At 38.4% G+C, this 71,428-nt stretch overlaps 7 protein-coding genes across 9 annotated transcripts in view; 3 read left to right on the top strand and 4 right to left on the bottom strand.

Annotated features, from left to right (window-relative positions):
• The window catches only part of clec11a (C-type lectin domain containing 11A), a 5,790-nt gene extending 5,166 nt beyond the window's left edge, over positions 1-624 (top strand). For both annotated transcript variants that reach the window (XM_046061521.1, XM_046061523.1), the window contains exon 5: positions 1-624. This exon is cut by the window's left edge and continues 1,027 nt beyond it. The gene's annotated coding sequence lies outside the window, so the exon portion shown is untranslated.
• On the bottom strand, positions 272-9,875 carry selenol (selenoprotein L). Its single transcript, XM_046061520.1, has 9 exons — positions 9,735-9,875; positions 8,899-8,977; positions 8,740-8,793; positions 7,973-8,018; positions 7,162-7,289; positions 6,719-6,833; positions 4,936-5,058; positions 3,221-3,358; positions 272-1,236 (listed from the first exon to the last, which is right to left on the bottom strand). The coding sequence occupies exons 1-9, from the start codon at positions 9,841-9,843 to the stop codon at positions 1,114-1,116; spliced, it is 915 nt and encodes a 304-aa protein (XP_045917476.1). The 5' UTR covers positions 9,844-9,875; the 3' UTR covers positions 272-1,113.
• Positions 9,876-14,945: 5,070 nt separating this feature from the next.
• On the bottom strand, positions 14,946-37,356 carry ttc13 (tetratricopeptide repeat domain 13). 2 transcript variants are annotated; one of them, XM_046060114.1, is made up of 23 exons: positions 37,080-37,356; positions 35,320-35,414; positions 34,434-34,509; positions 34,260-34,330; positions 34,024-34,089; positions 33,047-33,139; positions 31,766-31,882; positions 31,563-31,673; positions 26,435-26,517; positions 26,130-26,271; positions 25,696-25,870; positions 24,620-24,776; positions 24,105-24,235; positions 23,886-24,018; positions 23,221-23,313; positions 22,885-22,968; positions 22,346-22,430; positions 22,029-22,138; positions 21,205-21,340; positions 19,790-19,869; positions 19,412-19,490; positions 17,938-18,017; positions 14,946-17,855 (listed from the first exon to the last, which is right to left on the bottom strand). In XM_046060114.1, the coding sequence occupies exons 1-23, from the start codon at positions 37,246-37,248 to the stop codon at positions 17,741-17,743; spliced, it is 2,481 nt and encodes an 826-aa protein (XP_045916070.1). In that variant the 5' UTR covers positions 37,249-37,356; the 3' UTR covers positions 14,946-17,740. The 2 variants fall into 2 exon arrangements, with proteins under 2 accessions (XP_045916070.1, XP_045916071.1); XM_046060115.1 differs by having other exon boundaries at positions 22,029-22,135.
• Positions 37,357-38,269: 913 nt separating this feature from the next.
• arv1 (ARV1 homolog, fatty acid homeostasis modulator) lies at positions 38,270-44,371 on the top strand. The gene is made up of 5 exons (XM_046060117.1): positions 38,270-38,421; positions 38,844-38,963; positions 39,281-39,434; positions 40,208-40,432; positions 42,345-44,371. Exons 1-5 carry the CDS (start codon positions 38,326-38,328, stop codon positions 42,470-42,472), a joined length of 723 nt encoding a protein of 240 aa, XP_045916073.1. The 5' UTR covers positions 38,270-38,325; the 3' UTR covers positions 42,473-44,371.
• Positions 44,372-48,496: 4,125 nt separating this feature from the next.
• On the bottom strand, positions 48,497-56,185 carry fam89a (family with sequence similarity 89 member A). Its single transcript, XM_046060805.1, has 2 exons — positions 55,792-56,185; positions 48,497-53,711 (listed from the first exon to the last, which is right to left on the bottom strand). Exons 1-2 carry the CDS (start codon positions 56,038-56,040, stop codon positions 53,424-53,426), a joined length of 537 nt encoding a protein of 178 aa, XP_045916761.1. The 5' UTR covers positions 56,041-56,185; the 3' UTR covers positions 48,497-53,423.
• Positions 56,186-64,565: 8,380 nt separating this feature from the next.
• Positions 64,566-68,040, bottom strand: sprtn (SprT-like N-terminal domain). The gene is made up of 5 exons (XM_046061237.1): positions 67,432-68,040; positions 67,080-67,179; positions 66,634-66,762; positions 66,253-66,520; positions 64,566-65,673 (listed from the first exon to the last, which is right to left on the bottom strand). The coding sequence occupies exons 1-5, from the start codon at positions 67,764-67,766 to the stop codon at positions 64,625-64,627; spliced, it is 1,881 nt and encodes a 626-aa protein (XP_045917193.1). The 5' UTR covers positions 67,767-68,040; the 3' UTR covers positions 64,566-64,624.
• Positions 68,041-68,593: 553 nt separating this feature from the next.
• The window catches only part of exoc8 (exocyst complex component 8), a 4,680-nt gene continuing 1,845 nt past the window's right edge, over positions 68,594-71,428 (top strand). The window contains exons 1-2 of the mRNA XM_046061234.1: positions 68,594-69,856; positions 71,042-71,295. Of these exons, the coding sequence (XP_045917190.1) occupies positions 68,707-69,856; positions 71,042-71,295 (1,404 nt within the window). The 5' untranslated portion in view covers positions 68,594-68,706. The remainder of the gene's footprint in view (positions 69,857-71,041; positions 71,296-71,428) is intronic.

The following is a 71,428-nucleotide window of genomic DNA, read 5'->3' as shown; positions in this document are numbered from 1 at the left end:
TATTTGGGCTTAGCAGGAATTATGGAGTGCTTCTCTGTTACTTACTGATCTTTTAAGATATTTTAACAAAGTCGGTACCCGAGTGTGACTGCCATGTTAAACTGCTGATTCGGAAAATATCTGGCCAGAACATTTTCGAGCTGTAGTCTCACACCTGAATCCCATCTCACCCCCCAAAATAACACACTGTCACTGTATTTAAATGTATCCTGAGTTAAGACACCTACAGTAGGTAAAACAAGAAAGTTGTACATAAAATGTTGAATGTAAATGTTTTTCAAAAATCTTTACTAAAGGTTGACATGATATACAGCACCATTTGCACTCCATGGGTAAAAGAGACATTCCAGTAGGGCTGGGTATTTGAAATGTTTTCTATACAGTGCAGATGTAGTATCTGAGTTACAAAAAGGCATAAAGGTTTGATGCCACACTCGTCAGAAAACCTTCAAACTGTGCACAGTTCATGACAAATTGTCTTATTTTATTTATAGATATGAAAAGATCAGATCTGTAGAACAGCAGCAAATATATATTTTTCCAGGTGTAAGCAAGTTTTAAGATTTAAATCTTAAGAGTGCAGTTTAATCTTAAATTGCATTAAAAGATGAAATTAGAAACAAAGGATGCAGCAGCATGGACTTTTCTTTCCTTCATCTTCTCACTGACCACCCACATAGAAAATAAGTTTCATGAAGTAGGAAGTGGTAACATCATGTTTCTGGGTTATCAAATTAGAAATGTTACCTCTCACGGCCGCCCATATCCGGAGATGCGTAATGTATCGTTAAATTAAAGCCTTTACGTTACAGATCTGGATAAATTTGCTAAGCCAATCTGTGTGCGTTAAACTTATATTCTTAATTATTAATATTATTGATTGTAATTGAATTACATTGTAATCCACTAGTACCACTCATTTATAAATGCACCAATCACAACACTGACACAACAAAGAAGATCAGATGTCTTTGCTTCACAGTTCTCAGTTACGCCTCTTCATGGTGTCATGAGTGTGAGACGTGACGTCATAAACGTGAGCCAAAGAAACGCTCTTCCTCTGTGGTGTCAGTGATGTGTTTCACACCACATGTGTATCTTCAAAAATATCTTTCACAGCTTTGCTGGGTCCACGGCCTGCAGGATGTCTTTCACAGTCGGCCTGTCCAGAGAGGTTTTAGACGGGTGAGACATGAGGACCTTCCCTGCTTCATCCAGCAAAAAGTCACCTCCCATCTGCACATTAAAGCACATCATTTTTTATAGTAGCAATAGGGATCGACAGATATGTTTTTCCCCGGGCCAATCCCGATTATTAGTAACCAGTTAGACCGATGACCGATCTGTGGAACCGATACATTTTCTGTAAAAAATCTTGGTGTCAAAATTTTGAATAACACAAACTCCAACACAAGATTAAAGTTAATTGTCATGTTTAATCTTTATAAATAGTAAATTAATTGATTTAGAGATCCATCCCAGAGATAGACTTGTTAACTATGAGTGATAAATCATAATAAACTATTAATTAATACTATTTATTGGTTCTGTTCTTTATCTATACTCTTATTGGTTTTTCATTATGAAATAATTGCCTTTAACAAAACATTTTAAAAAACAGTAATCAAATTTAATATTTTATAACTAGCTATTTTCAGAGCAGCAGCAAAAGTAAAGTTTACAGCAGCAAAGTAACAATATGAAATTATTATCTCCCTGGAAACAAATGGAACATCTGAAAAAGTAAACTATATTCCTGACATCAAAATACTGAGTGAAGTTTAGAAAGAAGACAGTCAGTTTCAGTCCTCCTCCTCTCTCTGCTGCTGTAGACAGGAGCTGGTTTCTCTCAACAAGCAGCTGAGTTTGCAAGGATTTGCAAAATTTTAAGGCACGTAGCATCTCAGCTGAACAGGCTACAGATGGAGAGGTTTAGCTTGTTTATAACTAACTATTGGCCAAACTAGCACATGTGCTTGTGTAAAACCAAAACACAGCTGTGGTGGATGAGACAGAGCAGATTAAAATAGTGCTGTACACGTTCCTGCTTGTTGTACTGATGCAGTATCAGCATTTTACTTGTACTGCTGGTTCTGCTGCACTTACTTCCAGTAACGGGCGTAGCTATGGTCAACCTGTGTAATCAACACTCCCCTAGCTCCGCTCCGCGTGTGTGTGCATGCAGAGCACTGCTGAGAGAGGAGGGGAGGTGGCTGCAGTGTGGTGGCTACTTCTGCACAATAGTCAGTGTTGTTAGGCTATTACTCATGACTTGTAACCAATCAGTTAGTACTGTGGGCGGGACACTGTACTCAACACTCTGTGGGCTCCAGCAGATGGAGAGAGGCGGCTGCATCAGAGCCAAAGGAGCACATTTTAATTAATTAATTATATCGGGTATCTGTTTTTAAAGTGAACGATGCAGATTATTGGAAAAATGCTGAATCTCGGCGCCGATAATCGCCTAATTAGCAATGAATCAAATGACTTAATGTCCCTTTTACATATGGAGAGGAGTGCTCTCACAGATCATTATTAGCAGACTCTGCAGCTGCACTGTTTGTTTTACAGCCTGAACACTTACTAAAGAAAAAATATATAAACATAAAATAGCAAAAAAGGCAAATGTCTTGGACTTGTTGAGTATATAAAGACTGTCAAGACTTTTCATTCAAGTAAATGACTTGTCTACAAGATACATTTTTAACTACGTCAACTACAACAACTTAACAAGTCAGACTGTCAAAGTCCAGAAGATTTATTTTCTAAATCAAAATAGGAAAATCTAATAGTGCTTTAAACTGTAACCAAGAACATCCTTTAGTTCTTTGTTTAGTTGTTAAAAACGTCTATCTACAAACAAGACATAATAGGACTGATAACTGCGCTATCAAAAAAAAGTTATTAGATAGAAAATATTTAAGTTTAAGAGGAAGTCTTTGTTTGCATTTGACTGCAGGGGTCTTGTTTGTCAAATCAGAATCAAGCAGGTGTGACCAACAGTCTTTTTTTCAATTTGGAAAGGCAGGATTACAATGCACAGCACAGAGAACAAGAAGCCCATAAAGGATTCAGCAGCTAATTAAAAAGAGTCCCCACGCAAGTGACCCTGCATTTCAGCACATTCTGTATTTCCTTGGTTTACTTGAGTGATTCAGGCAATTACATCAGCACCTCCTCAGTGTCATGTGGAAGTGTTTGCTGTGTCATTCATTTGTACCTGGTAGATATCTTCCAGCAGGCGATGGGGGACGTCGGGGAAATCTCTGTCCACAGCTCCGTACTCTGAGTACTGCAGTAAGCACCCGAACTTCATCACCTTGGCGTAGGACGAGCCGAGGCCAAAACTCCTGTAAATCTGTGTCAGAGAACAACGACATCGACTGTATCAGAAAAGTGAATTATTTCCTGCAGAAACACATTTGGGCAGTTTTATATAAATCAAAAGACACAAGAAAAAACAAAACATCCGCTTTGGATTCAGCAATAAAAAAGTATTTGCTGGTTGACCCAGTCAGGTTGTTCTCACACATCATGATTCATGATTGCTTCCGTGGCATGTGGAAAATTGTCTGTCTTCATATTTGGTTGATTGCCCTTGTTTCCATCTGACATCTGCTAACATCTGGTGGTTGACTTTTCAGAATGCTACAGCTGCTAAATCCTTTGGTTCCTTCAGCTTTTTTGTGCTGACTGATTCACAGCCATTTATCGTTTCCATAAATTACAGTTGCCTCACCGGCACTGAATATAAACATAAAGACAATATAATACACAGATTTAATCTACTAAACCAAATCCTAGTTTTTTAATCTGTGTTCCGACCAAAGGAACTATTGCCCGGAACTAGGACCCTTTGGAGGATCTCACTGCGTTTCCACCCAAGGGACCAGGGTCTAAATTTAGTTCTAGGGTCTTTGTTTTACCCCCCTCCCTGCTCGGGGCGTAGTATTTTCCGAAAGTACCGGTACTTTGGTGGGGTGGGGCTTGCCTTGCAGTGAATTTCTGCATGGGCAAGAAAAGGCTACTGGCTTTAAATTGAGCATGTCGGCTGTTTCTCTACGACAGCTCCTCTCTTTTCCACCGTTGTTTGCAAACCAATAAACCACAATCAACAGTCAAATAGCCACACAAGTCTCACTGATGTCCGCCAGAGATCAAACATCGGCATTAAAAGTGTTGCTCGGAAATAGCAGCCAGTGTGCAGCGGTGTGTTTACAGCGAAATACTGGGTCCGAAGTTGTTTTAAGTTTTCAGTCGGTCTGCTCTTCTCCAAAACAAGCGGAACAGATGATTACAGCAGGTAATAAAGCTCATTAAACATCACGCTACTCCGACGCTCAGGTGGACACAGACTTGAGTCTGGCCAGCTGATCTGCAGCTCTTGTTGGCTGGAAATGTTTTAATAACCTTTCAAACTGTCGAGATTTTATTTTTGTGTTTCTTTCTCTGTGCTGTCGTTATTGACATTATTATTGACCGAGTTATTTTAAGAACTTGATAGTTATTCATCCAGTGTGTTATTAAATTTGTAATGATCTTTATCGTGTCTCTTCATTATACTCCCACACAAAAAGCTGTTTTTAATGGTCAAGCATAGCCTATAGTTTTTCATTATATTCCAATCAAATCGGATGTCCATTTATACATTTTGGCCATTGGATAGTGGTTACTAAATAATGATGCCTGTGCAACGCTTTGTACGCAGTATAGGCCTACGTCAGCTGGTTAATTTGCCTAATCTTCGCAGGTCTTTAGACCATGGTGGAAAGCACACAACAATGGGCTGAAGGAACCTTTTAGTTCCTTGAAAAGAGATCCGGGGAAGTCCTTTTGGTCAAAACACAGCTTTAGAATCCCCTTAATGTCCTTATTACGTTATTCAAATTTACTGGGTTTCAATCAGTTGATTAGTGTGATAACACACATCCTGACCATTCTGTTTGGATCCAGCAGGATCTCGAATGTACATCTGGTCTGCTCCAGCCACAGCTGAGCTCCCTCCACACTGCCGAAAGAAACCACCAAGACCCGCACTGACCGAGCCTCCAGGACAGCCTACGGACAAACAAAATGAAAGAAAATCTAATATGAGCACTGATGAAAAGACACTCTAAGAATTCTCTTTTGCTTTTTAAGGATCATTATAATCACTTTTCCACATTTTTGTTCAACTGCCAGTAATTTATTTATATAAAAGTAAATGGGTGGTGGCTGCAAAGCTGAGTGAAGACAGTCACTTTGGAAAAAATGTTGAAAACCTTTGTAGCCAGAGCAGAGGAAAAAAAGATGTAGGAGTCCTTGGAATAGTTTTGGGAAATACGCTTCTTTGCAGAGAGTTAGATTATAAGATCAATATAGGGTTGCCACCCCCAATGTGGAAAAATAAGGGACACCTTTCCTGTGGCCCCATGCCTCGGGGACACAAATTAAGTGGATGGCCTGGGGGGAGTGTGAGACACTATTGACAAATGACCTGGTACACACAGAGACCACTATGGTGGATTTTCTTTACCGTCAAACTGATAATAATAACTCTTCTTGATGTAGGCATTAAAAAAAAGATCAACCTGCTCCAGAGTGATTATAAAATAATGGGGTTAGCTAACAACAATAACAATGGGGTTAGTTTAGTTTATAACAATTAGCTGATCTTTTGTTTTCATTTGTGCGTAAAATCCAGATCTAGAATCCAGAACTAACTAGTAACTATGGCTGTTAAATACATTTCATGGAGTAAAAAGTACAATATTTGCCCAACTGCCTCACAGTATGGCATTAAATAAATAAATAAATAAAAACAACGTATTAAAGCTCGTACAGGCTGATGGCCGTACTGTTCACACTAGACAACATGCCGTATTGTATGGGAGTCTTGAAATCGTTGTGGCGTTCACACTACCAGACTGATCAGTGACAGAGGGTCACACACTACACGAGCTGACAGCGGCTGTGTCACCCGACGCTGGTCTCCAAACCACGTTTTGTCAAGAAAACATGTGAAATGTGAAACGGGAAATGATGTGAACAGACAAAACAGCTGGTGTTTGTTATTATAAAGAGAGCAATTATAAAGACAGAATATGGTGAAAGAATGGATTAGCACACGCAGGTAGCAGGGATTGTCTGAGCTACAGAGAGAGCTGAGGGGAGTAAAAAGTGTCTTGCAGTGAAAAAGTAGCTGCCTGCTCTCATTGGCTGGATGTGGATGTCGAGTCGGCTGACTCTTCCAGATATTTGGCATGCTAGATATCTGGCAGACGTTGGCGATGTGGCAGGTATTCCACAGCGTTGGAGCGCAGTAGCTAAAAGCAGTTTCCCCACTCTTTTGTTGGTTACTTTAGGAACAGTTAAAATCCCAGCATCAGAGCACTCTGAGTAGAGGTACAAAGAAGTATGAAGCAGCATTGAACGGAAATACTAAAAGTAAAGTACCTAAAATGTGTGCCTAAGAGCAGTTCTTTAGTAAACGCACTTAGTTTCCACCACTGCAAGAAAACCAAAGTTTTACCATGTTGCCTAGATAATAGTTGCTAAGCTAATTATTATATATAATTGTTAGAAACCTGAAGATGTACCAGTCGTGACAAGTAGGTCGGACACCTCTGATTTCAGGTATTATGCATTAAAGAGATGCATATTGCTTTTGTTAATCAACACAAAATGCAGTTTTGCCGAGCGATGCGATTAATTACCATTAGATTGAAAGTAAACTGACCTGACTGGCCTCCAGCTCGGCCACATGGTCTCGTCACGGTAGTCATCCAAAATGTCTGATGAGAATCAGCAGCAGCTTCTGACCCTGACTGAGGTACTGACCCAGAGTCACACTCCTTTAAAGACACAACATAGAAACAGCCTCAGAAGCCACGACACAACAAAACTTGATTTAATGAAATTTAACTGTTGCATGGTAAATCTGATCTTCTTACTGATGAGCAACCACATTGTGGTTTTTAATTAACCATGGAACACATTCCCATGCAAAGATGGTTCATAAATAACACACAACAAACATCAACTAAAACTAGCTGATAGTGTGAACAGTTTTCTGTCAGCTGCTCCTGGTCTTCTGTTAGACAGAGGCTTTCTCATACTGATGAAGGAGGTAGGAATGAAAACATACAAGGTCAAGTTGTGACCAGCAGTGTGTGAACCTACTTTCCACTCCGTCCATCAGTGAACGGAGTATCAGGGCTCAGGCTGTCTACCATCTTTCCTCCTGACAGCTGTCCATCTGTTGTCTGCAGAGCTTGGTCCACACTCTCCAGGAATGAGTCCCATTCACTCTGCACACACAGACGCACATGACGGTTGAAACTAAATGAATCAAGCCAACCACTATACTACTGTATAGTTTTACAATTTAGTAACAAAAATAAATGTGTCCACATGGATTCCTGCAATAAAATGAGGTGGAATGGTAGTGGTCTATTTGTCGGGGTGTAGCATTAAAATATTTTATAATACTGACATACAGCGGTAAAACTGGTTTAAAGATAAATGAAATACAAAAAGCAATCAACCGACATATAATGTAAAAACAAGGATAAAACATATGTGATGGCTTTAATTATTTAGAAATAATTGATTATTTGGAAATGGTACACTGGTGTATAACAAAATGGCAAAAGCTAGACTAGATACAAGAGCACAAAGCAAGTGTTGATCAATTTTACCGCTGTATGTCAGTTTTATCAAATATTTTAATGCCACACTCCGACAAATAGACCACTACCACCTCGTTTTATTGCAGGAATCCATGTGGACCCATTTATTTTTGTTACTTAATTGTAAAACTATACAGATAGTATGTAGTAGAGAATTTGCATTCTAAGAATAGGCAGAATAGACAAGTGTGTTTTCTTATCCGTATCTATGCATCTGATTGTTTGCTGTGTGAAAACGCTTGAAATGAATTTTAATTATAATATACTAAATGAAAAACTAAATAAATTTCACACATACAGACCTCTAGCTGTAGAAGTTCCTCTACCTGCTCTCTCACTGCTGCATGGCTGGAAAACAAGCGTCAACATGAGCTTTCATTTCCATGAATAATTAATAAGACAGTGATCAACCACAGTAACCCTCTCCACTGCAGCGTGGAGAATACATCCGAAACCCAATAACAGGTATGATAATGAGGGTTCACCTAAGTGTACGTTTTGTTTTTGGAGGCTATTGGACACTGATGGTGCCAAGTTATACGAGTGCATGAAAAATGTCCTCCACTTAATTTAATTTTAGAAAACCTGTAGAAACCTGTAGTAAACACCTAAAAACCCCACCCATCAAAGACGTAGGTTTGCATATGGATGGAAGGGATGGTCATGGTGGGTATGTTAAACATCTGGATGTGTGTAATATACTCTACGACTGGGTGGAAGGACTATACTCAGTGATATATTTCACAGTGCGACATGTCCCTTCCAGTATTTTGGGGGGGACAGAATTGTCCCAACCAATATTGCTCACTCGTTTCACATTGTCTTTGGAGTGAAGTCATAAGATCATTAAGATGTGTCCTTCCAGAGGATACATCAAATTATTGTCAGAGATAAATGTCACTATTGCAGAACAATGGACATTGTTAAGAGAGAGTGTTGCAAGCCACAAAGAGCTGTTTCTAAGTGCCTCCCCCTGCATATTTTTTCCCTACTAATGTTGAGACAAAACTTGAAAATGTGTTTATTTTTTATTATCATCATTATTTTATGATTATATACCCATACTTACTGATAAGACTTCTGCCAAATGGCCTCTGCTTCACTCTTTGTCTTCACTCCAATGCTGCTCCACATTAACAAAACATTTAAATAAATTTTATTAAAATGATTTAAGCCAATAACACTGCCAAATGAATGTGTGATTCTGCAGGTGCTGAGAGCACCTCACCTTTTGTAGAAGTCCGTTCCAGCTGCGATCAGGCCGAATAAAGAGGTGATCTTATATGGGACAAAGTTCTCAAGGGACCCTGTATGAGAACAAAGGTCAGGTTATTGGTCAGGCTGAGTTGTGCAATTTAATTGTGTTGGCAATAAGCATGAGGGGCATTTCATTACACCATCATAATGCCAGAAGGGCCTTTTAATCCAGCAACTTGATCACACTGATCAACAACTCACCAGAAGCATGTGTTGTATAGACATAAAAAGGTTGTAGCCAACTTGTGGAATAGTCAAAATGAGACTTGTGAATTATAAATCATATTACATTGTAACCGCATTCACCATAACACCTAGCCTCATGAGAACGGTGAACAAAGTAATGTAGCTGCAGCTTTGATGTGTTTCAGATAGACATTTTATCATCGTATTATCGTAATGAAAACACAGACTTCCTTTAAATTCCCTGCATTTGTATGCTGTTTTGCTTATTGGGAAAAATATAGAGGGTTTAAAACAAAACTAAACATTAGATCCGGATTAATCTGATCGCCTTTCCAATTCGGCATTTTAATAATCTATTTAAGAACAATAATAAGAGTTATGCCTTTAATTATTAGTTCATGTGTTTTACAGTCTTCTCCCGTTCCAATACGTTAACGTTACGATTGGTAACTTACACACTATTAAAGCATACAATTAGGTACTAATTTTGTATGCCGAATAACTCATAAGATCAAAGCAATTCACTCCACATAATTTCTACATTAAACGTTATTTTCTACGTGGTGTTTGACGTTACTTGGTTGGCACGCAGGGAGTGCGTCCTTCTTCTATTTGTCCTACCTTCTTTTGCTTCCTGCTTGACTTTCTGCAGAATGCCTTTGCTCAAATTCACCAACTTAGTCAGAGCACTTGTTAAAGTCTCCTCTGATACAGAAACATCCTCTGCCATGATCAGCACCCCCTCACCTGCACCAACAACAACTGAAACTACCTTCTTCTTATAATTATTATTTTGGGGTTTTATTGGCGGTTGATGAACAACGAATCGGTGCATTATCGCCATCACCTGGTATGGAGTGTGGCTCAGCATGTCTAGTACTTTTATTTTTGATTAATTGATCGAGCTTTATTGATTGTAAATATAAAACTGGCGCCTCCAACAACAGATGCCCCAGCTACAGATGTACAATACTACTAATCCTTAGGGTAGACCAAGTATGGTTGTATGACTTTTTGCTTCACTCACTGAATTCTTTAGCTAAAGTTCTCAAATATTTATAAATCCTGTTCCCATCTATCTCTCTCCTGATGTAATTGGTGAGATAGAGTAGGCAAGTGTCAATGGAGTGGGATGTTCTGAAGCCTGATTGAAATGTACAGCATAAATCATTAGAGGAAAATCTGCTCATAAATTATCTCCTCTATTACCTTAGATAGCGCACACAGGGTGGCCAATTATTTCCTGGATCTGGTTTACTTTCTTTTTTATAGAAAGGGATTACTCTCGCATGTTTAAATTCATTGGGAAACATTTCCAGTTTAATGGAAAGGTTCACTGTAAGCGTTACACAAGGGGTGATAGAATCCACAGCATCCCTAAGGAATCTGGCAGGACTATTATCCAAGCCAGTTGCTCTGGATGGGTGAAGTTACTCAAGTTTCTGTAACACTGCTTCCTCAGACACTGTTGTAAAAGAGAAAGTATTGGCCTGGACCCCTTGTTTTAAATACAAAATCTGAACTTGGTCTCTCCATAGTATCCTGACAGACCCGACAACTCATTAACCAAGGTTTTCACAACTGTTGTAAAATACATATTTAAACTGTCAGCTATCCTGGCCTTATCTGATGTAACCTTTCCTCCAACATCCAGGCTGAGATTGTATGTTTTGGTCTTGAGCCTATCACTATAAACTACTTGACTCAGTGACTTACGTAATATTTGAGGATTATTCCTATTCTTTAATATTTTGTCACTGTAGTATGCTTTTTTGGCCTCCCCTATGTTTCTATTTATCTCATTTCTGAGTTTTTCGTACTCACTATAAATAAAGATTCATGTTTTCCTATACTCTGAAAAAAGATCATTTCTTGTCCTAATTGCCTTAAAAATATTGTTGTTCATCCATAGTTCAGTTCTAATCTTAATTCGCACCATTTTTTCTGAGGCAAGATGCCTTCTTTCTTCCTCACATTTCGAGCAGTGTAACATAACATGCTCCACTGTTTCTTCTTGGCCACAATAACTGCATCTGCCTGAATTGTGTTTACCTATTCTGAATAAGGATATAGTATTGTATTATTTATTAATGTCTGTTTGTCTCATCTCACCTGCGTATTTCCCACTTTCCCACTTTGAACTCTGTAAAACCATTGTTCTTTCCTATTACTGAAGCTAACTGCAACATCAATGTACTGTACTTATTTTTTGTGACTTCCTTTGCAATCTTATCATTTCTCCTGTGTAAACTGATTATTCATCATTGATCATTTTCCTTATTATGAGATGAAACTCTAAATGCTACTCGAATTCTATTTACTAAACTCTTTAATGCAAATTTGTAGATCTGGACGTACCAGTCAACATAGGGTGTGCCTTAGGCTGGCCACAATAAAAGGCAACTCGATAATGTGCAGTTCCATCACACAGCACAATGCCACAGAGGTCACACGTTTTGAGGGAGCGTGCAATTGGCATGTTGACTGCAGGAATATCCACCAGAGCTGTTGAATTGAATCTTCATTTCTCTACCATAATCCGTCACCAAAGGCATTTCAGAGAATTTGGCAGTACATCCAACTGGCCTCACAACCGCATACTATGTGTAACCACACCAGCCCAGGACCTCCACATCCGGCATCTTCACCTCCAAGATCGTCTGAGACCAGCCACCCGGACAGATGCTGCAACAATCGGTTTGCATAACCAAAGAATTTCTGCACAAACTGTCAGGAACTGTCTCAGGGAAGCTCATCTGCATGCTTGTCGTCCTCATCGGGGTCTCAACCTGACTGCAGTTCTTCGCACAGCCATTGAAGAGGAGTGGACCAACATTCCACAGGCCACAATCAACAACCTGATCAACTATACGCGAAGGAGATGTGATGCACTGCGCGAGGCAAATGGTGGTCACACAAGATACTGTCTGGTTTCCGGGTCCCCCCAATACAGTGAAACTGCACATATTCAAGTGCCTTTTATTGAGGCCAGCCTGAGGGACACCTGTGCAATACCCATGCTGTCTGATCGGCATCTTGATATGCAACACCTGTGAGGTGGATGGATTACCCGTACTGAAACTGGAAAGAAGGCATTTCTGTATTCTGCACCTTCAGCATGGAATATGTTGCAAAATGACTTGAAACTCACTGAATTAATCCTGCTAAACGCATTTAAATCCAAAATGAAAGACTTAGAGGCAGATGCCTTAATATGCAAATGCTCTTAGATTGTAAAAATGATTTAAAATGACTTTATGAAATATTAGCTTACTGTTCTCCTGTGTTATTTGTCTGTAACTATGTGTTTGTATTTTTTTTACGTGCTTCTGCCTGTCTTGGCCAGGTCACCCTTGCAAAAGAGGTTCTTAATCTCAATGGGACTCTCCTGGTTAAATAAAGGTTAAATAAAATAAATAAAACATAAATTATCTCGGCAAAGGAGTGCCGAGTGTTCACTAACACAGATTTTGAGAGATTTGTGAACAATATTTGAGAGAAATAGGCCTTTTGTGCACATAGCGAAAGTCTTAGATCTTTGAATTCAGCTCATGATGAATGGGGGCAAAAACATTTACATTTAGCTGACGCTTTTATCCAAAGCAACTTACAATTGCTATACATGTCAGAGGTTGCACGCCACTGGAGCAACTAGGGGTTAAGTGTCTTGCTCAGGGACACAACGGTGGATGTCTTACAGTGGGACTCAAACCCAGGTTTCCCACACCAAAGGCAAGCAGCTTATCTATGCGCCCCACAAAAACAAAAGTGTTGCGTTTATAATTTTGTTCAGTTATAAATCCACTGGTTATGGCCTTCAAAGCAGTTCTGTCTGCACCCGTAAATAACAGGACTGATGTGCTTGGCCTGTCATGGCAGTCAAATGTCTAATGAGAACCAAGGGGAGCTTCTATTGCTGATCAAGGTGTGTGAGACTCAAACTGTACTGTTATGTTAATACACAACACAGAAACGACAAAAAAACAAAGCACTGTTATTTCACAATGGCATGAAAACTGAAGTCATTCTCACTAAATCTGATTATAAAATACCCTCTAGATTTTAGCAGTTGCAGAATATTATACTAAGTCTGAAGTCAAGAGGATCACATTGTATTAGATTTTTATATAAATAAAGATATTTTATTATTATTATTATGTAACCATAGGTATGAATGGATTAAATGAAAGTACTAGTTGAAAGGATTAGAAGATAAAGTAAAAAAGCTTGTCTTGTCTGTATGGTAGCCTATGTCCTCCTGATAAAGAAAAATATGTGAAAAGTTAAGCATGCTCATAATACTTTTGAACAGCCAAACTTAATACTAGGTCAGCATTTTGACTCCCTAAGTCAGCATCACTAAATATCTCAAAATTTAACAAAGTAAATCAAAATGTTCACTTAATATAACAAAAATTCAATTTAATAGGTTAAAATCTCACAATTTTAATTTAGTAAGTAAAAATGTTAATCCATCCATCATCAACCGCTTATCCTGCGTACAGGGTCGCAGGGGGGCTGGAGCCAATCCCAGCTGACATTGGGCGCAAGGCAGGGTACACCCTGGACAGGTCGCCAGTCCATCGCAGGCATAGTTTTTCAAACTAGTACTAATCTACGGGTCTTGCAATTGCCCCTTGGGGATAAATAGTGTTTTGAAATTGAAATGTTTAACATGACTCTTTTTTCTTTAATATAATTTTGACTTGGTAAGACAAAATGTTGACATAGTAGCTCATATGTCATATTTAGTAAGTCAAAATGTGGATGTAGCATCATAAAGTTAATTTACTAAGTGAAAATGCTGATTTACTCTCATAAATGTAAGTCATTAATTTTAATTTATACATCATAATTTTAATTTAATAGAAAATGCTGACTTAGTGTACTTTCACCTTAGCAAGTCAATTTTTTTTCTTAGTGTGTTTATATATTACATGTCAAACTCATTACCAAATCTGCTACCACCTCAAAAACATCTCCAGACTTTGACCATCACTCTCAGACTCTGTGGCAGAGTCACTCATCCATGCCTTCATCACCTCCCGAGTGGACTACTGTAATGGTGTCCTGTATGGGATACCCAGTAAGGCTACAATATGTCCAGAACTCGACTTGCATGGTTCTCACAGGGTTGTGGCAGCACATCACCCCAGTCCTCACACAGCTTCACTGGCTCGCGGTCAAATTCCGCATTACCTACAAAATCCTACTCCTCACCTATGAATCTCTCCACGCCACTGCCCCACAGTATCTACGGGACCTTCTCCACCCCCTCACGGAACCTGCGGCCCACCAACAGGGGCCTGCTCTCTGTCCCCGACAACAGACTGCGGACTTTTGGGGACAGAGCCTTCAGCGTCGCAGCCCCCACCCTCTGGAACTCATCCCTACAGAGATCCGAAATACTCCCTCTCTGCACACCTTCAAAAACTTTCTAAAAACCCACCTCTTTACAAAGGCATTTAACCCTAAATTACTTTTTTATTGTTGTCTCTGCAATTATGTGTAAAGCGTCCTTGAGTCTTGTGAAAGGCGCTATATAAATAGAAGTTATTATTATTATTTCAAAAATTTAACTTTGCTCAAAACATTCAATAACTTAGTATCTCCTAAATTTAACTTTTAAGTGAAACTTAAAAGTTCATCTCATCATTTTGACTTCTGACATGCCATTTCCCAGTTGTGACTAAATAAGTCAATACAAGCCAATACTATTGTATCATTAACTAATTTTTCATTTAGTTTATTTCCTCATCTTAGCAGAAGTGGGCTTCTCTCGATTTCTCTGGAACGCTAAAAGGTTTTAAAAAACAAAAACAACAGAGCATGTTAAAATTGTCAACTAGATTTATTGACTGCTGAACATTCATTTGATCAATAAAACATTCCCTTCAAGTGTTAAGCTTTAAGCCCACCATAGCACTTAATGACCGGGTTACCCAGTGCAAAAAAGAAAATGACAACCAGTCAGCACAATCACTGATATGGAACAAAAAAATGACACAAAGTATTAGATATGCTATTGAACAGATGAATTTGTTCTTACTTTGTAGAAATTATCTATTTAAATGACAAAATAAGGAAACCAGACATTCAATTAAGAACTACTGCAGCACTGAGATGACTTTCAGTGATGACACTTAAAGAGCTCTAATTCATTAAAGTTGCAATTAAAGAGAAGGAAAATCCTGAAATTCTTTCAAAAGACTGAATACTTTCAGATCATTCCAGGTGAATTACCTGCAGAGCTTGTGCTTAAACCAACATTGACGAGTCATTAAAAAACATAAAGCAGCAGTTGCAAACAAACTATAGCCTCAATATAATACACTGAAGTATTGTTTCATAAGGTTGCAGCATGTAAACATAACATTGCATTATCTTCCCTCGCAGGATTACCCTATTTGCCAGATTAAAACAATATCATCTCGAATTTTGAAAAACCAAAATTCAATCTTCCATCCTACAAGAGATCTGGAGAAATCCAATGAAAACATTTGGTCAAAATCCTACTTTTAAAACGAATCAACGTTCAACAACAGGGAACACCAAACACAAGTGATATTTCCTCAGACAAATATTTTCAAATTTACACCCAAATAAATGTATTTGTGAGGATTTCCTCTCCATCTTATTTTATTCTGACCAGGTTTCTCCAGATCTGTGAGCGTGACAAGATAGAAATGTGGCTGTGCAACATTAACCTACTCAAATATGTAGGAACCAATAAAGAAAAATACAGAGTTATTTGATGGTTAAGACATTTGGAGGTATATGTGCCGTTTTCTCCCAAACTATTACTCTGATGTGTCTTCAAGAACAAGTAAATGTAATCCATCAGATCATAAGAAACTCCAAAAAAAGAAATGTGAGTGACACAGATGGCATCCAATGCAAGCCAAAGGAATGATGAAGAAAATGACAGTATGTGGTGTGCTTTTCCCCAATCTATTATTAATCAACAGTCAGAGATGTCAGAGAACATCCAGGAGTCTCTATATCTCAGCTTCTATTTGAGTTGCTCAGGTTTCGATTTTTTTTCAATAAATATATGCGACAAATTAAATAAATTAACTTTAAAATGGAATTGCACTGTTTCACAGCTTTTTGAATCGCACTCTTCTATAATTACAAGGCTGGAAAAATGTTGCTCCCTTTTCTGTTTTCACAGATGTATGAGCCATGAATTCTACAGGAATATACTGCATTTTTTTATTTGCACAAAAAAACTGTTTTCATTTTTTCCTTCCATTTCTCTGCTGTCAAGTTATAAATATCAAAAGTTGTAAAACAAATCTTTTCATCTCTCCATGAGACAAAGTGTCATATAAAGCAACAAGTGGTTCTCTGTAAATTCTCTAAAATCTCTGACCGTTGCTCTCACATTTGTTCAGCAGCTAACCCATCTTTGTACCAACCTTTTATTGGTCACATTAAAAGAAAGTTCATCACTCGATTAGAGAAGTGACACTTTCTGCAAGTGTCAAGAAAACTAAATAAAAGAGACTGCTTCAAGTATCCCAAGTGGAATTCAATAGCCCTGAAGGTTTTTGTGTCATATTTTTAAAATCCCAGAACTCCTTCTCTGCTGATAGGCTGGACTGTGTGTGCTGCACACAGCAGTGGTTCAAAAATAAGTTTAAAGTGCCAATTACAATCTTGAATGTTATCAAAAAACTCTTTCAGATACCAGACAGCGTCCATCCCCAACAATTGTTAACGAATTAACGTCCACTTTAAAAGGTCATGGTAATCTAAAGCTAGTATTTAACAATGACTATGCAACATAAGATTGTTCATGCTGATGGTTCATGAGACAGACTTTGTGCTTTAGGTGTTTCAGCATGGGGCCTATGAAGCAGAGAAAAAGAGAGGGTGGACTGAATCCCTTCTGCATCCCAAACTATAACACTAATGTTCGATCTTCGACCCCCAAACAGCAAGATAGTGGAAATACTGGGACTGATTCAAGGTAATATTGTCACAACTGCCAAAATGTCAGTATTTTTGTTGCCTAAACAAAACCCTGAAACAACTGAAAAAACCCAGCCAGGATGTTGGCAGACCCCAGTTCATGTAAATGGTCGGATAAACTGGCAGGACCCAAATATTGCCAAATATATATAATTTTAGCAAAGTCAAATTTGAGGTTTTGTGACAACATTGGCCTACAATGCATTTAAAAGTGGTGTAGTAACGCCAACTTTTTACAAAGGTTGTGTTAAGAGTCATGTGTAAGGGAGTATTTAAGGGAGGATGGCAGAGAACAGGGCTGGATTTGGAGAGGTGATTTGATACTAAAACAAGATTACTTGATGCTTTCTGCAAAGCAAATAATGGTCACCACTTCATAAAGGAATATTTTGAAGTAATATTTTGATTTTGCATCAATATCACCTCAGTTCTATCCAGGACCAAGAGGAAGAGAAACTCTCTGCTTCCCAAACGTGTCAAGTCTGCCTTAAAATTTAAACAATTACCATAAAAGCTGAGATGCCTATGGAGAACTCAGTCCAGTTTTTGTTTGGGCTGCAGAAGAAGACAATCCCTTAGTTCTGCCCAGTGTAGAAGCTTAATTATTAAGACATTATTAAAAACAGACTTGTCTCATGGTAAAAGTCGTGTTAGGACTTCTTTGGACAGTGTGAAGACGAGTCTGTGTTGAGAACTTCGATCATTGTTCTGGTTGACGGGAAGGTCTCCGCTACAGATGGAAGACTCTGGTACCAACTTGGCAAACTGTTGAGAAAGCAAAGTATTAAATATGATCCTCTCCCGAGACAAGGAATAACTAACAAAACAACAGGTTTAGTCTTCCTACCTCTTGAGAGTCATCCAGCTCTTTGCTGTTTTACTGAAGCTGTCTGGACTGGGTGTGGTCATAGCTTCAAAATCCACCAGCTGAAACAAGATTAAACAAACACAAACACAGTTTAGTGGACACATTAAATACACCCCCCACCCTATTCATTGTTTTGTATATTTGACTGTGTACTGCCAGAAATTCAACTACCTTAGTTACCAGCAAAGTTTATTTTGGTCTAGGCGACAAAACAGCAACAGGGAGTTGTGGGTGTAAGCCAGCCGCTGTTGGGACGCCTCAGGACCCCACTTTCTAAATGTTTTCTAATTTTTGCTTTTTCTTGTGAAATACTGGAGTTTGTTTGCTTGTTTTGATCCCTTCATCACTTTTTAACATGAACAGTTTTTAATCTATGTTATCTTGATTCATCCAAGTCAAAAGTTTTGTTTATTTGTTAAGATCCACAAATCCCCAGACAGTCTTTAGTCGAGCAAACAGACCATTATGAGGAAAGTCAACATGCTTCCAGTCTGAAAAAAGTTGACCTCAGCTTTCACAGACTTCAACTTTCTAACGCCTGATCAGATTTCTGAGTCTTGATTCTGTCCAATGTGATTTTGTTTCAGGAAAGAAATGTCTGCTTGGCAGATGCAACATATGTGAGAATTTCAGCCAAACTTGGAAAGTTCTTCTTAAAATGTCTATAAATGTGTTAGAAACAATACTTGGAGAAGCTTTGTATCCATCAATGGGGGCTGAGGGCAGGCTCTTATGTAATGTACATCTTTCATTTGGACAAAAACAAAAACAAAATATGAGTTACTTATCCTTACTGGTCTTTTAATATACTGTATTGTTTTACTCAGACACACAATAACCGTTTTCATACATGGAATACGTTTAAACATCACTGGCTGTATCAAGCTGTTAAAGTGATGGCTTTTTGTCATTCGGACATGCTGTAGGTGTATTTTACGTAAATTTTGCTTACAGTTTTATTCAGACATGACAGCACATTTATGGAAAGAGCCATGTGCTTATGCGACATTTGACAGCTGTTTGGCCGCTGGTGCCTGAGAGGAAGTGATGTCACAGCTGGAAAACAGCTGCGAGTTGGAAAGTTTAATGACAAAAAGTAGTAAGAGTGTTTTCTGTTGTGATGAGACATTAACATTAACTAATTATTACTGTGGTTGTACGCTTAAAAAAAGCATTAAAGTGTTAATATCATCTCATTCACAGTGTTTTCTAGTTTATTAGACTGATTTTAATTTCTATGACCATGGGAGATGATACTTGAGAAATGTATTAGTGTTCAAGATCAAGGCAAACAAGACCTGTCTTTAATATCTCTCTTTACATTAATCTGAAGGCATTTAATTCCAATGCTGCGTTGAAAAAGTTTTGTACACACAGAAATGTTAATACGTCTGACCCAGTAACGCAAGTGATTACGTAAAGAGGTGCACGTCTGAAAGGGGCTCAAGTTTACCTTTCCTTTCGGGATCCTACCGATGACCTCTTTCCCACTGGCCATCAGTGCCCCCATCACGACTGAGTAGGCCACCACACTGAGGAGAAGCAGATCAGGAAAACATTTGTATCATAAGTCCAGATAGAACTTGGACTGCTCTATAGCACATTAGAGGCAGAACATGCTATTCTCTGAACATAAATTAAGGCAGCGCATTTAGAGCGCTAAAACATGGATGGTGGCAGTTTCATCTCCAGAAACTTCGTGTGAAGGAGAGAAAGGTTTCCTCAATTAGTATTAAACATGTTTACACTTATACTTGACCTGAAATGTTTTTGTCAAAGGAGAACTGACATAAAATGTTAACTAAAATGACATCACAGAGGAACACACTACCTGGATCCCCTGGAGAGGGGCATGAGGTTGCAGAAGTAATAAATCAAGGAGAGGATCAGGTTACACACGGCATCACCATCCTGAAAGAACAATGGTCATCGGAGAGTCAACTGTCTACTCTGTTTATTGTCTTTGTATTGAACAGTGTGAGAAGGGTTGAAGACACGAAACCAGGAGTCAAAACACAAGAGGGATATTCATATTGTTTCAGATCAGAGCCAATACCTTTGTCTCAACATTGCTGAGTGCCATCACAGCTCTCAGTATAAATCAAGTCACAATAACAGAAAGCTGAACAGGAGAAACTGAGTCAAGGTTGAACTTTCTTTCATGTTTTAATAAGGCCTATTTTTCTGAAAGGCCTCTACAGAAAACAGCTGGAAATTAGATCCTGCTAAATCCTGTAAAATGATCTATTTGTAAAATGATTGTGAAACTCTCCAGAGAAGTAATTATATTCCCAGCCTAGTTTAGTTTTGACTAGAAAACTGAAATCTGTGACATTACTACAGAGAGGAAGAGAAGAAAGTAGGGGAAATAAGAGGAGACAAGAGCAGAGGAGGGGATTTCAATTGCAAATTGTGTTGACTCTTATAAAATGCTCAGGGGAAACTGCGGTAACTGCTGTGCTGATAGACGTCTTGAAATGACTGCATGAATACTTAAAGTGTGTTCAAACTGTTGACTGCTAAGCTCAGTGCACTATTATTCTGTTTTTTTTGTCATTTTTCCCTCTGACGATTTCATGCTGCAATCACCCACTCCCCAGCACAATAATGTAATGCATCAGTTCACTCAAATTAAATGAAAAATATAAAAACGTGTACAATAAAACTGCCACTAACGATTATTTTCCAGATAAATCGATACATTGTTCTTAAAATGTCATAAAATATTGAAACATGGCCATGTCTTTTTCACAGAAACACAAGGTGACAACTTTAAATGTCCTGTTTTTACTAACTAACAGTCCAAAACCCAAATATGATCAATTTACAGTCATTTAAAACAGAGAAAAGCATCATGTCATCAGGAGGAACATGAGAATATTTGCCATTTTTGCTTGATAAAATACCTTAAAAGCTTATGATTATGAAAAATCCAGGTCTACAACCATCTATCACATCTCATTTGCAGAGGTTAAGAGATCTTCTCCACTGAGACTTCGGCCTCCACCCCAATACAACTGAGGTTTGTTTGTGCCTTTTAAAACATTGAAACAACATCTTGGTTATGCTGGATAATCCACAGACCCTGCTGCTAACTTTTTTTCTACTCAAGATTACATATAATCACAATTGCGTGCAAATTTAATGTTTCATGTCTATTCACAAATCGCTGTATTTAACATGCATCTGCTTTTTATTATGTATGGGACCGCGAAGCTTCCAGTTCACTCTAGAGATAAATCTTACCCCCAGTTCAGTGGACAGCATTAACGCCTTTCCTTTGGTGGTGAGGTCTTTGTAAATGGACTCTATCTCTGACTGGTACTGCTGCGTCCGCTCCTCTGTCGTCTGAGTCTCTACTGAGAATAACATGTTTCCCACCCTAAAATTCCAAAAACAGTTCAGAAGTGGGAATTAGTAGTCACTTAATCTTCATCACAGTCAAATAAACACCAGGGGCTCTATGGATAAACTGTCTAACTGTCATTAACTACTGGAATAATGAGATTTAAAATAAATTCTTCTAAATAGGTTGCATAGCTATTAAGATTTACACATTTCAATGTCCTTCAGCTCTCCTGTAATTTGAGGCTTTTGATTAATCTTATACTGCACTGTAACGTATCGAATCCATATTTGTATTTTCTATTTAACTCTTTTTAATTGTATTAAATATCTTTTTATATTGCCCTATGTTGCTTCTACAATTTGCCTTGATGCCTTTTATGTTTTGTGTAAATGACTTTGAATTGCAGTGTTGTTGAAATGCGCTAAACAAATAAACTTGCCTCGCACTTTTTTTTTTGCCGTCTAGGAGCTGCTTGCATTTAATCTTTTTATTTTTATGTTCACATATTTATTTTTTTCTAACTTCATTCAAGCTTGGGGAAAAGTGTTATTTTATTCTTACATGTTATTCAAATGGAGACAGAATATCAGCTGTCGATTTTACCTGTAAATAATAACCCATGTTGGTATTGTTGCTCTTAAAAACATAGAGCTTGTCACCTTAAATAAACTGCAGAAAAAAGAGCAAAGGGCAGACTGATGTGATGGGCCCAACTCCGTACCTGTCTCCAGTGATAGTGATGGTAAAACCATCATACTCTTTCCCAGAATCCTTCATGCTTGGCACCTTGGAGTTGACCGTGAAGCCATCTCTGGTTTTACTGTTGAACTGCTTCAGGAAATAAAAACACAAACAACCATCCTGGATTTTCACTGCTGAAGAGCTATAACATATAAAACAACCAAAAAAAGAACGAGATGCTGTGCTGCTTTAAAGGTCTCTTTCAATTAAACGTTTGACATTATAAACCAACTAAAAGGTCGATCGTGACAGTTATTTTTTTAACATGGAAACAGCAGCGTACCCTTTTGTCCTTACCTTCATTATAGGAAGCAGATCTTCCACTTTATTCACATTTTCGAGAGCCTGGCGGACCTCTAAGAGTCCTCTGGGGTTGTATGCCCTGAGACAGAGAATAAGAACTTGTTAGTTAAAGAAGCAGCCAGAAGAATCTGATGAAGAAGAAAAGTGTTAATTTATATTTGCATGAACCACTTCCTCAACGCGCTTATGCAAAATGAATAAAGCCTAGAGGAAAGTGTATTAATTTACATAATCCTGCTTTGCAGGCAGCACACAGTAGAATATTAACATAACTGCTGTCAAATAATTTTAGGTGAGATATGCTGATGCTAACCACAAATATGCAGCTCACTAAGTTAAGGCCAGCCTCATATGTGCTAGAATTTAGGGCAATTTGGAGTTCTTTGATTAAACTGAGTTTTTCAATGAATGCATTGTGTTAGTGATGGAAAAGAAGGAAACAAATTAAAATATTTCAGCAACACAGGCAGTGATGAATAAGTGTTTTTAGGCCATAGATGATAGAAAGTGGATAAAGTTTTTGTGTAATTTACCCGTGGTACACCAGTATTCTGTCTTTGATGAAGTCAAGGATGTTGTCAAAGTAGGCCAGGTATCTGATGTTGATAATCTGTCCCCTGAGGCAAAAAGAAAGAAAAAAGGATTTCAGCATACTGTCAAGAAAAGCTGCTTTTGTATCTGAAGAAGTTCTTTCAGCAAGCTTGTCAGAACCAAAGCTATGGTGAAACTGGGTCATATGACAAGGAGTTTAAATAAATGCTTTTACACTACAAAGTTGAGAAAAACCTCAAGCACGGCCGCGTGGAAATACAAATTGCTCAAGGGACTGCTGCGAGTGTCTGACACCGTCTTTGGGGCCAAGTTGTTACCTGATGAGATTGATGTGATTGTTAAAGCCTCGACTTAGACTCCTTGCGGGCATCTGGTCTAACCACAGAACTGGCTGGTCTGGATCTGCAATCCTATGAGCACAGGGGAAAGCATGTTTAGTCTGTCAACACTGTAATCCAATGAGCTAAAGACAAAAGATTCTTTGAAGGAACATGATGTGTGTGCTTTGGTCAGAAGGACAGGGCAACATTTACTTCAGTCTATGTCTGTATTTGGTTTATTTGATTTTATGCAGTAACAAAATTTAAATCTAAGAGTTTAGAGATTTTCGTCACTTACTTCTCAGTTCTGTTTTTGTAACGTAACTTATCTGGTGCTCATACAGCAAATACCACATGAGGACATAGCTGAATATGAGCTCCAGTCTAGACTTTCATTTGTTATGCAAGAGTTTAAAAATGAATAACCCCTATCACATATCAACATCTGCCTTTTTCTTATTCCTTTGCACCCTTCTAATTATTTCCTGAAGATGATTAGGATTCCATACTTGCTTCTGAGCTGCACTTCTTTTCTCTTGGAATATGATGCAAACAGACATTTTTAGGTGTTTTGGTCATTGATCTAGCCAAACCAAACTTACAACCCTAAATCCAGTTTTTCAGTAAATTATGTCTACAGTCACTTTATAAATGTTCCTCACCTCCTCCATTTAACGGCTATGTCGAACATGTCTCTCCACTGCATTTGCCTGGTCTTGCCGTTGACTCGTACTTTCGAGTTGCTCCATGTTCGATGCATAGCCTGCATCACCTCCAGGGTTGCTAAACCCATGGCTGACAGAGTACAGACAACATGTATTTTTACTTCTATTTCTAATATTTGAATTATCCATACGCACTGCAGCATTTATCAGCGGTACCTCTGTGTATTCTCCTGTTAGGTAAGAAACCAGGAGTGTCGTATTGCATTAGCGCCCCCAGGTGGTCGGCTGTGCAGATCAACGTCTGAACTTCACTGCTGTAGCTGTCAAAGTTCTGCGGCAGCACATCCCTGCAGACCACAAATACAGGAAGACAGAGAGGATGAACTTCATCAAAGCTTTCATGTAGAGTTTTTGTTTTCTCTGAATCGTACTGTGGGTACCTGTCAACCTTCTGAAACATCTTTGTAAAAGAGAAGAAACAAGCAGGTTTGCCTCAGCTCTGATGATGATAATGATGACACACTTGAGGTGAAGTTGGGACATATTACATTAACTGAAAATGTATGAATCTTATCTGTTAGATATCATTATATTAAAGCCCATTCTAGCCTACAGTGTTGGTTTGAACTCAGGGCAATACTTGCAGGGACTTAAGCAATGTATCTTTGCAACTTATGGTCAAAGTTGTTGATGCAGGAGTGAATCAGCTACAACAGACCCATCAAACCTACTTGATATGTGGCTGCAAGCCGGGCTGTTCTTCATAGTCTTCTATAAGAAAAGGCAGGTTCTTGGCCCAGTGATTCTTAAAGTTCCCTGGTAAGTCCTGGTCCACGTTGTACTCTGCTACCGGGATGTCAAGGTGGGAATGCAGGTAGCGAGAGTACTCTGGTAGAAAAACAAGGTGTTACAAAGAAGGGAGTGAACATTTTATATAAATACAAATAAAATGACCAGAAATTATTTAATTTAACTATTATAGTTATGTGAAATTTTAGCTTATCTGACCTTAAAAAAATGAAATGTACATAAAATAATGCATATTTAGCAATTTATTTTTGAAGTTGGGTTACTCCTTTTTTACAAACAGACTAAGACTAAATAAAACTCTTTTTTTCTAGTTTTTCCTAAATATATTGGATCATGATGACTTCAAAACTTTTTTACATTTTGTGATTAAAAGTATTTTTCCTTCTTTTCGACTGTGTAAAATCTGTTAATGTAGTTGGTGAGTTGCTGAATACAACTGCCCTTACAGACATAAACAGTTGTATTGATTGATCCTCTGAACAATTCTGGATGATTGGTGGTACATTAAAAAAACATTTATCACATATATGCAGTTTAACAATAATCATTAACAAATTACTTATCCAGGATGCACATAATGTTAGTTGATAAAATCAAAATGTGAAAATGTGAAATTGAAATACATTTTTGTGTGATTCTCACTGAAAAGCCAATATCTATTATATGAAATAACACTAATTACAAGATCTATGGCTAAGCCTCACTGCTGCATCATTACCTAGAACATAATTAATACATTTAGAACTGCAAACAAACACCTGCATCAAAATGATCCACATCTGCCAGCCAGTGTAAACTAAGAATATTAAGTGATATAAAACTCTGGTGAAAGTCTCTCATCAAATAAACTTGTTTGAACATCCTTTCAAAACAATTAACTAGTCATCACAGAAGCAATTTAATAGAGTGGGAGTATCTCAATAGTTTACACGATTGAGTACTGAAAAACATTTGAATGTGTGCATTAAGGTGTCTTAGTATGTGTTCATGTGTGTACCTCTGAGGTATTTCACTTTGAGGTATTCAGAGCTGGCCTTCTGTCCCAGCAGAGGGTCGTTCAACATGACTTTAGTCTGAGCTTTGATGCCCTCGTAGAACTGCCCCATCGCCACGTGACTTAACCCCTTCATGTACTGACACACCTCGTTGTAGGGCTCCAACTGAAGACACCTCTGGAGGTCAAACAGGAGGAGAGGAAAACGTGAGGAAAATTCAAAGGGATCAAAATCAGTTTATGGTATCATACAGGACTACAATTTGTTTAACAAACCCAGGGTTTAAAAGCAATTTAAATCTCTGTTTGATGATCATTTGAGTATTAAGGCAAAAAAAGATATACGATAGGATTGCATGAGATTATACAGCCTAACAGAGGAGCAGACACCATGCTATTTTATTCAGCTCTGGATTCAATCAGTTAGATTCCTCTACCTTGAAATTGCCTATGGCCTCCTGCAGAGAGCCGTGGTGGTACAGCATCATTCCTCGAAGCTGGAGAGACTGGATGTGGTTCTGGTTCAACATGAGGGCTTTCTGGAAGCTCTCCATTGCTGACTCAAAATCCCCCAGCTCCCTGGAAAGAGGAAGAAGAGATACCAAGAGAGCAACAGCGGGTGTGTTGTTAGTCATCCAGAGGTAAACGCTAGGACTCTCAATTCCTTAAATATAAAGGACAAACTATGTTTATCCATGGAACACAAAACATGTAACCAGTGAATACTACAGACTTGATGTACCTGTAGGCCTGCCCAAGGCTCTTATAGGCATCTATGAAATCAGACTTCAGCTTAAGTGCTTCTTTGAATGTCTCAATGGCTTCCTGACGATGGAAAACACAACATCAACACAGAGTTAACAGGAAATTGCATTAGGGAACATGTGGATAGACTCAAATTCTTACTCAGCAGAAGGTTCAGATAAATCCAGATTTTGTCAAGAAACTAAATTTCATAATCAAACATGGTTCAAGTGACCACTTCTGACAGGATTTTGTTTTTATGCTCACATTTGATATTATGTATGGGAAACTACATAGACAAGTTTGTGGTTGGTCCTGCAGATAAAGAATACTCCCTCTGAGCAGAGGTTTTGAAAAATCTAATTTGTTTGGCAAATGCAAAATGTTGGTATATTTCCATCTCTGCAGCTGATATCCTGGAGATACTGGAGTACTATAGAGATTCCAATTCTTGTTAATTACTTGCTATATGTATCACAACTTTATCCTAACTTTATCAGCTTTGATCTTGTACAGAATTTTTAATGTACTGTAATAAAACTGAACAGTGAATTAGGAGTCTTCAGAAATTCTAGCTGCAAAATTAAGATTTTTACCTGATGATGGTGCTTGATGAAAAGATGAAAACAATTCATCCCCTGGGGACCGTGAATGTGTTTCAAAATTCCACAGCAATTCATCCAATAGTTGTTTAGATATTTAAAATAAAGAGACAAAAATATCCATCTCATGGTGGAGCTAGAGGAAAAGTCAAGGGATCCCTAAGTCATTAGGATATTTAATCCTGGAACCATAGATGCCTGTATAAAATTTGGTGCAAAAAAAAGAGTAAGCTTCCAGCGCCACTCGCAGTAACCTGCACTGGAAGAAAAGTCAAAGGATCAGCGTTTACACTAGAATTTATCTTCTTGGGGCCTTTAATATCTAACAAATTTCATGGCAATCCATCCAATAGTTGTCAAGATATTTCCCTAGTTCTCTAGTATTTTTTGAGGTATTTCAGTCGGGACTGACGGACAGTCTTTATCAGAACATCAATAGAGCCATGCTGTTAGCATAGACAAAAAGCATCAAGACTTACCAAATAACTCTAAATGCAAACCTCTGCCTTGCACAAAAACTACACTTTTTTAATTATTTACATACTGCTTACTCTTCCCATACAGCCGTATAAAAAAATGTTTAGTGTAAATAAAATAAAAGTTGACTTTGGGATAAGCAGACAAAGGGCATACAGTTTTCACACTGTTTTCTTTCTCACAGAAAAGACTTTGCCTGAGTCGCAGTTTGTACTGATACAAAGCAGATTGTGCAATGTTGACTTTGTTTCCATGAACACTAGCTGCAGCAGATTACACTATCATGAAACTGCAGTTAAGGAAGAAAATTAAAACCTTAAACTAATAAAAAAAATGGGGTGGAAGGTGGTTAAATCATGTGGGAACCACAACATGTTTCAGATGGTGTGCCTACAATACAGAATTTCTTCTCAACAGAGATAAAATATTTAAATCCTGGGCAAGGAAAGGATTTATAGCCTCTCTCATTTACACACAGGCGTCCACTGCAAAGTTTTCATCTCTGCACGACACACATGGCCTACAGCAGAATTACTTTTTCAGATACCTCCAAGTGCATTATTTTAATCAGAAGTGCAGACCTACAGACCTATCAACAGCAGAATCAGATTTTTATAAAATCCTGCCTTCAGTTCAACACCAAATGAGTCCCTATCTAGATTGTACAATGCTTTCTTTTATGATAATAAGCACTTTGTACGTGAGGAAAAGCAGGAAAGGGGCTTTCTGATGAGGCTTAGGCGGATATTTGCAGTTTTCAGTGGTCCTTTACCAATTTAATGGATTAGAGAAAACACAGCTGGAAAAATATTATAAGATATTTTAAGACACCACACCAGATAAAATACATGAATACGAGTTTACGTTGGAGACTACGTGGCTCAACATAAGCAAATCCTTTCCAAATATTCTGGCACTGGAACAAACTGAGTTTATATTAGAATGCCATTCACAAAACATTAAGACTCAAATACCTGACTTGGTAACGTGGAGACACTTCATCTGGGCCATGTTTTGTTTTTGAAACAGGGAAGGGTTACAAAGCTGCTGTACACCCTTTTGGCAGAAAATCAATCAATAGAAAGTCCAGTACCACCTACGCTGGGTGATTGATATGGAATCATTTCAGAAATATTAAATGTAATACTGTTTTACAGATTATTCAGAGTGTTGTTTGAAGTTAACTGTCAGCTGCATGTGTGCGCTTTACAGGGATTCCCCCAGGAACTTGGTTGGCCAAGGGTTAGCAGAGGTGTTAAACGCAACCAAAAGCCCCACACACACACCTGACTGGATAAAACACAGCAATTGAAGGAGCTTTGCAGACTGTCACGCCTTGTAGAGGAAAGCCTGTAGATTTAACAGCTGCAGACACTCCTCTGCATGAATCTGACATAAATTTATCAAAGTGTGGCAAACACTGTGAATGTTGCATGGAGCAATGATTAGATTTGAGTTGCTGCAGTGTATAAAAACGTATTTCTGATGAAAGGAATAACTGCCCAGACAGACATAGTCAGTCAATTATTTTCAGCACTCAGTAAACCCTCTGCTTTTGTCATCAGTTTGCTGACAACAAAAAGAAGACACAGGAAACTGTGGTGTGAAATACTCCAGCCTCTTCCTACTGAGAGGTCAGCTCATAAATGTGGTTCTCTCTCAAAACATGGCTCAAACTTAATAAATCAACCCAGACACAGAGAAAACTATTTTATCGACTTTGCAGCTGCTCACAGATGATTAAAACACAAAGACATTTGAAAATTGTAGTTAACTTTGCATAACCGTGAGCTTCAGTCTGGTCCATGACTTATTTGATGTTGCATATCTAATTTAAATTTTATGTTGGAAATTCTTGTGAGCTGGTCAACTCTATTGATGAGGAAGGTTTCAGGAAACTCACGATGACTTAAGCAGAATATTTATTGAAGCTTGGCCGCAGAGAATGGAAAGAGCAGCACAAAGTGAAGATCTCTTCCTGGTCCACCATATTTACCCCCCGCTGCCCATAAGGAGTCTAAAATGTATCCCATACAAAGTTATTCTTTAGGTCTGAGACAAAGAAAACCATCTTTTGGTGGTTTTGGGCAATGGCTCTTTCATTCTACAGAGCAGTTGTCATGTGTCTAGAGAGCAGAATGAACTAGAGGTCATTTTGCTTCAAGGGGTCCTGTCTTGGTGTCATTGCTAGTTTCCAACTGACGCAGTTGTCATTTTCACGCCCAACGCCCACAATGTGTAAGTAGCAAATGTACTCGCACCCATCTGTGCACCCATGAGAGTCTTGGTCTTAAAATAAGGTGTGATCAGAAGCATTGTTGGCGCATTGCTATCTTGAGGTAGCAGAAAGCGAGTGTGCCATTCACCAACAAAAACCTGGTCTAAAATCAATGGGACAGATTTTGCTGCTATTTAAGGGGTGCTTTATTCAGATAGTAAGATGTGCCTGCACAAGCAGGTTCTAGGATGTGTAGGTCGCAGTTATATCCACGGATCGAGTGGGACGGGTCATAAAAACAAGAACATTCTGATTAATTGTGGGTGGGTGAAATAGGGTGAATCGTCTCCTCATTAAGAGAGACGCTGTGTGCATTTACACACGAGGCACGGCAGCATAACTTGACAGGCTGACAAGATCGGTCAGGATTTTATGTTAATTTATGTTTTGCATTCTTCTACACATACAAAAGATCACACACAGACTCTGTGTTCATACAGTGAGTAAAGCGGCTGTCCTCATGATCAATCTCCTTCAGAGTAGGGCTGGACGATATGGCCAAAAATGTTATCACGAAAAAAAGTTTCATATCTTTCGAAATCGATAATTAGCACGATAAGTATCAAATCTTTATTTCTATTGAGTTTAAAGGCTGATTTTCGCTACCGAGGGAAAGAAGAAACCTGATGGTTAATTGTGGTTTAAACTCTTCTTTATGGTAAACACTTGATACCAAACAGTGGATCACTTCACAAATCTGAGGTAGAACATTCAAAACAATTATGATAAAATCTTTTTCAACACATATGCATAAGTAAAATTTAGTAAAAGCTTTTTTTCAGTCCTTTTTCCTCAACAAAATAACCATCTTAATAAATAATTAAGTCCTAATTCGTGTATGATTCAAGTGAATAAAATCAAACATTTATTGAATATTTATTGAACATTTGTTATATTGTGATTGAAAAAAATTATATTGCGATAATTATTGTTATTGTTTTATTGTCCAACCCTACTTCAGCGCTGTCTAAAACTGATTTTGAGAAGCTAAAAGTTTAATTATGTTTCCTCAGTCTGTCCTGTCAAGTTTATAACAATTTCTAGCTTCGCTGTTTAATTGTCCCACTATATTTGCTGTGATATTACTGCACGCATTTAAACATTTAAAATTACTGACAACAGCCTCTCTAATCATCAAAGTTGAATCGTTAAAGAAATCACTCATACAATACAATACACAATGAAGAAATCACCTGCAAACTTGTGCTGCTCGACATAATTTCAACAGCAATAAAGACTAAAGGGGCCGGTAGAGGTGGAGAGAAATGTCCAATCAGAGAAACAAGTCGTTCGGGAGGATGATTTATGCGTACATGTCGATTCAGATCACGTCAGAGCCGATCCACGCATCACTCACGGGTTCACAAAGTGTGTACATCTGCTTAACACACAGAGGCAGGGAAGCTGGCAGTCAGTCACAGCTGTGTTGCTGAGAAAAGGTCTGTCTATATAATGACGTCATACTAAATGGATGGATAACTTATATCTAGGCTCCTAGCTATTAAAAACAATTAACAACAATTTGAGAACCTTTTACACCTCAGCAGGCAGCAAACTTCAACACCAACATACTGCATGTCACCGCAACTACACAGTCAACAACAGGCAACTAATGAACGAGAACTGCAAGGGTAAACCACAGAACTGTAGTTTTTTGTAGTAAAAAATGTAGCAGAAGTAGTAGTTGTCTTTTTTAATAATAAAAAAAATGATACAGCCTAATTCCCAGATGTTTGCTTAGAAAAATTAGAAGCCAGTGAGCAACTTACCTTGAGCATGCCCCTGTGGAAGAAGGTGAGGCCTTTATACAACATGGCGATAGGCTGGTTCTTCTTAAGCTCTAAAGACTGCTGGAAGTCTTCCATAGCTGCCACATAGTCCTGGAGAAAAGGCAAAGCACAGGATCAGCATAGTATGGCAGCATGAAGGCATGCGTGTACACATGCACTTACAGAACATTTAAATATCAAACCTCTGAAATGAAGAGCAGTGTCCCTCTGTGTCTGTAGAGACGGGCTGAGGGCTGCAGCTGGATGGCTTTGGTCAGATCAGCCAGAGCCTCGCTGATACGACCCAGAGGAGACAGGATCTGAAGATGCACACACGAAAACAAAAAGAAAAGATGATGCCCAAGCACGTATTCAATAAAAAACATCCATTTTCTTTGCTATTAAATTGGTTTGCCTACAGCAAAGCAAATTACACTGATGTACAGCGGAAGGAGGCAAGGTACAGAAATGTTACATGTGATTCACTAGTTCTGGTTGATAGCCAATTGTACAGTATTTCCTCTTTGAGAGGGCGACCATTCTTCTACAGGAAAAGGTGGAGCAGGCATTTATAAAGTAAAGCTTGAAAACAACAGGCAGGATCTCGAAGAATAGGATTTAAGGAACACTCAAAATATCATCTGATCATTAACTTGGCCTTTGACTTGCACATTGTTGTTAAATTTCTCTGATGCATTGTTCTTGATAGGTTTACAAAAATGTTATTACTTAACATACTAACCTACATTCAATCTCAAGTGAGGATAAAGACAGGGTTGTCTGACTATTTTAGTGACTTGCATGTCAAACTGATCACACCTGAGAGGTATTAAGAGGGTACCAAAAGAGGAAACAGCCCATAAAAATGCCTCAGAGTGAAACTTGGTCGAGAAGACATTTTTTAAAACTGACAGTGTGATTATTTGACCTCTTAGTGCTGCTGCAACAACTGACACGTTCCATTGGGTCTGAACATAATGGCACCTGCTGTACATTACTAGACAACAGAATATTTACAACTTTATAACAATATGTGTATTTTTCCGTTTACTCCTTCCTGTGCTCTTGTGCACGTGGTTAAATCAACTGATACTGGAAAATATTTCACTACATGTTAAGTTTCTCACCCTCAACATCTCACACACTGTCTTGGACCATGTCTGCCACCTTCTCCTTTCCTTTCACACAACAACTTCTGATTGCATCAGAAATAGACTGCAAATCACATGCTATCAAGAAGCTGATGCCTGGATGATCTTAACATAAAATTGATGAGATATAGTGGTAATTAATCAAAAAACTGTAAAAAAAAAAAAACAACTGCTCTAAAAGATATCAACTGTTGCCAAGCACTATGGTCTTAAAGTGTCAAATCTCCTTTTAAAACATACTTTTGACACTATTGAATGGAGGAACTTCAGAGGCCAAACCACAACAAGCTACTTTTTCCCTTTCTCCCCTGTCTGTAAAGAGTCAAGACTCACCTCTGCTCTCTGTTCGTACACCTCCGGCCAGTTAGGCTCGAGAGTGATGACTCGGTTTAGCTCGTACAATGCCAAGTCAGCATTCTTTATGTCCTTGTATGGAGACACAGAAAGGGGAGGCAGTTATATTTTGTTGACATAAACCTTAATATATAGTGACTAAAACTAGGAGAAGAGCCCCAAACCAACTAAAAACACAACAAACTGCTGTCCAGCCTTTTTTCTGGAGGCCACACAACACATGACTGCAGAGCCCTGGCAGATTAAATTTGCATTCTCTGAACGACACAATGAGTCATTCTGCGTTTACCTTAAACTGCTGCTGTAACCAAAATTCAGGATTCCTTTTATTTTGAGACAAATAAAATCAAAGGCAATCAAAGCTTGCACACATCTCCTTATGCTGCCAAATAGCAGTGTGGGTTTCTGGAAAATGTATGGTATTGTTTTTAATCTAATTTTGAGCATAATTAGACGCAAAACTCAACATGAATAGGAGGATACCAATAAATTAAGATTTGGAACAGACTCAACTTTTAATGCAGTCCATCAATACAGAGAACACAAACAGCAGTATGAGTCATCTGCTATGAATAATGTGAAGACCTTGACTACAGCTACAGCACAGTACAGAGGAGTGTGTTTTTCTGACACACACAAATAATCAAGTAGCAACATTATCTCCCAACCAAACACATTTTACTTTAGAAAGAAGCGTATGATAGCTTAGCCACAACTTAATTATTAAGTTTATGACTTTAATGAATTACCAGAAAGGCTGCTCATAGTTGGCAGATTTCAACTGTATTTTAATGCTGGGTAAGTAAGTACATTCACATTCACATTCACATTTCAAAGTTAAAGTTAAAGATGCTTCGTAAGTGCACAGAGATTACAGTGCCATAAAAACAAGAATTTCAGGGATAATATTTTAAAAGAGCCAAACAGTGCTGTTGTATTCCACTTATATCACTCACCTGCAGGCTTTTCTTCCCATAAGCTATCCCTCTTCCATATATGGCACTGACCAGCTCTGGGTCAACCTTTGTCAAAGACAAAACATGTCAGGGAATTGTTCATGGTGTGAACACAAAGAAAGGAAGTTGCGTTTTGAGCCTGGGATGTATGGAAACAAGGTGACAAATGAGCAAAGTGCTGCAATCCTAAAAGATGTACAGAGAGTAAATATCTGCTTCTCCAGTTGCAAACACACCTGTAGTAAGCGTGAGAAGTGTTTGATGGCTTCATCATAGAGACCATTGCCTATCAGAACGTAGCCTATAGCTGCAATGACAAAACAAATGATGATGAATAACTAGGAAAGCAAAATCATATAAATCTGTTCAGCTTTAATAAAGTGTGTACTTACAACAACATGCCAACTTACCAAGTTCTTCATTTGTGTTGTGGTTATCAACAGGGAAGGGGATTTTTTTCTGTTCTATAAACAACTTGGCCTGGTTCTATGAGAGACATGAAAAAATAAAAAACAGCACTTACATACAGGAAACTAAATAAAGGTTTCCTGTGTGAATGGAGGAGAAACACATCTTAAAAGCTAAAAACATATGTTTTGCTATATAAAAAAGTATATTTAATATATATATGTAAAGCCAATAAAAAGAAAATATTGTCAAGGTTATTTTGGTAAGTTTCAAAAGGTGTTTAGCAAGGATCTCTCAAGGTTATACGGAGCAATTACCCCCACAGAACAGAGGGAAGTACCTTTTAAATGCCAAGGATGCATACTACTGCCAAGCAAATTCTTGTGTAGCAATAAAAAAGGCTAGCTGTCTCTCCTTCTCAAAGTGTCACATAGTATTTACTGTGTAATCCCAAATTGTGAGCATGTTGTGAGCAAAGTGTCAGCAAGACATAATGTATGCACCATTACAGGATGTAAATTTGACTGCATGCAAATGTTGCTGTCGCAGCATTTTGGGTTTCCAAAACAGCACAGCAACTGACAAGACAAATATCAAAGACAGAACTGAGGAATGTGTATCAAACTAAAACACAAGCATAGCGTAATGTTTCATCCACACATTACAGCAAAACAAACATTAATCAACAAAAGGGGGGAATGTTAGCCAGGGTTTCTTAGTTGATTCAAAAATCAGAGCGTGGAGTGCATACAGTGCAGTGTTGTGCTATTTAAGTAAAAACAAGGTGTTCAGGCTTGACTAGAAAACCACACTTTTCTCTAAATGAAACGGTTAAAGACTGTGGCTGATGAAGATGTGATTAATGTGTGTGCGCATTTGAGATCTCACCAAGATCTTCTCTGCGTTAAGTGAGAAGACAGACTCGCAGGACGGGTTGCTTCCCTCCTCACAGTCTGGATCTTCCAACTGTAAAATAGAGGACTCTGAAAAGAAAAATATTCTGAGCATTTATTACGGAAAGCTCTTAACTTAACAGTTAATATCTGTGTGTATTGCAGACCATCATATGCATGGGAGTACATTTTAAAACCAGTAGTCTTTCGTGTTACATTTCAACAGTCTTATATTTCAATGAAAAAATGTCTCAGACGTCATGCTGACCCAACCCCACTCATAGTGGATTCCAAAACATCAAAGCATGCCTGCAATGCGTAGTTCTTCAGACCAAAAGGCAATTCGCTAAGGAGTAACTAAATAATTAAAATTTAAATCATGACAGCTTTTAATTGCACAGTTTGAGGATTAAAAAAACATTTTAATCATCCTTTGAAAGAACAAGACACATCTTGGCCATTTAAAGTTACATTTTCACAGGCCATACTAGTATTTTTGCAAGTTTTAGTCAATTTACTGCAAAACACATGTGTTTCGATAAACACTTTCCCAAAATACAAAATGTTTGTGCAGTTTGTAGGTGTATTGTTCATGGTAAACCCTGCCATCATGGTAAAAACCTTGTCTCTTTTAGATGTTGCCAGAGTTTTGTTAATAATGTGTGGTAAAATGATATAAAGCATGGACAAATTTATGAAGTCTCCCCTGCATTACCACACAGAGATAACATAACTTAGATAGTTTTAAAAGCTGACACGGTGTTCAGTTAGATGGATTTAAGTGAATTTGCTGATTGCCTAGGAGGTAAAAAACACACCTTTGATACACTTGGGCTGAAACATGCAAGACCACTGCTATACTATATTACCGGTATACAACATGCGATATAGAACTTTTAACTGTGTACATTGCACTAATTCTTATTGCTCATATTGTGAATACTTGCACATTCCCTGTCAAATATCCTGAATGTTGTTTTGCATTATTTTGTGTACTTGTACATTTCGGATCTCTTTACTTTTTCTATATTTATGTTAATGTTTACTGTTAAGCACCACTATACCAAGGCAAATTCCTCATATGTGAAAATGCACCTGACAATAAACCTGCTTGTGATGCTTTGAATTTTGTTTTACAAATCACCCAGAATATCAGTTCAGTTCAACAAACAAGCCAAAGCAGAACTCATCTCAAAGAACGTCAACTTGTGCAACCAGTCCAGTGTTCTTACACTAAAATCCACTTTGAGGAAGTGTGTCCTGATATTTAAAATAGCTTGGTGCATAAGTTGTAGGCAGAATCCACCAGCAGCTCGTTGCCATCCGAAAAATGTTTCTGCATGTTATGCAGCGTTAAATATACATTGTTCTTGTTTAGCAAGGCAAACCTAAATAGCGCGGTTTTTGACAGGAGTTTGGTGTAAGCTAAAATATGCAGTTTGTAAGTGAGTTTTTCCACGAGTTTTAACTTATTAAGTTTCCTTACTGTAACGTTACACATCAAAATACTCTCTCTCTTGCGCTACTAACGTACTCTTTTTCTTTATCTCCGGTTTCAAATCCTATTTAACCTCTACGGCAACAAGAGCAGGATTTTATGTTAGTTATCTCTTCTGGGCTTTCACCGCTTGTTGTTATCGTCTTAACGTTAGCTTACAAACGGTTAAGCTAACGTTAACCGCCGGGATGCATAACGTTAGTGACAGATGAACCGGGTAGGACGTGGCAAAGTAACAGCGAAAAGAGAGACTTTACCGCAGTCAGCCGCGTACTCTTCCCACTCGGACAGCGAGCTGCATCCCTGCTTGTGGAGCTCATTGTTGAACAAAGTGAGAGTGGATAAATACTCGGAAGAGAAGATCGCCTGACACAGATACAGTAATGAAAACGCCACCACAACAACATCCCGGCTGGCAGGGGCCATGTTGTGTTACATGTGTGACGCCAGAGAGCGGAAGCTGCTGCAAACCGAACCGAACTGACACGCCCCCCTCCCGCCCGAGGCGAAGGAGAAGACTGCAGCCGGAGAGGACGGTCGAACTACATTTCCCAACATGCTCTGCGGCTGCCAAACCTGTCCCTCCAGCGTAAAGCCAAAATAAACAAAACCGTTTCAAATTAAAACCAAACCACACAATTTTCAGTCTTCACTACTATTAGAGTTATCAAAGAATATCAAACTGCTCCCTTGGAAATCAAAGTTATATATGTCTTATTAATCTCTGGTGTTATAATGATAAGATACTGGAGTCCATCCTTTAACAACCTTTTCATTTACCACTAATAGAATTATATTACCTTAAAACTTCAATTAAAAGCCTAGTCCCTATTAGAGCCTGAAACAATGAGAAACAATGAGCACCAAAGTATTCCTTCAGATTAACTGGCATGGTAAAGGAATTGAAGGCCTGTCCTAATAGCAGGGTGAGTTAAAGACCACGCTATTAATTGAAGTTTTATGGTTAGTGGTCGAGGGAGTGTTGGGATCATTGTCATAAGCAAAAACAGTACCACGATGTAAAATACTGCATTAAAAGTCCTGCACTCACAATACAGTAATGTTTTTTAAGCTCAGTGTATTTGAATATATATACTTTAACAGTAGCGAGTAACAACAACTGTTAAATTAACATAATGGGGTAAAAAGTATAATATTTCGACCTGAATTGCAGAGAAGTAAAATTATGAAATATGCTTTGTTCTGTAGCAAATAAAATAGTAATAAAGCTCCACAGTAAGAAATATATTGCATAGCAATTGAGAATCTCATAGCGTTCAGTCAGAGTAAGTAATTAATGCATAAAATCAATCTTAAAACATAAAACCTGAAATAATTTGCGTGTTGAGCGCATAGACTTTGTGGTTGAGCGTCAAACCTTCAGACGTTGACAAATCTGCACTTATATTTTGAAAGCGGAACTGAGTGTAACCGTCTGACTTCCGCTTTGGTTGTTGCCTCGCATGCTAGCGGCTTTCGGAGAAGCAGTTCACAGGGCGAAGAATGGGGAAAGATGACTTTAGGTGTATTGAGTGTAACGAAATAGCAGCTGAGTTACACAGGGATTACAGTAACGGGATCCTGAAGATAACTATATGTGTGCGTGAATTATTAACATCTTTGATCTGACTTGTTTGGTTTAACTGTCCGTGATGAACGCGCTAGCTTAACGTTACATCGTTTGCCTTGAAGTTAACGTTACATGTCTCTTTTCTTAAACGAAGTTAGTTTTGTAGCTATACATTACAAGTAATAGGTTAATAAAGCAAACAGAGAACATAAATATCCGCATTATTTCGACATTTTGTCATGTTGTCAGTGAGACACCTGTTTGTTGCCTCAGGACTGGTTCTGATGAAATGTGCCAACAGAGTTGAACTAACTTTGCACTGATAATGCTTTGCAAACAAACACACAACTTGGACAACATGCCCAAACGCTCGTCTGTTAAGTATTAGGACCATCTCTTAAATTAGCCTTAACAGCTAGAGTTGACTTTGCCTGTGTGTCTGTATCTCCAGGAGTCGTGCCAGAAACCAGTGGACAAGTACATTGAATATGACCCAGTTATCATCCTGATTGATGCCATTTTGTGCAAGACGCAGGCTTTCAGACACATTTTGTTCAACACAAGCTTGAATGTAAGTTCCCTCAACTATTTTACCTCCCTTCCACATGTGCTCAAACAATGTAAGGTCAATCTAAACTGGATATTATAACTAGTTATAATACCAGCTATATTGTGTGTGGATGCGTGCATGTAGGGGCCTTTTGGTGAACACATAAGTACTAATGAGCACTCGCAGTAAATGAACATCTTATCTTTTCAGTTCAGTTGTGTAGCTCTGTTTTGCTACAGGATCACAGAGATTGCTTTCTTCATGCGTGGTTTAGTTCATACAGATGCTGTCATGTCTATGTGTGTTCAAGTATACTTACATTTTCTCCATCTCTGCAGATCCACTGGAAGCTGTGTGTGTTCTGCCTGCTGTGTGAGGCTTACCTCAGGTGGTCTCTGCTTCATGGCTCTGAGCAGAGCAGTGACCCTGCTGACATCATCAGGTACACCAAGGAATGGGAATTCTACGGCATGTTTGGATTAGCCTCCCTTGGTAAGATGATAAAACTAGAGATCCATCATCAATATTCTCATCATCGAGTCATCAGGAAGTTCAAAATATTGATGTTTCTTTAATTTAAATGATGCTGCCTGTCAAGAAAAAAACTTTTACACAGCTACATATTGAAGAGTGGTGTTTTGTTCACCCTAGCCTGATAATCAGATTCAATTACCATTTAGTTTCACTCATTGTAATATTTCTTTTAATCTACTTGAATTGCTGAACAAATCAGACATGCAGGCAGCAGTTCAGAGGTCTGAAACTGGGCTATGTTTACCTTGGAGGAGGGTTGTAGTTAATGACTATTCTTTTCAGTTGATTCTTTTTAGTCTGTAAAATTTCATAAAATAGTGTTTTTTTAAAAGCCCTTCACGAGTGCCCAAAGGGTTGTCTTTTAATCACTTGTTTTTACCAACCAACAGTCCAAGTCCCGGATATTTAATTTACAATAAAACAGAGAAAAGCAGCAAATCCTCACATTTGAGAAACTGGAACTAGACAATGATTGACTTTTTTGCTTCAAAAATAACTTAATCGATTTAAAAATTGTTGATTAATGCTGTGTCAGTAAACTAATCATTTCCCTGGAGTCGAGTGCCCTGGAGTACAAAGGACAAATCCCCTACATGTTGCTCTTGTTGGTATCACAGGGTTGACCTATTGAGTTTCATGAGTATCTAAAACCTTTTGTACTAAAAAGAAATTTACATTTGTTATTAAATACATATATCTGTGGATGACATGTCCGTCTTTTGGTCGTGTAGAGCTGTCAGCGTTCTTCGGCGGTGTGCTGTGCTTTCTTTGGGTGGTGGTGGGTCGTCTGCAGGGTGGGACCCTCGATCTCAGCCTGCTCATCAGAGCCCTGCTGCTCTCCTGCTACGGCAAGGTCCTCCTCATCCCTGCTGTCATCTGGGAACATGACTACTCCCCGGTGTGTCTGGGCCTCATCAAACTGTTTGTGCTCACCTCCAACTCGCAGGCTATCAGAGGTAGGAGAACACATGTGTTGATTCACCCTCATTACAAAAACAACATATTCTTTCAGTTACCTCTGTTGTGTTGCTTTTACATGCCAAGGTACCCACTTCTGAGATTTCTGACACCAATCTAAAACAGTAGACGTGAATAGAATTTATATTGTGCAGCTCACAACACAGAAACAATATTTAAAAAAAATAAAACAACTTTTCAAATATAGAGCGGGGCTAGACCGTACTCTTTGTAATATTATTTACAGAGACCCAACAATTCTTACCATGAGCACAACACAGCAACACTTTGGTGACAATGGCAAAGAGAAGACACAGCAGCACAATGCAAGTTCCACATAGAGGTGTAAAATAATAGTAATGGCAATAATACAGATATCAATAACAATGTCTCCTTTCCTCTGGATAATCCACAAACTCACTGTGAATAGGTGTCTTTGGAAGTACTTTCTACTGAGAAAATAGTCCCTACGAAAACTGTTGACAGTTAAGTACAGTAGATTAAACGGAGTGACACTGACATTGTTTCTGCAAACAAATGTTGCTTTTAAAAATCGCAGTGTCAATCTGTCTGTCGGAGTATTAGATGGATTGCCATGAAATTTATTTAAGATATTTATGTCTCCCACATGATAAACCCTGCTGATTTTGGCGACTTTTTCTCTACCACCAAAATGAGTAGACTTTTTGTTTTTTATTGAAATACCCTGAGAACTACTGGATGTTTTTACCACGTCTATTAAATAGCGTGCAGGCATTCATGTTTTCCAGAGGATGAATTGTAGAAACCTCCCCCTTCGTGTTCATCATTGAGTCAAAATTTCTGTTTAGCCAGTACGTTGGTGTGTGACACAATGCTATGCTAAACTAAGATAGTAAACTTTAAGACTTAGCAAGTAGTATAAATCACCATTGCCTCAGTGAGCTGCTAGCTTGACTGTGAACTCTTAGTCTTGTTTAAATATGAATTTAAAACCAAGATAGTAATTTAACTGAAATAGGATATTTTAAAGTAAACTAGTAATAGTTTTGGAAAGAGTAGACATGTGGTACCAATATTTAATAGGTTAAAGTTATTGTTTATTAGTGATGTCTTATATTAAGTATGAAAAATATTTAGATCTTTATGGAACATCTGATTTCTGACCCGCGAACTTCTACATTGCAATTATTTATTTATAATAATGTATGATACTGAGTGACCAATAATGCTCAGATTTGTTTAAAATTTACATCTGTAAATAAAATAAAATTTCTAATACACCCAAAACTGGCCAAGAAAAAATCACAAATTTAAGAGAGAAATAAGGAGTAATTTTAATAATTATTTTGTCCCAAAAGCTTATACCTTGTGAGACATCAGGAAGTACTGGTATTTTATTCTTCAACCAATATTTTAAAGCACCAGCAGGTGGCAACTAACTCTTTGTTTGAAAAAAAATCCCTCCTGCTCCTGTGCTCCTGACTACAAAGAAAATAAATACATTACATAACAGAAAGGTTTTAGTTCACGTTTCTTGTGTTGTATAATTAGTTCTTCAGCAGCGGCTCTGGAAATATAAATGTGCTCATTGTATTTGACAGCTAGCCTGTGACCAGCAAATAATGAGATGTTGCTGAATGATTTATGGTCTGTTGCTCCTGATGAGGAGTTTCTGTATGTCATTTTAATTAAGATCAAATTACACTGTGTTTGATGCCAAGTGCAACAAAGTAATGAATAAAGTCCTTTAACTGCTTTAATATCAAATTGTCACTTAATGTTGCACTTGTTATTACATTTGTTGGTTAAAATGGGAACTTCTCAGAAGATGTGTTGAGACTTTATTGGTTTGTATGATTCCAGAGTTTCCATGGAAAAAGTGTGTATTTATAATTTTCTCCTTTTCTCTCCCCTCCATCTCTTCTCCAGTGATCCTGAACAGCAGTAGACGTCTGTCATTGATGGCCGTGTGTTTGGGCCTGCTGTCAGAGACCTGCGTGGCTCAGGCCTGTAAAAAGCTTCCATGGAGCCTCCAGGACATGTTGACATTTGAATGAATGAGGAAAATTAAAGTTATCTCAGGGACGAAAAGTGATCATGGATGCCAACCCGTGCCACAGAGAGATTTTTTTTTATGAACCTTGTGCCACCTGAACTGAAATTCCTTTTATTTATTGTTTTGTTTTTTGTTTGCTGCTCATGCCAACCAGGCAGAGAGCAGAAGAAGAGAGTAGATACATTTTTTCCATGTACTCTTTATAGAGAAAAAGATCCATCTTTATTGTGAAGGGATATCGAAGATGCAGCAGTGGCCCTCCTCTTGTTTTTACTTTGGTTTTAAAGTTGAGCTCCCAAGTCAAGATTCCAGTTGAATTTGATTTGATGACTTTATAAAGACAGTCCCACAGGGGAGCCACAGCATGGGAACGTCCCCTGATCTAAATGACTAAACTTGCTCTAACTCCCAAGGCCACTCTCTAAGAATGACACAAACACAGACCCTGAGGTTGCAATTTGACAATAACTACTTCTCTGTTTGGACAGGCTCACATTCTTTGACTCATTGGTGAAATGTTTACCTTAAATCCACACACACACACACAGAAACAGGGTAACTTATATCACACATCACAATAAATAAAGCAGACATAATTTACTTTCCTAGTATTTATGCAATGTTAAAGTTAGTGATAAAAAAGATAGAAGAGCTGCTAATGTCTGGTTTTACATTGTTAAATTAATTGTTTAGTCTATAAAATACCTTTTAGTTTCCCAGAGCCAAAGGTGATGTCTTCAAATTGCAAGGTTTGTCCAAGCAGCAGTCTAAATCCCAAAATATGTAATTAACGATATGAAACCGATAAAAACAGCAAATCCCCACATTTAAGAAGTTGTTTAATAACTGACAAACGATTATTTGCTAACCAAATCATTTGCTGATTAATTTTCTGTCAGTCAACTGATAAAGCAGGGTCAGTCATTTTGTTGCAGATTTTATTGAATGTTAAGTAAAATCCACCAAACTACAGCAAGTATCTTTACAGTCACAATAACCATAATGAAACATGTTAACTAGCTGCAGGCTAAGTGTCTGTGGAATGAGGGGAATTTATTCTTTACACTTATCTGCAGTGAAAAGGGACAGACACTATCAGGGAGCCGTTGTTATGAACTGCTGCAGAGCCCGACACATGACGAGAGGCGAGGCAGAACTCTTTCTGAACAAAACCTGTTTCAGCTGTGCTGGAGGACTCCCCTGACCATATCCAATGATATTCTGTGAAACAAGATCACAGATAATGTGATTCACATTCAGCACTTTGGGGGTTTTCAGAAAATCATCAATTTACCTTGAAATGAAGAGTCACACCTTGGTATATTTACCATAAACAAATGACCCGTGTCTCATCCATGCCCCTTCTTTGGTGTTTTCTTTGTCTTTATTGAAGAGATCTGCATTTCCCTCATTCCACCATCAGACGTTACCATAAGGTCTGAATCTTGTGTAAGAATAGCGCCTTCTTTATGTTGTTTTGTAAAGCGGCACTTTCAAAATGTCCTCTGTGCTAAATTAACAAAAATACACTGTAAAATCCAGTGTTTTAGATGATTGTGTTAAGAGCAGTTATGTATGCAGATTTCTCAAAAAATAGTGATATGTTAAAACTATACATTGTGCTCATATTTAAATGAACTGAAGCTGCCATTTTATTCATAGATGAAGGGTTTTCTCAAAGCAAATCTGAACGATATGTCTGTACTTTCTACTTTTGTTGCAAATGCTGATCTATCAGGGACTTATTCCTCTGTGATAGATAATGTGAAATGAACTTGTAGAGCGAGTTTGCAATGAGCTGCAGAGAAACACACTGCAGATAAATGCTGCAGCATGTGCACTCTGAACTTTGTTATATAAATGTGTGACGAGAAAATAAAATCTATGCGTTTTAATACAATTATTCTGATTTTGTGTGTGTGTGTGTGTGTGTGTGTGTGTGTATGCTGCCTCTGCACATGTTATGAATGCATGTTATTGCAGGCCTGTGAATAGTTGAGGAGACAGCACACGAATGTGGAATGTTTTGTTAGGTGTCCTCACCCTGGGTGGATCTGTGCTCCAGTCTGTGGAGAGTAACACAGTCTGGGTCTCTTTAGGTTTTTAAACCAGACATGCCAAAACTTACAAACATCTTATTAAATGTCATCTAAAAGATAAACTGGTGTTTTCATGGATCCACACAGCAGAATGATGGCAGAAAGTTTGAATAAATTTGGTCTAGTTTGGAGCTCGGAGACAACTTACGGTATACAAACACCCATGTGTAGTAGTTCTACTTAAAACATCCTGAATCATTTCTCAGTTAAATTGAGGGTTATGGAGATACCAAACCTTTAGAAGTCTGTTTTTAATTTCAATCTTACATTTCTTTAATTGATGCATAAACATGGAAATAAGCATAGGGATCAACATCTGTCACTGTTATACCTGAAGAACTTGTTGACACACTGATTCTCCTGGACAAAATCTGCCTGAGGTAGTTTCTAAATGTGGAGTCTGGAAAGTGTTCAGTCAATCAGTCACTTACTGTGGCATGCAGTGGTTTAGTCTGAGTCTGACTAATCAGATTACCAGAACAGCAGTCACCAGGTCTGAACCAGTGTGTAAACTAAGCACCGGAGCTGGAGGGTAAATGCAACTTGAAGTCTTATTAACCCTGCTGGTACAATAAGATGCTATAAAACCCTTTATCTTTGCTGAAAATGTATCCGATTCTTGTTTATATTAAGGAGTTATTTTTACCTACTGAGTAGGCCTGAAGACTAGAGGTCATAGTTGATGTAACTTTTCATCAAATCATCCATCTTTGTCTCTCCCCAAATAAGAAACTTGACCAATGTAATGAATGAACATGCAAAACAACATTACAAGAGTTTTATTAATCGATGCTAGGAGCTCTGTTAGGCACAGCTGAGCTTTAAGCTAGCTTGTTAAATGCCGATAACATCATAACAAGCTCACAATGCTGGTGTTTCGAAGGTATGATGCTCATATCTACCATCTTCGCCATCTTAATTTAGCATGCTAGCATTTACTAATTAACACTAAACACAACAAACAGCTAGGGCTGATGGAAATGTCATTAGTTTTGCAGGTATTTGGTTGTAAACCAAATTAAGATTTAAATTAAGATAGTGCTAAAATCGAGGGATCACCAAAGTTATTATTATTAGGGGAACAGAGATATCTGGACCCAATTTCATGGCCACTGAACCAATAGTTGCTGAGAGATTTCACTTAAAAGCACAAATCCTGAAGGGGAAAAGTCAGATGATCAACAAAGTCATCAGGATTCCTCATGTGGAGATATATATTTTAGTCTGGACCAGGGGCGGACTGTAATAATTCAGGCTGGGAATTTGACTCCATCTCAGGTTCACACAAATTTTTGTGGACTAACCCTATTTGTTGATATAACGGGTACCAAAACAGGTGAAGTCTTTGCCACTATGTTCATCTACAGACATTTGGGACTGATCATTAAAGTAGCCTTTGTGACCACTGAGTTTTCAAGGTATGCTATGGTTATGGGTTATGGGTTAACTCACACATTTTAACAATTGAAGAGCTTTAATACCTCCTCTTCACTTTCATTCTCTCTTATAAACCACTTCCATACTTTGTCTTGTTCAATGAGAAATGTGAGCTCTAGCTTGTCCTGCCAGCTAGGATTGTATTTTCTGTTCCCTCAGTTAAGATTTGAGTGGGTACGTTTGCTCAAATGATTTATTTATTCAATTAATGAAGTACTGATATACCAGGAAATGTGTTGCACACTAACCAGTGGTCGTTTGTCTAGAGACAGCACAAGACCTGAAACACAAATAGGTTTGTCATGAACTGGCCTCACTGGAATCAATAGAATGAAAACAAAAACAAAAAGGAAACATGATAATAATATAAAATACACACTCTGATCAATATTTTACAAGAATTAGCTACAAAAATCTGCAATTGGCGACTTCAATTTATGTGTTGTTGTGACAGACGAGCCTTCTGCTGGTCCCCACACACTCCAGCTCTGATGTGGCAATCTGTCCCATCCCTCCCTGTGGAGAGTGATGTGCACCTTGGATTTGCTCTCTCAATCAAGATTATGTTAATCTGCTCTAATCGCCTAACAGACGCTCAGACAGCACAAGACCAGAGCACAGAGCAGAGAGGGAACGACAACATGGGCTTAAAATGATGCATACTGCACAACTGTCAGTATAGAGGGTATTTATGCAAAGAGAATATCAAAGCCCTTTTATAAAGCTTTTAATATTTGATTTCTGATATATACATTAGGGCTATATTTTGACCTTTCATTTGACGTCAGATCTGATATGGTCCAGCTGCAGTGCAGATACTGTTCAATACTGTTCGTACTACACTGAATTTCAATGTAAAGCTTTAAGGTCAATTTAAAGATCTAAATTCTGTTTTGGTTGCTCCCCTGACAGGGAGATTTGAAGGAGGAACAGTAAATAAATCCAAATTTAGAAACATTTAAACATGAATGAATATAGAGTTCTAAAAAGAAACACTGTCTTTAGACAGCTTCAATCAAAAACATACTAGTGGGCATTGTTGGAAACAAAAACCAACAGTACAGTAGAAAAAAACAGTTAACATAAGTCTGAAAAAGGGGAAATTTATTCTAAATATTCTCCAACAAATACTCAAATACAGGAGGTCCTTTAGTAAACGTTTACTTGTATACTAAGTGTCTAAAAGGATTCATTATGCATGCAAAATGGCCTTGGTCAGTGTTAAATTATTATATAATAGACAATTGGATTATTGTTAGTGATGCAACATCTAAGCAGCATTTTTGTGGTGAAGCTAATTTGATCTATTTTATATAGTGGTGAGTGGTTTAATTTACTGGAAAACAGTACCTCATATTATATATGCTCTTCATGGGTTTGTTAAAGTTTTTTGTATAGCTCAGATAATTGAAGTGGAGTAAAATGCTCAGTGAAAAACATAGTTTATTGCCTTTATCAGTCATCTGTTACCGCCCAACGTAACATTGGTTTATTAAATTTTAAGAAACACCTTTCTGACTGTTGCAGAGTCTAAGATTTCAAAGCTGATTGTTGCAGAGGAAAAAATTCACAAAGCCATTATACCAAACCACAAGAAAACATGCTGCACATTTGGAGTTAAAATGTTGCATGACCCATTTCTGCAGTCTCACAGGGGAGGTATGAAAGAAATTTAAATAGAGTCTCGGAGTACGAAAATATAAACAGTGTTGTCATCATCTGTAATTCATCTCATGTGAAGCTGCTACATCAAAGCCATCACATCCCGCTGCAGTAATGATCAATTGAAGTGGAACTGCACCAGCTTGGCAGATGCTCGAGACCTAAATGCAGATTGGTGAATTTAAATGCAGGACAGAGTGAGATGCATTCAGGAAAAAGAAAGAAGTAGGGCAGCAGAGAGAACACGAAGACTGCAGTTTGGTCTGAGAGAGCTGTCTGGTAGAGTTTTTAAAACCACTGAATGAATTGCGATGAAATTTGATATAGACATTTACAGTATGTTCCCTTCAGGGTGAATTGTAATAACTTTGGTGATCCCTTAACTCTTCATCTGTACTTCTGCCTGTTACTCTATTTTATTTATACAAATAAAAAACATGAAATTCCCATCAGGCTTAGCTGTACATTGTGTTTAGCGCAAATTAGCAAATGTGAGCATGCTAAAACGCTAAACTAAGATGGTGAATAAGGTAAACATTTTACTTGCAGCTAGCTGATATTAGCATTTAGCAAAAGCACCAACTGTGCCTAAGAACAAGTAGCTGCTAACATGGCTACAAACATGAATTTGTATCCTTGACAGGTTGTATAAGGCTCTAAAAGAAGACCAACATGTGTTCTCTGTCTTTTGGACAGGGACAAATTTTCAGATGATTCAGGGCCCATTTAACCCCAAAATATTGGTCTAGCTAATTTCTATCAAGACTTCAGATTCTATTCTGCAAAGTGTGTTTTGTGCAGAAGAATTAAAAAAGCTCACTCCAAACTTGAGAAGTATGGAATCACTTTATTAAATTCATATCAGTATAACTATGATAGGATTTAGACTAATTGTCCAAAGAAACAGTAGTATGGTCATTCATGGATTAAAGAACGGGAGTAATGATGGATGGTAACAACATGGGGTTCACATGTTCTCTGAACAACTTTTGCTTATACAACACAAAATACATTAAAACATTTTTCCACTATAGTGATTTAATAAATGATTATGATGAATGATATACAGTATAAATATGAAGTCAGACATTTCACTTTCCAATTACATATCCAAACCAATTTTACAGCTGCAGCCAATAACTAGAAAAGGTGGATAACAATCAGAATATTTAGATTATAAGTAGATACTAATAATCGGCTGTACCTCTTAGACATTCTTGTGTTGTTCTCTGCTGATTCAGGTGCTGAAACATAGGTCTCAACACAGGTCAGCTAAAGGAGAATAACTTTTTTGTTTAAGTGAAAAAATTGTGTTTTTATGCATTTTGGAGCTTTTTGGAGAAGGACAAGCAAATGTTAAAAACAAAAAGTTTTAGGTGGATGAAACATGGGCATTTGACAGCTCATCTCGATATAAAGCAACATGTTTCATGAACACATCTCCCCCTCGGGCACTCTCTCATTAAATACCATCAATCTCTGATTATGCTATTTTGTGTACCCACTTCAACATCATTAAAGTAATACCCCTAACTTTAGTCAAACCACATGAAATCTGTGTGGTTGCAATGCATTCAGTCCTATGTAGGCCACTTTTAAGTAGAAAAATTGGTCTTTCAGTCCTTTTCTAACAACTGATTTCTTCATGTGATTGTTCAAAGTTGGTGCAAAATGGCGGCTTTAGAAAGAAGCCCTTGCTGTTTGATTCAGAGAGACCACAACACGACATTTACAATTTACATAGAAATACACTGTAGTTGCTGTAAGTATGTGGGCGAGGCATCACATTGTGTACATTTGGCCAGTTATTCACGTGACTGGAAAACACACCACCAAATAACAACGTGCGTCATGTTACAATCATGTTCAAACATTTTAAGAATTTTGTGTCCCTCCAGGGTGAAGACATGCTGATCATTTCTGAGCAGAGGTTTACCCTGACATCACCACATTACACATCCAATAATCACATGAAAAATGGGGGTTGTAAAAGTCACAGGGAATCACACACTATTCAAGTGCAAACAATACAATATTGGGCACACTTTTGCTGGTGATCAATTTAAAGCTCCTTTCTGACTCTCTTGTGCTGGATTTAGTTACAGTAGAGTTACTGTACAAGGAGCACCGTGTGCCTGCGTAATAAAGACCAACTCAAAGAGGATCAGGTAGTTGCAGTTTTGCAGGATTTAACACAGAACGACCACAAGCAAGTGCAAAATTATAGCTGAACACTTTGTGTGTTTGAACAAGTGAGGAGTGCACCTTATTTTGCAAATGACATGACTGATTTTAAGGCTGCTACAAGTTTTGGAGGTTAAAGCTGCTACATGTAGAAGATTAAAATAAATGTTGACAGAATAAATGTTGTGGGAAACTGAAGCCATGCACGAGTTTATTCTACGTATATGATGAGGTCAACCAGCTTGACCTCATCAACCAGGACAGGATGGGAACTGCCTCACTTTGTTTGAGACGTGTGTGAAGAAACTCAAATTTCAGAGGAAGGAAGCATCAAAACTCCTAACAGCTGCATCCTCAACAATAAAATGAAAAAAGGAGCCTTTGATGGAGGAGTAAAAAAAGTAAACAATAAACGGCCATTAAGGGATTTAGGAAGTTGCAAAAGTCATCAAGTTTTTAGTTCTTCCCGTAGCAGCTTTAAGAACGAAGTGCACGTCAAGCGAGTCAGTTTATGGTATATTCTCATCCCCATCTTGAACAGCAAGCTGCAGGTCTGAAACCTGCAGGTTTACAAAGGCACTAATTGTATAGACATCCAATAAAACGTATGGGGTCAAGATTTTACTCAAATGTTTTAAACTGTATAAGTTATATTTTTTGATCGAATGTGCTTTGATTAGATTCAGATTAGCGATAGGTTGCGGCGATCCAACAGGTGTTTTTAACAGATTAGTAATAAATAACAGAGAGCAAACATTCACAACGTTTTAGGCTTCTGGTTGTAGATAGAAACTTGCATTATGGATATTAACGGGACAAGTTTTCAGATTTAAAAGTGAGTATGCAGTGGTGTGTTATGATTCCCAGAGGTGCTTTTGAGAGGAAGAAAATCCTGTTCAGTTAATTATAGCTGTAAAAAGGAAGAAAACCCTTGAAATGTAAGTTTTCGATAGAAATGATCAAACCGTTAAAAGGAATAGTTTCAACATTTTACACTTATTTGCTTTCTTCTCTTGCACAACCATGGTAGAGGTTTCCCCCTCTTTTCAGTCTTTATACTAAGCTAAGCTAACTGGCTGCCAGCGGTAGCTTCATATTTAAATAGATCTTCTCATCTAACTCTTGGCAAGAGTTGGTAAGTCCTTAAAATGTCCAACCATTCCTTTATGTTATATTGTGGTAATATCTGTATGAAATTCAGTTTTTACACAGTTACTGATTTTCTGGTAACTCCGTTCATCAGCTTCACAATTACTTGTAAAGACATTCTTCAAGACATAAGTGGTCATTATGTATTGTAACCAATCAGGAGCAGTTAGATAAGAAACTGTCTTCTTCTTCAGCACCATTTCAGTTTGACTACTGTACTTTCTTTGGTTTGTGTTGCACAAGCACACAAATAGCGGACCAGACTACAAACAGATGACGTCATAAGATGAATGCAGACACATTATTAACACGCTACTGAAACTTTCCACACCTTGTTGACAGAGTAAAGTCATTTTGTAGTGAGAGCGATAGAACAGCTGCTGTGTATTGAGCTGTGTCGTTGCATGCTATGGGTTCAGCTAAGACCTTTGCTGTAGAGCTTAGATATTAAAGAAGACTGACCACTGCCATGTGTAGCACAAGTATTAATATTCGCACATCCAAACATCTTCGCCTGCTACAGGACAACAGCAAAAAAACATCCTTAGTGTAGAATAAGGCTGAGTTTGTGGAGCAGAGATTCACTAGGAGAGCATCTCACTGTATTAGAAGTGTTTATCCTATTTTGTTCACAACCATACAATAAAGGCAAGCTCTTTTGAATTAAAAACAATCTTGTTAGTGACCAGTACTGCCACATGATCTACTTCAGTTTTAGGATGAGGCTCAGATGGTTAAACAGCCTGCATACGGTTTGTAGAAACACTTTAATATTATGCATTACATCCCTCTAACATGTTTTAGATAATGCTCAAGCTGAGTCTGTATAGTAACTCCAGCTGCATGTGTAGATCGGATAGGATCAGTTAAGATTTTAGGTGACAAAGTACCAAAACTGAACCAACTCACTGACCATTACAAGCCATTCAGATTTACATACTTTCATTTCTCCATCAATGTCACTGTGATTAATGAACATTTTTTCTAACCAGCGAGTGCAAATTACGTGAGAAGTTGGTTTCTCAATTTATTTGATATGAGAATATTAAGAATATAAGTCTCAAAGCTGGTTATGGGGAAAATGGCTGCTCCCATTAAGCATTTGCTACCTGGCTATGTTAAAGGATAATTGTCATTAATTAGAACTTGAGTTATTTTCATAGTTTTTCATATTAAATCAGTAAGGATAATATTGCTCAGGTTAATGCCCTATCTGACTTCTTTTTAGCACTGTTGTTCCCTGATTTCAGCAATTAACTTTATGACCACAAAGGTCTTATTGATAGGAATGGTCATAACTATGGAAACAAGATTGATCGATCATGAAAGGGATTAACACAGCAGTATAATGCATCATTTGCCAGATCAAACCCATCTGGACCTTTTACACCACCCAGTCAGAAAACAGTTGACACATCAAAGTTGCTTGTAATGCACGCAAGCACCAACAGCTTTGAAGGTTCATGGAAGCACACAATCTGCAGCTTAGTGCACTGGGCTTCCAGGTTTTGCACCTATGCAAACCTGTTTCCAGCATTTTGAATATTTCACATTTTCTTTTTTTTAAAAAAGGCAAAAAAGTGTAGCCCTCACTCCTGTACCAAAACTCAGTCAAGTTTTCAAGCTTTTTTTCACCGTGAACAGGTTTGAGGACTTCACCTCTTTGTGCATTCTTGTGGTCTGACAACTTCTGAAATTTTGCAAATGTATGATTTCAACACTTAAAAAGCAACACACACTCTCCATCAGCTAGTTCACAGTCGACCATCTCTTTGAACAACGATTGCAGAGTTCAGAAGTCCCATCCTATGTGTTCACTTTTGAAGTCCCAATTGCCAACCTGTAAATGCTGTACCCTTGTATCTGGGTAGAGTTGCAGTACACAACGTCCGTACAGTGTAAGGAAAGCAAACATCTCGTTATTTATATTATTTAATAAATAATACAACTTTGTTCATATATATTGTATATGTAAAAAAAGTTCTGCCAAAAAGGGTGACTGGCTAACAAAACCACTTGATATTGAAGCAGCAGCTGTTTATAGAAGGAAATATATATGGCCTAATTTTGAGTATATGGAGTCTGGGAATACAATCCATCTCAACTCCTGAGTTTGAGAGGGTGAGAGGGTGTTAACAAACCACACATCCTAACACACGGCGTCTCAGCTCCGCAGTCTGAAGAAGCTCCTGGTCACGCTGCAAAAAAACCTTCTGCAGCATAAGCAGGGGTGTGTTTCACCTGAGGAGGAGCCAAAGTCTGTTATGTCTATAGTCTGTTATGGTAACCAGATACCATAAGCTGCTATCTCTAACTGGCCGGTTCCCAAAAGGTTTCCAGATCTACTCAACTTTTCCTCCTGTTTAACTCAGTCGCCCCAAAATAAGTATCCATCTGCAGAAAAATGCTGAGAATGAGGCCTCAGATGGTAACGTGAAAGGAGTCCCAGCTGTCGTCTTTGCCGCTGCTGCTCCCATTCTTTGCCATTGTTGCCGTCCCGTCTCCAACCTCTCCATCTGGCTGTTCCCCGGTGGGAGTGGCGCCAGGCTCTGGGTAATACTCGTCATCTTCGTCGAAGTAGCCGTTCTCCATCATGCTGAGGCTGGAGGCGGCGCTCAGGTCCTGGCAGCTGCCCTTGTACTCCTGGATCGACTCATGGAGCGACCACAGCTGGCACAGCAGGGACATATCCTGCTGACGCAAACCCACCTGGAGAAGGCAGTATTAACATCCTAATTAATACATGACGCACTTGTGATGAAGTCATTCACCTATTTTAAAGGCTTTCACTTTGTTGATTTTAGGATACACAGTGTTTTAACTTTTAGGTCCACAAGGCAGAATGCAAACTTGTTCACTAGGTCTAAGACAAACTGCAGAAATCAACTGTATGCACAAGCATGACTCCTATCAACCAACAATTCCTGAGCCAAACATAAAATCTGCTTTTCCTCTTTAATAAATAATCTGTGCTTGGTACTCTAGAGACAGCCCCAGCCAGACAACTAGAGCTGCAACTAACGATTATTTTTCATTATTTTGTCCAACCACCAGCCTAAACCCTAGAGGAGATTTTGTTGACTATGAAATGGAGCACATCCTTGCACTCAAGAAGCTGGAACTAGCAATTTTTGACATCTTATTGATTAATAGATTATCAATGAATTGCTGATGAATTTTACGTCAATGAAAAAAATTAAGCACTTAATCGACTAATTGTTTCGGCTTTACAGACAACTATAGTGCAAATAACATTAATAAGTGAACAGCAGTGCTAAATCAATTGTACGATAATCAAAATAAATTATTAACTGTTTCAGCCTCCAAAATTTGAGGATTTACTGCACCCCCCCTCCGCACATTTTATAACTTTAGGTTTTTAGATTGTTGGTTGGACAAAAAAAAGACATTTACAATTTGTCATTTTATAAATGATTTATTTCAAAATTATTAATTAATCTAAAAATATAATCAACTGAACAAATAGGTAGTCAAAATATTCTTTAGTTGTACTGCTACCTGACATTATGGTTTTACTATCTGAAGGCTTAAACGGTTGAAAAGAGCATTTCTACTGCACACGACTGAGCTGACAGTGCAGTATGAACCGAGGGTCACTGCATTGTCTTTCAAACAAATTGCAGTCGGCAGACATGCAAGTCATAGTGAAATAGCTGAATTTGAGCACTGTGCTCCATCGACTCTGGAGCGGCTTACGGATTCAAAAATGTGGGACACTGACAAGGTATTAGACAATGTGAACTACAAACTCATAGTAACACACATTAACAACAACAAATCAATAAGCTTCCAGTAGGGAACGTGCTGCAGGGAGAGTAAAGCACATGAAGCAGAAATAGGATTTAGTAAAGCCTGGAACAAAAATCCAAATGGCAAAGAGGGAGTAGAGGAACAGTTTAACCTTTTCATTTAAATGATGGGATGTGAGGAAATGGCCTATTGTTATAGATTAACCAAGAGCCATGGAGGAGTCAACCCTAATAATGAAATCTGGTCTGGTTATGTTATGAAAACCTGCTGCTGGCAAGGGAGTGTAATAAGTGTGTCACTCAGTTTAGACATCAATAAATGTATAATACCAGGTATTGTTTCACTAGAGGGTTTTTATGCTACCTTGTGTCATAAAAAACAAAACGTTTATATTAAAAATATAAATGCATTAAATTGAGCTTAGAATAAAAAGCAGCATAAACCTAATGGCTTAATGCCTCTCATCTAAAGCAAAGCTGCTCCTGATCCTGTTTTCTCTTGTATAAGGTTAAAGCCAGACTCCATTTTTAAAACATCTTTTCACGTTTCCAATCGACTTTATATACTGGGTAGCAAATAAAGTAATACACGTTGGGAATTGACATGGTCTTTTCATAACCTCGGCAAACAAATAACTATAATTCACTAAATAGAAGTGATAATAATGCTCGATATTTTAGGCTTGTTCGATAAAGTTAATAACAAAGTGGGCTACTGCAAAAAGAGCTAAATTCATTCCTTAAATTCTATGTTTTATTTACTAACCTGGTGTTTGGTAAATGGTATGTATGCCGAATTTACCAGGGGACTCAAATTGTTTGTAAAAAGCCTTAACCTGAATCCCAAGTGGCAAAAGTTTTCCATAAAAAGACAAGGCAGCACCAAACTACCAGTTTCTTTAGGGAGTTTGGCTGAATACGAATGTCCAGCGTGTTGGGATTAAACAGCGTTCCATTAACCAGGGGTGGAAAACGACTTTCTTGTCGTCAAATAAAATGAACAGTCCCTGAAATGTTACCATCTCTTTCCGCAGAAGAGCCAGAGCAGCGTCGAGGTTGGCCGGCTTGTTCGCCATTAGGTTGTCGGCGTTGTTCCTGCCTCGGCTCAGGTCGTCCTGGATCATGGTTTTCTTTACGTACATCCTCTCCATGTCTCTCCAGGAGCCGCCGCTGGAGTTCAGCAAGCCGCTCAGGCTCTTCGGCAGCGGGGGCAGACCCTCGATACAGGCCATTCCTCCCACCGAACCGTTCGTTGACTTACCATTCATTGTCCTGTTGAGTTACTACGCGAAGAAATGTTAGTGTTTACACTGACGTTGACTGTTCAGTCCTTAAAAATCAACAACCGGCCGTCTCCCGAACCAAACACACCGAGCAACACCCGTAGTTTTCTCTGCCCAGGGCGGAGAGCGACGCCACGTCAAGTTAAACGGAATGAAAGCCATTGCATTTCCGGTATTGTGTTCAAAAATAAAAGCATCACTGATGAATATTTTAGTGGACTATTTTCCCTCTAAGTGTAAAATAAAAGTTAATTTAAAACATAATCTGTGGGTCCTGAAAGCATTTTTTCCATTTCACAATATTTTGTAAAAAGGGTTTGCAAGAGTACCATTTGACCATCTTACAAATGGGTCTTCTCCACCCCATGATTTTTATATGGAATAATTTGATTCAGAATCAGGTTTATTATCAGGGACATTTTCACATGCGAGGAATTTGCCTTGGTATAAATTGGTTCTTACAGTACACATGTGCAAAAATTCGCAACATGAGCATAAAACACAGTTGAGCGTTGTTGTAAAGTGTGGGGTCCGGAGTGTGTATGAGTGTGTATGTGTGTGTGTGTGTTTAGAGAAGGAGGCATAAGAGCCAGTGACAGTGGGGACCCGGGCCTTGTTGAGGAACCCCACTGTTATCGAAAAGAAACTATTCTTGTGGTTTGATTGGTTTCATATCTTTCATTAAATTAAATGATACTGAATATTCACTAATTAATGATATTAGTTTATTAATTTTCATTAACTAATGCATTATTTAAAATCGTCTGCACTCATATATTTTATTGTAATAATGCAGCACAAAAAATAAGTATTTCCAAATAAGTAGCAAAAGAGAAAAAACAAAGTAATATCATATGGGAAAATGACCTAAAATGTCTTTTTATTCATATAAAATTCAATTAAACACACACTTGTGTGCTAAACAAATCCAAACAATTATAGCTATTCAGTTTCAAGCAGATTTATTTTCCATTGCAAAAACTACTATCACTACATGCTACTAATTTTACTAACACCATTATGCATTAACAACTTATGGATCATGAGTCTTTGAAAATTATTATAGGTCAAACTTAAGAAATATGCTTCAGTGTAAAGCCATTGGAGTGCCATACTATGAAAATTTATTTTAAATTTAACTTCCGGTATTGTTATGATTCATTTTTGCCAACTTGACGATGCTGGATTCTAAGTAGTGAAATCCGCTTCCTGTCCTTTTAACACACTGGCTGCTGGGCGTCTCCCTGCCAACACTTAAGGGCAGGAAAACTGTCTTTTTCTCAACAACAATGTTATGTATATATATTGTTATACAAATTTATTTGAAAACCAGAGCAGATAAAAGAGAAATATAATTAGCCTAAGTTTGAACCAACACAGATCAAGAGATCAAACTAAGAATAAAAATAAGACACAAATTCCTTTTTGAATAAAATACATTTGGTTATCACATTTAAAATACTTAAAAATAACTGATGCACACTTTCTCTCACTTTTAAAATTCATAATTGATTGTAAACCAGTCCATTTAAAAAATCCTTAACACTTGTACACAAAGTAAATCTTAAATGGAAAACTAGTGTTTATAAACAAAATATACAAATATCATCAATATGTGCTGTTTATTCATAATTTATTCAAGTTCATTAACTAAGCAAAGGGATTGTTATTCTCAATCTTTTAAATGTATGTAATCGTGCCTGTTTAATATTCTGTCTCTATCATTGATTATTGCCTATTAACATGAACAGTTGATACTTTTCAGCATTAGCAGAGTGTAGACAGAGGGTTTGAGGTCATGATGGGAGCGTGTGTGCAGGACAATAGTTTGGGTAACAAAGGACAGATGGTGGGCTTCACTTCCCGTCCCCCCAGCCCGTCACAACAATAACACAACAATAACCTTGAAATCAACACACAAAAGCATCACACACGCTCCTCTGCAAAAGAGGAGCATGTGCTGTACCACACACACACACACACACACACACACACACACACACACAGAGTCAGGAGGATGTATGAAGCCTGAAGCCTTGTATTCTTAATCGCTCAACTGAGATGAATGAAAATTGACTCATTTTCCTACAGACAGAAAGGACATTAACACTTATGAGCACCCTGCACAACAGCCAGGGGGGTCTGAAGCCTGAAAAGCTTTGTTGCCTTGTTGAAAGAGGCTATATAATGTTTTTGTTAACAGGCCTTTCTCCTTAATAGCTCATAAAAGTAACGATTTGGTGATAATTTGCTTTCATAAGTCAAAGTATTGGTGGAAAAAAGTGTTTCTCCATCTGTCGGATGGATTCTTTAATAGAATAGTTTAACATTTTGTAAACTAAGCTAAGTATTGTACATTTACTTTCTCTCTTGGGAATGAGATGAGAAAATTAATCTCATGACTGTAAATTTCATGTAAACCTGTGTTTCTGTGACAGAGATTTTCCAAAATTGTTTATGTTATCTATGGAGCCCTGTAAGTGACAACATTTAAAGAAATGTCATGCCACAAACTAAAAACTTAAAAATTAAGTATAGAAAACAATAAAACTGTATCCCTTTCCTTAATCCTCCAATTAGTTAGAAGTGTTTTGCTTTAGTTTCTTTGACATTTGAAGAAAAAAAACAACATTAAATACCACACATCCACAAAATGTCTTGTTTCCATTGACGTCGTGATGAAGACAAGGGATATAGCCTACAGTTGGAAGACAGTCCCACATCTAGCTAACTTTAATAGTGTTAGCTTGCTGCCTATGCTTTAGATACTGTTACAATAATTTATACCATGATGCTACATCAGTATGCAGTATAATTGGCCTACATGATTAACATTACACGCACTAGCTGGTGTAGTTTTATGACTTTTGTTAGCTTCAGATAGGTAGCCATAGCAAGCTAACTTTGCTAATGTTAGCTTGCTGGCTAAGAAACTTTAGCTAACAGTTACAATAATTACACCATAATGCTACAGCCATGTGCAGTTCAATAAATGAATGAATAACATTACTGCTGTCATTTTATGAAAAAGGTTAGCATCATATAGGTGGATATCTGAAGAGGTTGGTACTTGGTGTGTTAGCTACGTGTTTGCTCAGCTGATGTTAAACACAATTCTACACCTTTCACTACATGTTGTCCGGTGACGACCCATGGTGTCATCTTGGGGTTTATCTACTAAGCTGTAGCTCTGTTTGCTCTGCAGGTGGCCGATTAGTGCGCTCTGGAATACCTGTGGCTGCGAGTGTAATTAATCTCTCTGCTCCTTTCCACAGGCACCACGTCTTGGTGTGGTTATACTATTCTGAGTTTATTCAGATGTTTTTGCTGTACACATAACAACACCTGGACCCATCACTTTCACTCATGCACCTCACACACCACTGACTTACTGACTTCCACACCTCACGTTGACTAGATTTACTTAAATTTTTTCCAGTTTGGTTTAATTTGATTAATAAAATGCTCGTGTGTATCCTTTTTGTTTTGGCCACTACGTTTTGTCAGTTTAGGGCTCCATATTTATCATAGGTTCAGATTTGTATTTAAATCCACCTTTTTAGCTAACTTTATAAATTAACTGAATACTTAGACTTACAAAATATAAACTACTGTATATTTCCTGCTACAGAAAATTTTCCTAGGATACATAAGCAAAGTTTCAAAGTGTTAAATGCTTTTGACTGTATCATGCTATCTGTCAACACAACGTCATATGTTATATTTGCCCTCGAAAAGCATCAGATCGTCCTGTACAGCCTAATCCTGCTCTTAAAGCAGCTGATAGCCCACAGCTGCACAGTTTAAAAAGACTGATCAAGGACAATCTGTTTTGTCTGTGGGGTTTTATTAACAGAAGGACCCCTCTATAAGCTTTCATCACCACCACCATCATCATCATCACTGCCTTCTGCGATCAAAGGATTAGGCATATGATGGCACCCCCTGGGGATGCATGTAAATGTAGCAGGCTTGTATTAATCTGCCTTGCTAAAAAGCACAATGAGTTTGCATCACTTGGCATAGGATGGCTAATAATGGTCTAAAGATATCCGCTTATGTCTCTCTAGGAAAGCGATATCTTGCCAAAGGCCAAAATAAAATTACAAGAACTCATGTAGGCACACAAGTCCATCAGATATCTCCCATCATACATCCTCTAATTGCTTCTCAGTCCCTTTTTAGTTTAGTTTTTAGTTATTGTCTTTTTAATGTTGTTTTATACCTTATCTTTAGCTCTTTGCATATACGTTTATGTTTATAAATATATAAGCATATAATATAACATTCTGTATGATTGTGCTGAATTATAATATAATAATTGAAATAATTTATCAAGCAAAATGCTATACATTTCTGACAAGACCAAGTGAAAAAGTGAAAAAATAATAACATAATGAAAACAGATTTACAGATAAACTGATTATGAGAGTTATCTTTGGTCATTGTGCAAATACTGTAAATAGACTTTGCCTAACAAGATATTTTCCACCATGCAGCGAATATTAGCTTCAACATTTTCCATAATAAATGATTACTTTGAGGTTTTCCACCACACTCTAAATCATGGATGAAATCCCCGAAGTCCACAGAACATGGCAAGTTCTGACAATATAGCCGTTCAGCCTTATGATGATTTATGAGAGTTGATATTGTAAGGGGGAAAAAAAACAGCATAGGCAGTCTAAAAACAGTTAAAATTAAGAGACAATTCAGGTAAAAAAATTAAAAGAAAGAAGCTACTGATGTTTATACACTATGACCTTTACACTCTGCTGTGCTTTGTGTTGTATGTTGATGATTTTGTCTCAAATTTGGCAAGTTCCATCCTCCTTCTTTTAAACACTGCACAGATCTTTTCATTTTAAAACAAATATTTAACATTTTATTTGTAAATGTTTTTGTATTCATTCATATATAACATAACTAACGTAACGCATATTTGTTGATAAATGATCTCTGCGGAGAAAAAACTGGCAGCTCTACCAGAAATGATCACCTGCTGCGACTGCAGACAGAACAACATTGCGTTGAACTTGGAGCTTGTCTGGGATGAATCACACAATAGGTCTGAAAGGAAGGAGGGAGGGGGTATTTGGAGGAGGTCAGCTTCCGATAGTGTGTCAGTGAACAGCAGGTCAGGGAAGAGGAGTGGCCGGTAAGAACAGCTGCTGTCACCGGCATGAGTTTTCCTCTGCTGAGGGGCCTCTGGAAGGGAGCCATGTCTACAGTAAAATAATAAAATCACATCAATGGTACATGCAGGTCTGGTGGTGCCCAAAAATGTACCTTACATTCTCTCTGGAGCTATTAAATGGGTTAAATAGCTTCTTCCTTCTATTGAAGACAGGAAACAATGAGTCATTTCTAACTGTGGGAATGTAAGTATTTTGTGCAGGAGTCAGTAGTAGTTGAGTACATTTACTCAAGTACTGTACTTAAGTGCAATTCTGAGGTACTTTTACTTCAGTATTTCCACTTGCTACTTTATACTTCTACTCCAGTACATTTCAGAGGGAAATATCATACTTTTTACTTCACTAGGTTGGGAACCATTGAACTAAACTACTAACCTAACTGCATATAAAGTAGTTTACCTCCACCTTGACTAATAGTTTAAATACATTTTGCTGCTTATACTTCATTAATTTTGCTTAAGTAGGATTATACTTGTGACAAAGTATTTTCACATTATTGTATTTGTGCGTAATTAAATGATCTGCATAGTTCAAATTGCATTAACATGTGCGTAGGATCAAAAACTCCGGCACAGTGTTTGGGCTCTTGTGGTGACTTGATGAACATCCTTTTGGTCCGTAGGCCTTCATCAGGGGACAATTAGTTTTATCAGATTTGTCAGGAAGTCATAAATGTGACTTGTTATTCATTATCAAGGGTGGAACAACAAAACAGGACATTTTGGTTCCTCAAACATCAGAGAAAATCCATGCTTTCTTTCCCAGATCTACTCTTCACTTCAAAGAATGATGCACGTGCAGCCAGATGGTAATCAAAGATTTGTGCGCCAGCAGACTGTCGTAATTGAGATGGGATGGGTGTGTGCTGACGTGCTTTGTCACTGCCTTTGGCCTTGCTCCAATCTGTCCTGCAGAGACAGGAGGGCGTAGTCCTGATCTGCAGCTGGCCTAGTGCTGTCTGACCTCTGCCCTCACCCTCCTCCCACTTTTTCTGCTCACCCACCAGCTCAGTCACACCCACTATCTGCCTGCCTTTTCTTCTCCCTGTCTCCAGTACGACTCATTTCACAATGAACAGTTTAGGGTGCTCAATGGGGTTATTTTTTTTCCTTGATGCACTTTACGAAGACTCTGCTTGAGGCAACACTGACCCATGTATAGAACTAGTGTTATTATCCCCAAATCAAAAACATATACTGGAACTGCAAAAATAAAAAGTAATTGTGGCTGATGATCTAAAAAACAGTGCTGATTTGTCAAACCACAATCCATCACTTCACTGTATGCCACTCAAGGCCAAAGGTAGAAGTTACCAGTTAACCTACACTTACTGGGGCTTAGTTGTCATTATTTAGTACTTAGTATAATGTTGCATAGAGTTAATATATTTGAACTTTTTACTCTAAATTTACTTTTTATTTTGAGTAGTTGTTATAGATGATGTCACCCTTAACAACGGCTGTAATTAATATTTTCAGTGTAAAATCTTGACTATTGGATGGACTGCTGTGAATATACGACATATATTCAAGGTAGCTGGAGGATAAAATCTAACAACTTTGGTGATCCCATAACCTTTCATCTACCGCCATTATCATAATTTCAATTTGAAGAGACAGGAAACGTAGGAGACTGACAGAGGAGATGACATGCAGCAAAGGGCTGTGGGCTGGAATCACCGCTTGTATATGGTGAACATGCTCTACAAGGGGAGCTAACGTAGCTATTGTATGGCTTCAGTAAGTGTCGTAGCCATAGGACTGGGCGATATGGTCAAAAATGTTATTGCGATAAAAACTTTCACATCATTCAGTATTGATTATTATCACGATAAATGTCAAATCATTATTTCTTTCAAGTTGAAAGGCTGATTTTTGCTCCTGCGTGAAAGCTAAAGAAACCAGATGGTTAATTGTGGTTTTAAACTTTTCTTTATGGACAGAACATAACAGTGGATCACTTAACAAATCTGAGGTAGAACATTCAAAACAATTAAGTAAAACCTTTTTTCAGCCCCTCTCCTCAAAATAAATATCTGTGCTAATTCATTAGTGATTCAAAGGAATTAAATCAATTATTTTTTGTTATTGAGGAAAATGATATTGATAATTATCATTATTGTTTTTTTTGTGCCCAGTCCTATACTGTCATTTATCATTTTAATATAGCTTTTATCATCATGTGATGATTCATTGTTACATAGTGGCATGAATTATGCTCCATGCAAAATATTTAGGTAAACAGAACAATTTTTATTTGAAAACAAAACCTAAAACTTAATTTAGCAATTTCCTTTAAAACAAACAGTGGCACACAAATATAAAATGATTATGTGATAGCAGTAAAATTAACATTTTGCAAGCTAAACATTTCCCTAAAACCTTTTTTTTACTGTAGATTTGATTGTTGAAGTACATCAGTAAGATCAGTGCATTACTGAATTACTTAGCATATGGCACAATCAGATACCGCTGCACTGCCTGACCCTGCAGATGGATGCAGTGTAAATGTGAAGACGCACAGACATAAATAGCTGGTACGTTTCAGATCGGATTCCCACAGATCAGCAGAGGTCGGTCAGAGTCTCCTTCCGTCTGACGGGCAGCAAATGCAGATTTGAGGTAGAGGATACATCAGACAGCAGGAACCAGCAAACCCATCCTTCCCCAGAGGAGGCAAAACAATAACCTTTCTGCACACATAACAGCAGCTTCTGGATTTATAATTTGACAACAAACTGATCAATTTCCAACTGACTCTCATCAATTGTTTTTCTGCAATCCTGCTGTTGCAGCTTTCAAATATAGTCAAGTCCCATGTAAAGGAGACCAGCACCCTGTTATCCCAGATATGCAGGGTGTACAGCAGTACTACAGTGAAAGTTTTTTTTTTTTACAGAACTGATCAGTATGACAGGAAGTAATATAAGAACACGGTTAAAACTTGTACCAGCCACCAGACAGAACTTACTGGACTGCTGTTTGTTTTGTTTATAATGATGAAAATGAAGTAACTAATTCAAGTAAAGTCAGTTAATTTACATTATCTGTTAAAACCTGCTGTGCTCTTGGTGTAGTAAGGCACAACATCACAGACAGGCACTCATGAGAGAAGAATTGTCATTATTACAGTGAAGTAACACTGACCACCAGAGAAAACAATCCAATCTGGTAGTAAAACTGTGTCTAAGCATTATTTTCAAATCAAAAGTCAAGTTATTTCACTAAACATTAAAAGATCTCAAAGTTAAATTGAGGAACTCAAAAGGAGATTTAGTGCAAAAATCACAAAAACGTAATGCAGCAAACTCCCTGAAACTTCTCTAAACATTGGTTTTATTGCTATATCCTTTTTACTGCACACATCCTCATTTACGAGAGGCAGGAATCAAGGTGCTCATTGATCTTTGACTCCTCCACCTGTGCTTGGCATGCTGGACAGCTGACCATCAATGCTGAAGAGGAGGAAGAGGATGAAGAGGTGGGGGTAGAACTGGGGACTCCTGCAGAGGAATGGAGTGAGGAAGTAGCGGAGGATGCTGTAGCAGTGGCAGTTCTTTGCTGCATTGCAGGTGATTTTGTCTTCAGAGACTCCCCTGATGCTGCTGAATTGCTGCCTAGTGTCTTCTGGAAGAAGTCAAAGATGCTGGCTGAGCTGCTGCGGTCGTCCCACGACCTCTTCCTCGATGCCTGACCCCCACCAGCAGCTCCCGATGCACCGTCACTATTAGACTGATTGAAATACTTGGAATGTGTTGGTTTGGCAGGGCTGCCTTTGGTTCCTTTTGAAACCACAGAAGAAAGCTGCGAATGGCTGGATTTACTAGGACTCGGAATAAATGTTCTGGGAGAGGAAGCTGAAGGGGTACTTTGTTGTTTAGGAAAGAAGGAAGAAGCAGAGGTAGCACTCATTGTAATGTCTGATGATGTTAGTGAATCTCTTTTAAGTTCTGCGTTTGAGGTGGAGGATTGACTCACTGACTTTCTGACACTTGTGCTGTTGAAAAGGTCTTCAATGGACCTCTGTTTGATTTTATTTGCTTCTTGGCTACCGCTGCTGCGGGGTTTGGGGATTTTCACAGGCGAGCCGTTGATGTTGACAAAAACCCTTGTGTTACCAACAGACCTCTTTATGTGTGGCTTCTGCCCCGTGGAGGTAGCTGGTCTGACGGAGGGTAGCGCACTAGAGATTCCTTTGTTACCCAGGCCGGAGCGAACAGGAGAATTGAGACTTTTAGCCGGAGATGAAGGAGTGAAGAGTTTCTTTGGAGAGGAGATGGGGCTGGACGAGGATGTTTTCAGAACAGGCACTACTAGTTTGTAAGATGGGGAGGAAGACGTCGAGGACTGTGATGTCCCTCCGAGTAGAAAGCCTTTGCCACTAAATGGGATAATGTTCCTTATGTCCTGTGATCCAGAACCTGAGAGGGGAAAAGGCACAAATTCAGAGTCATGCAACAGACTTTCTTTGAGAAGTCTGTCTAAATGATTACAGTACTATGCTAAATGTCTTTACATTTCAGTTTTTTTTACCTAAAAAGGTACTGGAAGATGGATTTTGTTACCTTTGCTACTAGCGGTTTACCAGCATTTCTGGTCTTTATACTAAGCTCAACTAATCAGCTGTAGCTTCATATTTATTGCACAGACATGAGAATAGAATCTTCTCATTTAACACTCAACAAGAAAAGAAGTCAGTGTAAAATGTTGAACTATTCCTTTGAATATGGGCAGAAAGGTCATGAAAGAGAGGACTATTTCTTATCATATTTTTGTGATCTTGAGACAAGACGCGTTAGTAAAAAAAATGTTCTGGGATTGTGACCTAATCACATTATTATTATGAGAACAAAATAACATGAAAGATTCAGTGTGTTTGCATGACACCCCGTGTGTTTTTTTCATTTAACAGCAAATAGCTTACAATGTTTTAAAAAATGCACAATTATATATATATAGCTATTACAGCAGAACATACAGCAGAGGAATAAGCTAATCACCTGTAGTTGTACTTGAAGGCTTTCCATTTCCTGAGGCCTTCCCATCCTTTTTGCCTTTTTTGCCATATCCTTCAGGCTCCTTGACTTTGGTGTACGTCCCTCCACACGTCCTCTTGTGGTCCTCCCACCAGGGGTCCAGAGAAGATGGAGCCCGATTCATGGCCCTCTTCACAAAGCCAAAGTAGGGCTTGCGGTTCTGGCAGGGCCCGTTGCATTTCCACCAGTGCTGCCGGTACACATCAACCTCATCGTGGAAACTGTGGTAGATCTGACAAGAAGACGAAGACGTTTCAGAGGGTTATTTCTATTATTGCAATCTCTGAGACAAGCAAAGACAATAAGAGCTAAATACTTAAGCAGTGAAAGAGAAGATAATCCTACAGAAATGTTTGTCCCACTGGACTTGTTGATCCGATTCATGTGTTTGCAGAACTCAGGACCATGACCGTCTCGGTCTCTGTTGTTCTGGGTCACAAACAGCAGCGCGTGAATCATTTCATGAAGGAGAGTCTGTGGAAACAAACAAACAAACAAAAACTTATCTTGTAAAATCTGTCCAAGTAAACACATTTTGATATGCATGGAAGCTTTTGATCTCAAATTCAGAGGAAGAGCTGCTAGAGGTGTTTATGTACTTTGAATTTAAAGTTTTAGTAAACTGATGTAAATATGCTGTTTTACCCATGTGAAGAAAACATAAAAGTGATTATCTTTACTACTTACAAATAGAAGTATTTGAATTGTTAAGAATAAAAATTGTAGGAGGGGAATTAGATCAAATTCTCGCTTCTGAAAAAAGCTAGATTGGTGTTAACTATCCACCTCACCTCCACCAGGTCTTTTCTCGGCCTAAGCTTCAGCAGAGGGGCACTGAGTCTGATTGAACACAGTCCACCTCGGCCCTCATAAGAGCACACTCCAGCACACCTACGAGAAAAGTGTACAAAGAACAGGAGACATCAGAGGCAAGAAACACAGCCCTTTCATAAACTCCACTGGAAAGATAATTTGCACCCAGCAGCAGTGGTTTACAGGGAAGTTTGAATAGTGACAAAGCACCTTCACACAGAACCCCATACAAAAATCAGTAACTGTATTACTGCACCTAGCTTCAAGTTATTGTGACTTTGGCCTTTGACAACAAAAGATAATATAACGTTAACATAATATGTGACTTACAGTGTCATTCTTGGGCTCCACTTAACCTCGACACCGCTGAGTTTCCCGTAGAAGAACATGTCATTGAACTCCAGAAACATAGCTCTGACATCGGGACTGGGGTCCAGCATCTCCCAGGACTCGTCCACGATGGACAGCGGCCTCTCCGGCTGGACAGTCGGCTTCCAGTAGGGAACAACATCGCTGCTGCCGCCACCAGTTACCTCCACTTTCCGTTTCTTACTGCTTTGTCCGAAGCTATTATCATCAAAGCCGTTTGATGACACCAATGCCGTCTCGTATTCATTGTCAAATTGCTCCTGTAGCTGAATAGCAAGCAGAAAATCATCATCCATGGCGACGTGGGACAGCTGATGTAGCCACGTAGCTAGGCTAACGTTTATGTCAGCTTCCTGAAGCTAATTAACGTTAGCGAGCGTGGCTTTTACACGTTTATCAAACAATACGTGACAGAATCACCGGATCACAGTCTTTCAAATATACTATCCGTCGAAATACTCGTATTTGTGTCATGATTTCGGCGAAAACATCCACATCTTCATGTTGGACGAAGGTGTTTGATGCTACTCCAAAACTAGCGCCAACGATTGTGTCAAGTATACCACAATAAAACCAAAGAACATCCGTTAAGGATTTCAAAATAAATCTTCTGTTGGAAAAACTATGGCTATCTTTTTTTAAGGGACGTGTGTTCTTAATACAACTATTTTTTCTTTTTGTTTAAAGAACCAAAGTACGATTATTTGTTGTTCTGTGCCATATACTAATGCTTTTAAATCGTTAATCGTAATATTTTACTCTTGTGATAACACTTTTTTCCGCTTTAGAGTTGAGTAACTCTCGCTAACTTGAAAAAAACTCACAATTGTTCGAAGTCAAAGAAAGGCATTCTGGGATTTGTTGTCTTCTTCGTTTTAAGTAGTTGGCCAATCTAAAATCAACTCGGGGTTTTCTGATGTAATTTAGTGATTAAATAAATAAAAAGCAACAAGTCAAGTCTTGCATAAAGTTGGTAATTCTAATGCTCTAGTAAAATATCGATTTTGGCTTGTACATGGCTTGTATACGTGACAAAATGTTCTTGAAAAATGTTTATTTCATGAGATTTGTTGGCCATCATGTTTTCTGAGTTCCGTGCGGTTCAGGGTGTCAACTTCCTGTTTGGGTTGAAAGCGGATAAGAACCTAGGAAGATCCTAGATGAACACTCCCTCTGTCTACATTTAACACTAATTTGTCAGTATTTTATTTTAAGTAAACGCACACACGGTAGAAGATGTCGGAGACGGGGAACCGACTACGGAAGCTCCTCGAATCGCCTAATTTCGAGCCTCAAAACTACGTGAAGCAGCTGTCACAGCAGTCCGATGGCGACAGGGATTTGCAGGAGCATCGCCAAAAAATCCAAACCTTGGCGGACGAAACGGCTCAAAACCTGAAGAAAAATGTCTATAAGAACTACAGACAGTTCATCGAAACGGCCAAAGAGATTTCCTACCTGGAGAGCGAGATGTACCAGCTGAGTCACATCCTGACAGAGCAGAAGAGCATCATGGAGAGCATCACTCAGGCCTTGCTGTCCACAGACAAGGATGAGACATCTAAAGAGATGCAGGCTGCTTTCCCCAAAGAGACCGAGGAGGTGAAGCAGAGGACGCTCACCTCGCTGCTGGAGAAAGTGGAGGGCGGTAAAAACATCATGGACACCCCAGGAAGGCACCTGGTCTACAATGGTGACCTTGTGGAGTTTGATGTTGACAACATGTCCCCCATCCAGAAGGTGCACGCTTTCCTGATGAACGACTGTCTGCTAATCGCCACCTGGCTGCCAAACCGTCGAGGAACCGTCAAGTATAAATACAACGCCCTGTATGACCTGGAGAGCTTCGCTGTGGTTAACGTAAAGGACAACCCTCCCATGAAGGACATGTTCAAGATCCTCATGTTCCCAGACAGTCGCATCTTCCAGGCGGAGAACAGCAAAATCAAGAAGGAGTGGCTGGAGATCCTGGACGAAACCAAGAAGAACAAAGTCACCAAGGACAAGCACAAGAAAGAGGAAGAGGCCCCTACTTCTCCTGTAAGGGCCGAGGTGTCCACCAATCCTTTCGATGTGGACGAGGACGAACGAGCCGTCGCTGAAGAAAGCGTGGACCTCAGTCCTGAGTGGATCCAGGGGCTGCCGGAGGATCTGGATGTTTGCATTGCCCAGAGAGACTTTGAGGGCGCCGTGGACCTGCTGGACAAGCTCAACGAGTATCTCAAAGACCAGCCGGTCACCCAGAGGGTCAAAGAGCTGAGGGTGAAGGTGGATGAGCGTGTGCGGCAGCTGACAGAGGTCCTGGTGTTCGAGTTGTCTCCAGATCGCTCACTTCGAGGTGGACCCAAAGCCACGCGGCGGGCCGTGTCCCAGCTGATCAGACTAGGTTCTGCTTTATTTTCATAACCATCCCCGCACACACAAACAAAAAATAAATTTTCATGTAGGTGTTAAATCTATTTTAAATACTTGGAGCGAGCATGCAAACAATGAAGCCTTCAAGATTTTGTTATCGGAGGCTGTCAAAGTGTGATTGTAGATAAATAAATGCTGCCTGCAGTGTTTCACACATTTAGGGTGTATAAATGCAACTAGCAGTCATTTTTTAAATAAATTAAAATAGTGGTTTATAAAATACAGGAAAATGATGAAAAAAGTCCATTACAATTCCCTTAAGTCCATGGTGATGTCTTCATATTGCTTATTTTGTCCAAACATATTTAGTTTCTTATCGCACAAGATAAACAAAAGCAGCAAATCCTCACCACTGAGGAGGTGAAACTGGTGATTTTGTGTCGTTTTTGCTTGGAAAAAGAATTTTGTTGGTGTATCTATCAACTGATCATTTTAACTTGAGGAACAACAATTTCTTATAGGGTTTAGGTATGAAAACTATTATAGTTGTAGAATAATTGCAGGTTAACATTCCTGTTTTTAATTCTGTATTAGTTATACTATCAGAATAGTTTCTTAGGTTAACTATCTTCTAACTGATCATCACTTGGTAATTCATTAAAACTGATTTAATGAAATTTCAACATTTGATATTATGGTTTGGTGCAGACAGTAGTCCCAGTACAGATTAGAGTGGATACATTTTTTTTTATAATCCCTGTCTAGAAATGGTTGGACATAAATTTGAGTTTTTGGACCAAACTCAACAGTGTCAAAAACATACTGGTAAAGTATAAACCTGTGTTCAAAATTGCAGCTTGGGAACACACGGAAAGAAAAGAGTGAATGAGACAATGAATTCAAATGATCTGAAAATCAGGAAAAAATGAAGAACCAAACTTTTTTGAGTATTTTAAAAATCACAACATTTCACTTTGTTATGTATTAGTTTAACTGTTCAGATATATTTTTAAAAATTTTATCTTCTTAAATTATATTCTAAACATTCTTTCAAAGTCTCATGCACAAACTCAGTGTATTGTGATGGACAAAACTAAATCTCTTAAACCCCCATATGTATAGTATGGCAGCATAAATGCTATGAAAAATGTGCTGTCTCACTACATTAGAACATATATTTGCAGAAAATTTGAATTACTTTTTGCCATTATTTCAGGCCAGTCCACCAAAGCCTGTGAGCTGTTCCTGAAGAACCGTGCTGCTGCAGTCCAGACGGCCATACGGCAGCTGCGCATAGAAGGAGCCACATTGCTCTACATCCACAAACTCTGCAACAACTTCTTCACAAGCTTGCTGGAGACGGCCAAAGAGTTTGAGATGGACTTTGCAGGGAACACGGGCTGCTACTCCGCCTTTGTGGTCTGGTCCAGATCAGCCATGAGGATGTTTGTGGACGCCTTCAGCAAGCAGGTAGGCGGAAGATAAAAACTAGAAGGTCAGGCATTTTAAGTAACTGTTGGCAAGCAAAAAACTAGTGCAGGAGGTAAAGCCTTATGATTTCGCAGCCAGAGAGTGAATTATGTCATTTGATAACTTGTGAAGG

Source organism: Micropterus dolomieu, linkage group LG10 (assembly GCF_021292245.1).
Source record: "Micropterus dolomieu isolate WLL.071019.BEF.003 ecotype Adirondacks linkage group LG10, ASM2129224v1, whole genome shotgun sequence".
NCBI lineage: Eukaryota > Metazoa > Chordata > Actinopteri > Centrarchiformes > Centrarchidae > Micropterus > Micropterus dolomieu.
This window is presented reverse-complemented; position numbering and strand designations above follow the sequence as displayed.

Excerpts from the sequence above, each read along its gene's own strand:
- ttc13 (XM_046060114.1), bottom strand. The coding sequence starts at position 37,248 with ATGGCCCCTGCCAGCCGGGATGTTGTTGTGGTGGCGTTTTCATTACTG. Across the intron at positions 33,140-34,023 it reads ATGGGAAGAAAAGCCTGCAG|GACATAAAGAATGCTGACTT; the intron begins GTGAGTGATATA and ends TCTCCATACAAG. Across the intron at positions 24,777-25,695 it reads CAAAGTGAAATACCTCAGAG|AGTACTCTCGCTACCTGCAT; the intron begins GTACACACATGA and ends TTTTTCTACCAG.
- arv1 (XM_046060117.1), top strand. The coding sequence starts at position 38,326 with ATGGGGAAAGATGACTTTAGGTGTATTGAGTGTAACGAAATAGCAGCT. Across the intron at positions 38,422-38,843 it reads TCCTGAAGATAACTATATGT|GAGTCGTGCCAGAAACCAGT; the intron begins GTGCGTGAATTA and ends CTGTATCTCCAG. Across the intron at positions 40,433-42,344 it reads CAACTCGCAGGCTATCAGAG|TGATCCTGAACAGCAGTAGA; the intron begins GTAGGAGAACAC and ends TCTCTTCTCCAG.
- fam89a (XM_046060805.1), bottom strand. The coding sequence starts at position 56,040 with ATGAATGGTAAGTCAACGAACGGTTCGGTGGGAGGAATGGCCTGTATC. Across the intron at positions 53,712-55,791 it reads CTCTTCTGCGGAAAGAGATG|GTGGGTTTGCGTCAGCAGGA; the intron begins GTAACATTTCAG and ends TGCCTTCTCCAG.
- sprtn (XM_046061237.1), bottom strand. The coding sequence starts at position 67,766 with ATGGATGATGATTTTCTGCTTGCTATTCAGCTACAGGAGCAATTTGAC. Across the intron at positions 66,763-67,079 it reads CGAGAAAAGACCTGGTGGAG|ACTCTCCTTCATGAAATGAT; the intron begins GTGAGGTGGATA and ends TTGTTTCCACAG. Across the intron at positions 65,674-66,252 it reads GCCTTCAAGTACAACTACAG|GTTCTGGATCACAGGACATA; the intron begins GTGATTAGCTTA and ends TTCCCCTCTCAG.